Source organism: Delphinapterus leucas, chromosome 7 (assembly GCF_059928025.1).
Source record: "Delphinapterus leucas isolate spDelLeu-1000000601 "Yukka" chromosome 7, BTC_Dleu_Yukka2, whole genome shotgun sequence".
NCBI classification, from domain to species: Eukaryota; Metazoa; Chordata; class Mammalia; order Artiodactyla; family Monodontidae; genus Delphinapterus; species Delphinapterus leucas.
Genome location: NC_143135.1, coordinates 94,411,166 through 94,482,498, shown reverse-complemented (window position 1 = coordinate 94,482,498; position 71,333 = coordinate 94,411,166).

Genomic DNA, 71,333 nt, shown 5'->3' with positions numbered 1-71,333 from the left:
CCTTGTGGTAGCAACCCCACCAGGCAGAAGACTTGGTGTTCCCCAGCTCCAGACAAGCTAGACTGATGGCAGGGGCTTCAGCTGCAGTAAGACTCTCTGAGGAGGCTCAGGGAGGCTGGCCAGACTGCCATGAGCTCGGCTGTTTTGGGCAGTGACTGGCCTGAAGCCCAGCACGTGTGTGTTGGGAGTTGAGGGCGGTGTGCCTGGTCTAAGCTACTTCTCAGTCAGGATGGCATAAAGTGTAGTGATTGACAGTAAGAATTCAGCCTTATCTTTTAGAGATGCACACTAAAAGATCTGCGAATGGATTTATATAATGCATGAGATTTGCTTACAGAAATCCTTGGTGATGGGAAGGGAGGGTGGTCGGGGAATACAGATAAGACAAGATTGCCACGAGTCAACAACTGCTGGCCCTAGAGGATGGGTGCATGGCAGTTCGTTATACTCTTCTCTCTACTTGTGATATGTTTGAAAATTTTCCGTATTAAAACCTTTCTGAAAATGTGACAGCAGAGATACTACCAACCACCACCGACAGCAGTAAAGAGAAAGAAAACTCTGCGGTCAGACCACCCAGCCCTGCTCAAGGCTTGGGCATTTGACGCTTACTAGATGTGTTAATGTCCCCGTGTCTCAGTTTCACTATCTGTAAAATGGGGATGATAATAATTATGCCAGCCTTATAGGTTGTTTGGAGGGTTAACTGAGATTATGCATCTAAAGTACTTAGCATAGTGCTGGACCACAGCAGGGTTCAATGATAAAAATCGTTATTAGGAGTCCATGGCTCTGGTTATAATTTGCCAAAAGAAAAAGCTACTTTGGCTGATTCAGACAAACAATTGGCCATTTCGATCAGCTCCAAGGTTCTAACCATGAGTCTTGCAAGACACAGCCCTGAACCATCTCATGCCAGGTGCGTGGGTATCTCAGATGGGCAGACACACACCACAGAGCCAGGTTCATGAAACCCCCCACAGGGAGGCCCTTCTCCCATCACCTGGTACATCCCTTTCCATCCAGCTTTGACTCTTCAGGCTCTTCCCATCACCCAGGCCCACTCACATCCTGCCTTGGTTTTTCCTAACCACTCCTTTCTCTGAGCTTAAGCAGCTGTCTTCACAGACTAATTGAATCTCAGCCCTAGGTGGGATCTTAAAAGTCTTTTAACCCAACCCTGTGGCTACTGCAGATGGAGTGGTGGGCAGGGCTACCCAGTTGATGGGCCGGAGACAGAGGACAACACGACCTGGGCCATGAATGTCACGGTAGACGGAGTGCAGGCCTGGGATTCGGGAACACTGCATCCAGGTGCTGCCACTGACCTTCAGGCTGTGTGGCCTGGATGTTCTTCAGCTGCACGGCCACCGTTTCCTCCTCTGTGACACAGGGTGCTCCCAGTAGATGGCCTCCAGCCCCCTTCCCACTCTGACCTTTAGGCTCAGCATACAGACCTCCGCATGCTGTCCTCTATACGTCTCCTTCCCCACTGAGCACAAGCTTCCCAGGGCAGGGACCTGCCTTAGAGTTTCCAGGGATGCTGGGAGCTCCTTGAATAGGGGCCGGGCACAAACTTGCTGAAAGTGTAAATAAACCGACAACATGTGCTTCCTCTGAGTCGAGGGTGGGCAGCGGCCAGTGAAAGGACAGAGGTTTCAGACCAGGAAAAGTGGGAAACCTTCCCAAATACCTCACACTGTATCCATAACACCCAATAGTGTTTTAAAGGTTCTGGGATGTCCTTACAGTAAAAGAAACCTATTTACCTCTGGTTATTCCAGTGTTTTCCAAACCTATTTGACCAGAACTCACTTTTTGCATATCACCTATTTCCTTCTCATGAAACTCTTGGGAAATGCAGTGTAAGATCTTTTTGCCTTTTCAGCTGGGTTTAAGTACGATCGCGTGTGGTAGAGATGCTACGCTTTCATGCCACGTGGTCTGAAATTGGGCCTCCCTTCGTGCCTGCATTCTCAGCTGAGTCTGCCCCCCTCACTGGGGCTGAGCTAGGACTTCAGGGGTCGTTGAGAGTCTTAGCCGGTGTGTGTAAGTGATACCATTTGACCCAGGCAGCATTTCCTCTCCCAGCGGTCAACAAGCAATGTGTCTAGTCGTGCATCCCACCCTGACCCCGTCCCCAAGAATCCACCTCAGGGTCACAGGTCAGCAGCAGTTCATGGGAAAGAGGCCCAGCTTTATTGGCGCGTCGGCCCCCAAAAGCCAACCAAATATTGAGCCACAGAGAAAGTCGAATACCTATCAAGGGGGTGACAGTTCCTGTTCTCAGAGCTGTTCAGATCTCATCTGGAGTGTTGGGGCCATTCTGCTTTTAAGAGAGACGTTGTTAAAGTTAAATATGTGCAAAAGGGGAAACCAGGAGAGGGAAGGGTCTGGAAATTATGTTGGAAAAGGAGAGGTTGACAGAACTGCGATATTTAGCCTGGCAAAAGGAAGGCTTGTAGGAGGGCGGCGCTATGGTGGCTGTTCTAAGATATTTGAAAAGCCGTCATCTGGCGGGTCCCGTGAACTCCAGCGGGCTAAGGCAGATTGGGCTTCGTAAAGAAAAGTGTGCATGATCACAGAGAGTCAAATTAGGCTGAACTTCTGTGTGGGTAGGGAGGCCCTCGTCCCTGGCAGTATTTAACCAGGAACTGTTAGCACCTATCTTGTGGGGTGGAGAGAGCTGGGGGGTGTGAGATGGGGCCGGTCAGATGGGCCCTAAGGTGCCAGCCGGCCTCCTCACTGAGTCTATGGATGTTGGGCTGGTACCCCCCCCACCGTTCCCACACAGTGTCCCCCATTCCCTTGGCAATCCCAAACAGCATTCCACCCGCCACTGTGGCACTCTGGCTCTGTGGCTTTGCCCCCCGCAGGTGGACATTCTCTGCTCAGCGTGGCTGGAGGGGCTTCCTGGTGTCTTCTACAACCCCTGGGCTTTTAGGAGCATCTCAGTCCTTCATGCTGGTAGCTCCGTCCCAGTGATGGGAGGGGCGTTGTCCCACAGATAGGGTGTAGAGGTGGACTCTAAGCCGTCTTCCACCCCTGAGATCCTCTGGTTTGTGGACTGAAGTGACCAGATTTCCTAGGAAGAGGGCTTTGAGCATCCAAGTCAGGGCCGATTCCATGGGCCAGACCTTGACCTCCCCTTCACTATGGAGGACAATCTCTTCAGGGGGCTGTGGCATTTTTAAGCATTCTCTGTGTGTGCAGTACTGTACAAACACATAAATTACACATTGTGTGACACTCTGAGGCAAGGGACTGTGGTGGGAAGAACCCTGGACCAGAATCCAGAAAGCCTGGTTCTTGGCCCAGCTCAGCGTCCATGGTCTGACCCAGGACAAGTCCTTGGGATGGACTCAGGTTTTGTAGGACCTGAAGCTTAGACCATTCGAAGGGACCTCCTTAAGGAAAACAATCCACAACTATAAACACAAAATGAGGTACAAACGTGAATATTTAGGATGCTAAAAAGAAATTGCCACAAATTACAAATTCTGAAAAAACTGACAAATACCACAGATATCACACAATCTGGACAAATAACAATATTTGTGGGAACTCACTGCCTGACACACCTCTATAATGCCTTAAAAATTTTTTTTTAACATTTCTTCTGCTCACAATTTTACACACCAGCTCCTGGCTCCATACATTTCCAACCTGGTTTCTCTTCCAAGACACACATCTCTAGTGCAGGCACCTCAGGCCATAACCATGCTGTGATACAACTTGGGCCCTGCAACTTCGTGTCACAAAGCCAAGTGAATTGGCCCGATGGGTGGTCGCATTCCTGCAGCCATTCCCTACACTGGGATGGCTACAAAGTAGTGCTAACCATTCTCTACGCATAAATATATCTCACCGATCCCAAATCGAATGGATCCGCCACTCACTCATTTGGGGGATCCTGAGTCAGATCCAAATGCACACCAGACCCCAAATGCACATCAGAGCAGAAAAGAAGAGAAGCCATAATTGATTGCAGGTCAACTGTGGTATTCTACCAAATTACCAATACCATCTGACTATGTGAACTTATTACTGGGGCCCTACAGGACCCTGGAGCATAAGTTGTCTTAGTTTCGTGGTAGATCTGCCTCTGGGCACATCACAAACCTCTTAGAGTTTCAGTTTCTTCATCTGTACAATGAACAAAACACTTCTGGCCTGATCTTTCTGTTTTGGACGAGGATCTGAAATGAAAGAAAATGTGAAGCCTTTGGATCCCAAAAGTCCTGAGGAAGATGATGGTGATGCCGGCTGAGCGGGCATCTGCTGAGACTCCAGCTTTAGGGTCAGTGTTCCTGCAGCTCCGGGACTCACCCTTCCAGGCCAGAAACTCTCATATGAGAAGGGCAAAGCTTAAGGCTTTAATCCCAGTTAAAGCACATGCCTCTGGAAGGCATGACCTGTGAAGTTGTAATTGGGTATTTGCAACCCTGTAAGAATGAGCTTGTCTAGTCATTAAATCGGCACTGAGTGCCCCCTCGTGTGAGGAGGCATCAGGCTAGGCTCCGCAGGTATAAACCGAAAGGGCTTGGAACTTAGTGTTTGGAAGAGGAGACAAGTCAGATGTGCGCATAAGCAGCCACAACGCAGGATGAAGGGATGAGCGCCACGGGCCAAGAAGATGTCTGCGGCAGGTAGAGACCAGAGGAGGGCTGGTCCATGCTGGCCCGGGAAAGCTGGGGGTGCCTGACCAGGCCTTGCTGCACAAGGAGGCTTACGCAGGTAGAGAAGGGGCACTGGGTACTTGAGAAAGAAGGAGTGAAAAACATAGCATCCAGGCTTTCCAGGAGAGAAGAGGCTTCAATACAATGTGGTGAACACATTTGTGAGTGCCTCGCAGGTCAGAAGAACTGCAGGATAACCCGGGAAGCCAGCAAAGTGAGCTCCCACTTATGGAATTTTCCTGTTTTTCTTTCTCTCTTAGTTTAGATTCCGCCCACCTCCCCCGCCGCCACCCCTGAGAGAGACCTGGCAATGAGCTTCAGCTGCACGGAATTCCGGCTTCATGGAACCTCTCTGGGTTGGCTTCTCAGCCAGTTTCAGAGTTGGGAGCAGCGAGGGGACTGCGGAAGAGAGGCCATGATTATTGAGGGGGCTTCTGCAGCCCCTGACCAACCCTCCTGAGACAGTGGCTTGAACAAGGGCCATGGAACCCCAGAGACGCCATCTGTTGGGGAGGAGCCTCAGGGATTGGGACCCTTTTTTCCGTGAGCTTAGGACCATGATACTAGAATCCAAAATGTTGAGAGGGTAAGTGGCAAAATGTACCTAGACATCCTCGGAGCTAAGCATATAGAATTTTGGTTTAAGGAATGCCCGCGTAATTTAATGACACGTGCTACCTTTTTATATAGGCACCATAGCCTATTAATTGCAATGATTCACCTCATCTCAAGAAGACAGAAGTATTTTAGATAGACGTGCATGCATTTGGAGCAAAAACTGTTTATTTTGTGTGTTTTTTGTTTGCTTCTGAGTATCAGTGTGTGAAAATACGTATTTCTGCCTCTTTGCCTGCATTAGAGAATGTGCATAGGTGAGGAAACTGAGGCCCAGAAAGATAAAGTGACTTGTCCAAGATCCCACAGCTGGCTAAGGTGGCAAAAATGAGACGAGAACCGAGGATTTCTGAATCGTAGTCCAGGACTGTTCATATAACATTAAAATCAATTACAAATTGGAAAAAAAGGTGGGGAAACCCTTATTTGTTTTTTTCTCCTCCCATCAATGAATTAGTACTAAAAACGTCAATCCCAAATTAGCTATATAACCCCAAATGTCAAGTTTTTACCATTGACCTCGTTCGGTATGGATTCCTTTTATGAAAACCATATTTATGCTGAAGTTGTTACAGCATTTCAGAGCAATAAGAAGCCTTTGCTAAAATAATTATGTGCCTTTGTTTTTGAAGAAAATTATCCAAAATATGTAAGCTGTTGTTTGAGTTAAACAATGAAAACATCTGTTGTTTCTCATGATGGCTCTAGTCCTAATGTAACATGGCAAAATAATACCCCCCAAATATCCATGATTAACCTGAATTGGAAAGGGTTCACCTTCCAGTGTCTTCATATAGCCGCTTCACCTGGCATTGGTAACACACACACACGCCAGCTACATCATCACCCAGCATTCTGATGTAACAAATTATTGAAATTAATTAATCACTTCTTAAATGAGCAGTGTGTCCCTGCTGGAAATGAATCCCACAAATTTGAGGCTTTAAACAAATGTATTAGGGCATATGCAAAGGTGTCAATGCAGGATTTTTGGATTGTATTCAAACTGCATCTGAGCACAGGCGTGCCTGTCATTAAGTATTTATGTTTACCTGTACACATGGATGTTTGCCTGGGCAACTGTGTTTGTTCTCACATTGGTGTGCATATATTTGTGTGTGGGTGTGAGGGCTTCCATCCAAGTTGGGACTTTGAAGGAATTGTCCCTTTTATCAGAATAAAAAATTAGCCCCTCCAAAATGTCAGCTGTGGGAGGAGAGCATCAGGGTTTGGCGTGGGCGTGGGTGAAACAAGCATCCCACTCCCTTCCCTGGAGTTCCCTTGCTGTGATTGTTGCTGACTCTGCCATAGCTCCCCAAGTACAACTCCAGTTAAGAGGGGACTTCGGAACACATCTGAGCCAGACTGTCACTTGCAAAGATATTTTCCTAAATACTAAGCAGGAACAAAACCTAGGAAATGGAAAATACAAAAGGCATGTGGACTGTCTGTTTTCAGGTCCTTTCCTCGCTGACAGTCACTCTATACCCTTCCAGCCTCAAGCACACCTTTTTTCCGTGTTTCTTGGGCCTCTTCCTGGATTCCCAACTCCTGAATTCTGGCCTTGTTGCCATAGGGACTGCAGGATGTCATCCCAACATCCCCTCCCATTGAGCTATTCCCTCCGCCACCCCGTGTAGTTCAAGGTCCTCTGAGCAAAAGCCAATAACATTAGTGATATATACATTTACTGTGCTTACTACGTGCTAGCCATGGGGCTTGTCTTATTTAATCCTCACAACAGGTCTCCGAGGCAGATGCTGTGGCTGTCCCCACTTCACAGGCGAGGGAACGGGGGTCGGCACACATTAATTCCCCAAGACTGCACCGCTAGTAAACGGCAGAGTTGGGCTGAGATCTAATCTCTGGCTCTGAAGTCGTGCTCTTAACCGTGACATTATATACAGAGAGAGCCTCCTTGTGCTAGAGAGAGTCCCGAGTCTGCCCGCCTCACCTGCCCACCCCTGCTCCCCACATCCACTTGGCCTCTTCAGGAGACAGTGAATGACCTCACCCTTCGGGTAACACCTGACTCTACACAGTGTTGTGGTCCCTGAAAGGCCCTCAGGTGTAACCAGCATAAAAGGGACACTTAGGATAGAGGAGGTACTTCAGGTAAATGGAGAGCGGAGGGTCCCCCTCTCTCCTTCCAGCATGTGGGGCTCGAGCAGCTGTGCTGACACCCCCAGGCGCATTCAGGGCCCGTCTCCTCCCAACAGACAGCAGCCCCTTTCATCCTGACTTAGCAGCTTATTTTAGGCATGGCCTGACCAGGTGCCCTGGGTCAATAGGCTTAGTTTAAAATAACTGGATTCCTCTCAGCAACCATCTCCTTTAGAAGGGGAGGAACAGGACGGAAGAATGAGCCCAGTAGGCTGGCGGTGGTGAGGGAAGCTATCAGCCAGAAGACTGGAGACGGCTGGGCTCTGTCGCTGCCTGCCTGACCCCAGGCAGGTCCATCGCCTCCCCGCTCAGGGCCTCATCTTCCTCATCTGTAAAGCGGAGGGCTGGGCTGGGTCATCTCAAACACCTGTTGCAGTCTGCCCCATGTCTCTGTTCTGAGCCTGTGTTCACAGAGGGTAGAACACCTAGTGAAAAAGCATCCACTTCGGAGTGGTGACTTCACATCACGCAGCTGGGCCACGAGGGCAGGCAGCACCGTGCAGAGCAAGCAGTGCTGCCCTGGAGTCTGGAGACCTGGGTTCCGGTCTTGCTTGTGATAGAAACTGGGCGACCTTGAACAAGCGAAGCCTCGCTTTTCTCACCTGTTTTAATGGGGAGTGATAAAGCTTCAAAGGATATTGTGAGGATTACACGGAGCAATTGCAGGTGAGAGCCCTTTAAACTCTGAAAGTACTATACAAAAAAAGTAAATGCACCTGGCAGTTCCTCAAAAAGTTAAAAATAGAATTACCATATGATCCAGCAATTACCACTCCCCAGAGAGTTGAAAGCAGGGTCTCGAAGAGATACTTGTACACCCATGTTCATGGCAGCATTATTCACAATCACCAAAAGGTGGAAGCAACCCAAGTGTCTGCTGACAAATGAATAAACAAAATGTGGTTGATACATACAATGGGTATTACTCAGCTATGAAAAGGAATACAATTCTGACATGTGACAACATGGATGAACGTTGAAGACATTATGCTAAGTGAAAGAGGCCAGACACAAAAGGACAGATATAGTATGATTCCACTTAAGTGAAGTACCCCAAAGAGGCAAATTCAGAGAGACAGAAAAGTAAATTAGTGGTTACCAGGGGCTGGGGAATAGGGAGTTATTGTTTAATGGGTACAGAGTTTCTGTTTGGATGATGAAAAGTTCTGGAAGTGGATAGTGGTGATGGCTGCACAGCACTGAGAATGTTGTACTAAATGCCACTGAAGAGCACACTTAAATACAGTTAAAATGGTCAATTTTATATCATGTATATTTTAACATATTTTAAAGAGTAAATGCCTTGGGCCCCCGTGCCTAACCTGCTGCCCGGCACACAGCAGGTGCTCAACATTCATTTTGTAGCTGAGAAGATACCTCACTCCAGCCCTATTCAATTCTATGACGACTTTATGCAGATTGACATAAGGAATAAACCAACTTCTGCTTAGTGACAGAGCTGTGGGGTAGGGGGGGACAAATGAGGATGAAGGAGGAAGATACACGAGCTACAGCTGACACTGAACTATTTATTGACAATAATGTCTGAGTAATCACAATGTGCCCAGTGTGAGGAGAATCCCCGCAGAGTGGTGGGGTGGCGGGCTTCAGCGGGGCTTCCCACGAGGCAGGCTTGCGCAGGCAACTGGGGCTTGGAAGGGCAGGCAGCTTTCAGCTTGGAGGTGGGGAGTAACCCGGGCCGGCACCAAAGGGTCTCAGTCTGGCTTTTACTCCCAGCATCCATGCTCCCCCATCCCAGGGGGTAAACTGAGTCGGAAAGAGGCAGGCTGCCTTGGCCCCAGGTGACTGGGCCAGGAGACACGGGGCGCCCTTGGCCCGAGCAGGGAGGTCTCTTGGCACATGTATGACACACGCCTGTGTGCGACCGCAGGCTCGGAGCCGGTGGGTGGCGGGGACCCCTCGCCTCTCAGACGGCGAACACTGGTCCGGGCCGTACGGTCCGGGCCCCCGCCGCCCCTGTGCCTGGGCTTGTGGGGCTGGGGGCCGTGTGGGCTCGGGGCTCGCGCGGCGCTCCCCGGCCGGGGTGCCGCGAGAGAGGGGGGCGGGGGGGCGGGGAGAGCGGCGCCTAGCCCAGCCCCGCGGATGACAGGAGCCAGGGAGCCGAGGAGGGAGGAGCCGCCGCCGCCGCCGCCGCCGCCGAGCGCTGGGCTGAGGAGCAGAGAGAGCGGGGCGCGGAGTGCGGGCGGCTGGGAGCGCGCTGAGCGGGGGAGAGGCGCTGCCGCACGGCCGGCCACAGGACCACCTCCCCGGAGAATAGGGCCTCTTTATGGCATGTGGCTGGTAACTTTCCTCCTGCTCCTGGACTCTTTACACAAAGGTGAGACCCGCGCGGGCGGCAGGGCGGCGGAGGCGGCGGGGCCGCGGTGCGCGAGGCTGGCGGCGAGGCGGAGTGCCCGGCGGGCTCCAGGTGCCCGGGGCGGGGGGTGGGTGGTTGGGGGGACGGACCCCGGCGCGGGGCCCCGGATGGGGCGCAGCGGGGGAGGGGCAGGCACCCGGGGAGCGGCCAGGTAAGAGTCCGCCCTGGACCGCCCCGCCAGCTACCCGCGCCTGCCTTTTTGGGGCGCGCCCGGCGGGGAGGTGGTGAGACAGCCCCTCATCTCCCCGCTCGTTGCCGGGCCGCCGTTCTGCCCGGACTCTTCCCCCAGCCCCTTGTCCGCTGCCTGCGGCTGGGTGGCGCTGGGACCCCGGGGTGCCCTCCGAGTCGAGGGTTCCTTAGGCCGTGACTGTTCACCTGGGAGTGCTGGCGGAACCGGGCCGCGGCTTACTCCCTCTCTGCCACCGCGCGCCCCTCCGCCGCCCCGGACCCCCTGCATCGCACTGCACCGCGCTTATCCGCGCCCTGGCTGGATGCAGGGCGGGGAGAGCCGCGGGTCCCGAGACCTGGGCTCCCTATAATAGCAAGTTTGTTCTCCAAACCTAGAGGTCGCCTTCGTCCAGCCCCATTGCCCCGGGCACTAGCCCCGGCTTGGCTGCGCCGCCTGGCCACCTCGGGCAGCGCGCCCCAAGGTGCGAGAGTCTGCGCTTCGGCTCCTGGTCAGCGGACATGGGGACGAATCTTGGGTTGGGGGTGGGCGCGTGTCGCTTTCCCCGGAGAGAAGGCGTTGCTAAGGGTGGGTCCAGGTGTCAGGCATGTCCAGACCTGCTGCTGGAGCGCTGCGCACCTGATCCTCGAGGTAGCCGGGATTGGGGGTTGGAAGCGGTCAGACATTTCCAACCAGAATCACCTGGGCACCGAGTCGGGATCAGGCAGTCCCCGGCTGTCGGGCTTCCAGGCGATCGCAGAGGACGTGCCCCCGGGCGCACAGATGGCGGGAGATGAGGCGGCCGAACTCGGCGCCCTTGCGCTGAAAAGCACACACGCTCTTACGAGCTCAGCTTTACCTGTGCAGCCCTCTAACTTTTCTCCTTCGCGCCCTGGGGGACGGCCTCAACCCCCTTTGCCCAGGCGGGTGCCCTGGCCCAGCTGCAACTCTTGACCCCTAGGCGATGGGGGAAGGGCAATCCAGCAGAGGGTTGGCGCTCCCGGACGGGTCCGGTCCTTCCTTGCCGACGCCCCAGGGGTCTGGAGTCTGCAACCTGCCGGAGCTGACTGCAGTATCTCGTGGCTTTGGGGGAGGAGGGTGACCCTATTTCATTTGTAAGTACCGCCCGGTCAAAGCCAGAATGAAGGCCAAGATGCTGCTGAGGTGCGGGGCGAGGGCTGGCCCCTGAATCGTGGACAAAGTAGTTGAGTTTCTCTGACCCAACGGGGTCCACGGGGTGACACACCAAGGCTGGTCTAGGTTGATTAACCCCTTGACCCCGCACAGCACCCTCTTATACCCCGTCCGTCCGCGGAACAAGCAGCCTGCCTCCTGTTCCCCCGGGCCCCCCACCCGCAGTCTCCCTCTCCCCAGGCTCTTCCTGCTTCCCTCCGCCCCGCAGGCTGGCTCGGCTCGCAGCTTTAATTACATTAATATTAAAAATACATAAGGTGAGGAGAGGCAGCTTTCTCTCTGGCTAGTTCCCTCTCCACCGGCCACCCCTTTCCATTTTGTCGGGTGAGATAGCACAGGCTGGAGCTGCTCCCACACTCTTGCCCAGCCGTGTCCACACACACCTCCCACCCCCTTTCCGGAGACCTCTTCCAGAGCAGCCCATTCCCCGGGAGTCGAGGCCCCCTAGCAAATACCTGATGGACTCTCCCCTCCCCCTTCCAGAAGCCGGCCATTAATAAATGAAGCCCAAGCTATTTGATAGGGAAGGGGCAGATGGGGATGGGGTTGGAGAAAGGCCCAGAAGGCGGCAGGACGGCCCGAGGGGCAAAATCCTCTCCAACAGGAGAAGCAAGTAGCTCTGGCCTTGGGCCTGCGGGAGGCTGGAGGTGCCAGGTGAGGCGGCACCTAAGTGGCCTTTGGGTCTGCAGAGCTCCCGCGCCCCTGCCATTCAGAGGCTCCAGCATCTGTGCTGGGCGCCAGGGCGACTTGCCAGACAGGCCTTTCTTTTCCTTCGTGCCTTAATTGGGTCTTAGGTGCCAGGCTGGTCCCCGGGGCCTGTTCTGCTTGGGGTGGCGCGGTGGTGGCGGAGGCGACTGGGGGAGGATGTTGATGTGGTGAGAGCAGCGAAGATGGGGTTTGGTGTATTTTTCTCTCCCGTTGCCTGTCACCCCCGCGGCACCAAGGAAAATGTAAATGTGAATGTTCGAGGCTGTTACAGAAAACAATATCCTCTATGCGATAATTTGTACGTCCATCTGTGAGGAGGGGGAGGAGGCAGAGAGAGAGGGAGGAGAAAACAAGATGAGATGGAGCGTCCTCTGGATGGAATTAAGCAGTTATTGAATGTGTTTTAAGCGTCTGTTCTTTCCATTCCTCTCGAAATACCTTTTTTTTTTTTTGATAAAGCCTGAGCTCAGACTGATTCCCCAGAACTAAACTGGGAAGGTGTTTTAATAATCGGTTGTCGAGTCTTCAATAACTGCCTTATTATTGCCAAAACAAATCCAGGTTCGGGCAGCCAGAGGAACCCCAGCGAGGCTCTCTCCGTTGTTCCATCCAGCGTGCCAGCATCTGTGTTGCCTGCAATTGCATTTTTACTGTGTAGAAGAGCAAGCTTCCCCGGCACTAAAATTCCTGTTTTCTAAAAGCCAAAATAATGGGGTGCATTGATTTTTTCATTTCCCCCCCAACCTCTCGGATGGGGACTCATGGTTCTTCTCTCTAGAGAAGACCAAACTAAAAGCCTTCGACGAGCCATTAAGAAAATCTCTAACACTCTGTTCAGAGTCTAATTAAAAGGGGGGTGGGCACTCAGGGAATGTGTTTTTTAAATCTCGAAATGGCAAACACAACTTAGGGGAAGGAGGTGAAAGACCAGTGAACGTTGGGGAGGGGGTAGGTAGGCAGAGAGGCCCTGGGTGCTAGGATAACATGGGGGAGAATGGGATTGCCTTGATGCCCGACAAACCTTTCAGATGCTTCGTATTTCTGGGCATCAAAGTCAGCTGCCTTGAATATATTTCTGCAGCAGACTGGGGAGCTCAATTAGAAACAAAAAGCAAGTAAGCAGTTGACCCAAAGGCAGCGCTTAAGTTGAGCAGATCCCGGTAGACTGGCTGAATAGGCTTATTTTTCTCAGATTGAGGAATCGAGAGAAGGTGGGCAAGCAAATGGCAGGGATGGAGGGTGGGGTTGGCCCAGCGATGCTTGCGCACCCCCCCCCCCCAGGCACAGGGTGGTTGTCTGCACAGGGCACCTCATGGGTTGTTGGCTTTTGTCAGAGGGGTGCAGACCTCCAGTCCCCCTTACCTTCTCCGGGTCTTCAGGAATTCCACCCTTGTGACTTGCTTGGTCCCCTGCTCAGCTTGATGAAGGACGATTTTATTTGTGGATGAGTTGAAGGGAGGGTGGATGTTCAGAGAGCTTTTTTGGGGGGTATGGGTACCAAGCTGGGAGATTCTTCCCTCCCACGTGATCTTGGAGGAGGTGTTTCTTGGGGGCATTGGAAGCAGTCAAAAGGAAACGCCCCCAGCTTCCGAAGTGCTTTCTCAGCCCCTAGCTCAGTAGATTCTAACCAGCACCCAGGTGCATGAATGGGGTGAGCCACAGGCAGCAGACATGGCAGGGTGCCAGGAACCCAAGGGCAGGCCCTGGATTTGCATATAATTTGCATACCGATTTGCATGCTCACCTAGCCAGGCCAAGAGCCTCCTCACCCTCTGTGAGTAGCCGCATCTTGATCTCAGCCTCAGCTGCAGCCAGGCAGTGGCTTTTCCTTCTGTGGAATGGGGGTGGGGCAAGAGTGGGGAGAAGGATGATGTTCTGGGTAGTGCTTCTCTCTTGCCTCTGAGTTCTAGGCCTACAGGGGCTCAGCACTGAGTTTTTCTTCTGGCAAGGCAGCCCCCGAGCTTGCAACTGGGGTGGGATGGGTGACCGGTGGCAGAGACACCCGAAGGCAGACCAAACTTTGGGTGTGGGTTGTGCCTCTTGTAGTGCAGGAAGAAGAGAGGGGCACACCTGCTTTGGGGATCCAGGGCCAACATTTGTTTTCTGGTGAGTGCACCCCCAGAATGGAGGATGCTTAGGGCTGTGCTCAGTGGGTGGAGAGGCAGCAAATGATGGGAAGAGGGTATCAAGTGAGGCAAAATGCTCTTTCACCCCGCTGGCTTGTCGGTGCCCAGCTTGGGAGGGGGTTGTGGCCTCTGAGGGGAAGAGCCCCCAGCGGCTGCTTCTACCATTGCTAAGACGCCTTCTGTCACATGCAGTGGTGGGGGCGCGGTGAAAGGCAGGCACTGTGGTCAGACGCTGGGTGTATAAAGAGTTGGGAGTAATGCTTGAAGAGCACACAGTTCAGGGCAGCTGGAGTGCTGCTTCCCAGAGAGCCAGCTGGGATGCCCACAGTGGGGGTGGGGTGGCTTCGGGAATGATTCTGTCTGCATTTCCGGGGCCCTGGGCAAATCCCAGCCTGGCAGGTGCAACTCCAAGGCCTCTCAGAGTGTTTTTCTGCACATCTAATGATCTGGGAGAGCCCTGGTCCACCAGAGCCCACAGAGGTTTCTGAAGGAGGTGGGGGTGGAACCCTAAGGTGTTGGGTAGAGCCTCGGGGGATGGCCGGAGGGAGAGAGGGAGAGGGCCAGTGGGCAGAGCTTCAAGCCCTCCTCCCCCAGTTCTTCCAACCAGAGCATTTTATATACTAGAATTGTGAAGAAAAAAAAGATTGCAATTTGATGGTGCAGTGGGTATTCGGAGTCAAGGCAAACCCTTCATTTGCATCCTGGCTCTGCACTTAGTATGTGACCTTGGTCCTCTCTGAACCTCCCTTTCTCCAGCTATGAAATGGGATTAAAGGAGATAATGCATATGAAGTACCTAGCATATAACTCATTTTCAGTAAACCTTAGACCTCTTCTTTTTTCTGCTTCCCCCCCAAAGCAGAGCATCTGCTTCTGTCCCGAATGGTTGTACTAATGAGGCACAGTTTTGGCCAAGCCAACTGACTTAGACTTTGTAGCAGTAAGAGAGGCTGAATGGTGGCCAGGGCAGGGGACATCACAGCTTCCTCCTATCACCTGTCAGCTGGGTAGCCTGCAGGACCCATCCTCAGCCAGATAGCTGAGGCCATGCAGCCACCTGGGTGTCCCTGGGGTGGCCTGGGGTGGGAGCATCCAGCACACTCCCTTTCCCCAGCCACAGCTGGTGGCGGTTGTAGAAAAGGTGAGGGCACAGGTTGGCTCCAGATTTGGATTTGAGGGTGAGGCAAAGGCCAGTCTCATACCTACCAAAGGAAGGCTGGGGTTGGTTGATAAATCTCTACCATGGCTGGACACAGTAAGAACTGATTTAATGCCATAAGCCTATGTACGTGGGCTGCCCAGGGTGAGCCCCCATACCTTGTAGCTGGATGGATTTCTGTCTTTCCCCGCTAGGATGAACTTTGCTGTTTTTCAGGTAGTTTCATGTATAGAGAACACCCTTGACAGCCCCTGACCTTGGGGATCCCTGGACCACTCCTCCCTCCATAACCCAGTCAGCCATATGACCCAGGGAAGCAGCATATGACCCAGAGGTCAGTTGCTGCTCATGGCAGGTTGTGGCCTGTGGGTCCCATGAGTGGCGGGGTGCGGGGCTGTAGCACAGCAGCCTGTGTGCCCTGTTTAACAGCTGTTTGTCCTGTGCTGCTTTCGCATGAACAGCATTAGCCTTGGGCACCACCCCTGCCATCCAGCTGCTATCCCCTCATCCATTCAGCCACCCCCTGCCCCACTTCCCCATGCCCTTGCTCTACACGCTGTTTGCACTGACAGTTTCCAAGGTCACCGTCTTCATTAAGAACAGTTATTCAAAGGCAAGTTGCATCTCCATTAAACTCCGTGTGTGTGCGTGTGTGCGTGTGTGTGTGAGTGTGAAGAAGCATTGTCCATAGACCTAGAAAACAAAGCTCAGCTGTCTAATATAGGCACATTACCTAATAGTTCATGTGCCTCTATTTCCCAATCTGTAAAATGGGCAAAATAACTCCAGTCCTGGCTGTCCCCCAGAGCGATTGCTATTGCATATGCACAAAAAGGGTGAAGGCCATACAATGGTATAGCGTGTGACAATGCTTTGTAAACTGAAGAGGGCAACATATAAACACACACATGTAAAAGCCACAGCAAATCAGTTTTAGCCTTATAAATGCTCTGCTGAAATGAGGTATAATTACTGTCATCTCGTGATACAGGAACAACGAAGGTCTCACAGCTGTGTGTGGCTGTCTCCCCCTCCCTGGGCCTCACACATGGAGAATTTTCCTAGCCTTTGCTTTTCATCCACATGGGGAACAGTGATGAGACAAAGCCAGGCTGCCAACGTCTTCATGGAGTAGATCTGGCAGATTCCCTGTGGCCCCAGTGCCTGGGGGCAGTGGGAGGAGCTTACCTCTGCTCCCTCCCCAGGTCCTTAGATGTGAGTTTAGTCCATAATCCTCTGGACACGCCCCTGAGGGTGTTCTCCCTGCTGGGACTCCACAGTTTTTTTTGTGGGAAGGGGAGTAGGCACAGGGTCCCACCTTGGGTCACCTTGTTTGAGGTCACAGCGATTACTGGAATCCAGGCCCTGAGAACCCAGCTGACTCAGGGTCATGGACACCCTGTATCTAGGGTGGCTTCCCAGAGCCATGGGGGAGAAGGTGAGTGGGGGACCTGCTCTGGGGGTGTGACAGCCATGGGTCAAAATCTTCCAGGTTGGAAGGCACCTTCAGGGACACGGAATCCGTCCCCCAATCAGCTGTCTGATCCCCTCTGCACTGTCCCACCAGCGTTGTTCTTCCTCTGCTCCAGCACTTCCAGCCACTGGAAACTCCTTCCTTTCAAGGAGGCCATTCCTGGCCAGAGAGCTATTACAGCTCTCACCCTTACAGTCAGCCACTTTCTTGGTCCTGTACCTTCTACTCACTGGCTCTGCTCCTACCTTTTAGGCCACATAAATCCAGGTGAAACCCTCTTCTACCTGATGACACTTTGACTACTTGTAGACAGATGAACTGCCCACCTGAGCCCTCTCCTCTGGGCAGCCAGCAGCCCTGGTCCCCCTAATGCTCCCTCCTATGACATCATTCCCTTTCTCCATGATGCCTTCCGTGCCTGGGTTGCTGGGATCTGAAAGTGGAGCGGCCAGAGTTGCAAGAGCGGTGGAGACGGGGGTCTGGTCCCAGCCAGGACGCTGGCCAGCTGTGCACCTGGGGCAAATGACTCTCCAGGCCTCACTCTCCCCATCTGTAAATGGAGGAGATTGAACAAAATAATCTCTTAAGTCCCTCCAGTGTGAACAGTCTAAATCTAGGAATCTCTGGGGACAACTGTGCTGTCTGAGCCGACTCCCAGGAAAGACCTTTCTGGCCATAAGGGGCGTTCCTTTGACAGGCCCTGTCTAGAAGGGGCTGGAAGATTAAAGAGTCTGTTTGACTGTCAGCTGTTGCTCATAACTTCTCCTGGAGCTGATGGTGAGGGGCCTTGTAGATTGAAGGATGACTGATCTTTACTGGATCTCAGAGGTTTCTGGTTGCTGGTTACAGGAACTATGTTTGTGCTAAGAATCTTAAGAAAAAAGAAAAAAAAAACCCGTTTCTGATGGACAGAGGTGACCACTTGGGCACTGGAGCAGTGCTTCTCATTGGGGTGGTACTGTTTCCTTAGGGCTGTTTGGAAACCGGGGGGATACTTTTTGGTTATTTTACTCACTAGAGTAAGGAGGATATAGTGGAGGGCAGGGAGGGATGATTAGGGATGAAGTGTCTGACGCCTGGGGCAGTCCCAAATAATTCAGAATTGTCGTTCCCCAAATGGCTCTCTTTCATCAGAAACCCACCTTATAGGATGATCACAGCTCGGAGACACTCTGAGAGTAGAATGTAGCGCTCCCGTTGAGAAACACAGCCGGAGTAAGGGAGGCCTGGGTTTCAAATGCTGCTCTGTCAGCCCTGGCTGTGCCACCTAGGAAATTACTTGATCTCTTGAAGATCCTGTTTTCTTATCTGTAAAATGGGGTCTTGGGCAGTAGCTACATTAGAGGGTACTCATAAGGATTAAATGCACTGTAATGTAAGGAAAGGGCTTCTCACAGCGCCTGGCACACAATTAGTGCTGAAAAGAAATGGTGGCCATGATGATGGTGAGGGTAGAGGTAAAGCAAGTGTGCCAGGTTTGGGGACAGAAGGTCTGGGGCTTGTCCCAGCTGCACAACCAGTTCTGGTTGCCTGTAAATGCTCAGATGCTGTCTGGGGAGACCGGCCCTTCCCCTCCTCAGAATCTAGACTCTGATTGTCTCCAAGGTGTGAACACACCATAACGGGGTTTTCCGATGGAGGGGCCAGACCCCGTCTCCCTGGTCCTCACCTGAGTTTTGGATGGACATGATGGTTGACCTGAGACCCCACTGGCTGATCCTCTCTGGACCCGGTTTTTCCAACTATGGAATAAGAACAGAGTGAAGACAAATAATAATACATCTCTTTTATGAAAACCTTTGTGTGGAGATGCAGCGGAGTAATCAACCTTGCAAATTAATCTGAGAAACCTCACATCTGCATTAAAACAACCACAGCTCTGTGTGCGGCCCGGGAGCTGTGTAGCTGTGGCAATGCTCTGTTTATTGATCACACCATTATTCTTTCATTAACTCGATCACCAAATTAAGTTACTTAATGAGGTGCTGAGGTTCTGTCAGCCAAGCCCATGAGAATGGTCTGTTGTTGGGAGAGTGGGCTGAAGTCCGGTATGGCAAACCTTTTTCCTGTGGAGCATTACTCTGAGTGTAGACAGAGGACCACCTGCCTCAGAAACAGAGTTCCCTGGCCCTACGACAGACTCAGTGAATCTGGTATCTAAGGACGCGCATGTTTAACAAGGTCTCCAGGTGGCTCTTATGCATAGTAATGTTTGAAAACTGTCTGAAGTTGCCATCATCATCACTGGGGAGAGGTATTTGTTGTGGGATGTACTTCCTGCCTATCTGCTATCATGATAATATTTATAACCACAGCAATGAATACTTAGGTGGTTACCTCTGCCACTTATATATGCCGGAAACTGTCATACATATGAACTCATCCAATCTAACAACCCTTGAAGTAGATACAGTCACCCCCGTTTTATAGATGAGGAAACCAAGGTGTAGAGAGGCGAGGTAATCTTGCCTGCAGTTACCCTGCTTGTAAGGGGCAGAGCAAGGATTCAAGCCTGGGGAGCCTGGCACCAGAGTCTGGGCGTTTACCCACTGTGCTAAGTGCCTAGTGCTATGCTAGGCCCAGGGGACAGAGTGGTGACCAAGACGGGGAGCTCATAGGCCTGCAGGGGAGCCCTGCCCGCCCCTCGTCTCCGCTGCTACCATCCAGCCACGCTCCCCGTGCCGAGGGCTGGATACCCCTTGCAGGCTCTTGCCCATCTCTCGGGCGGGTGCAGCTGGCAGGGACTCCAGCACTGGCAGATGCTCCTGGATGAAAGATCCAGTGAATGAGACTAAATATTGTAAAGGAAGAGAAGAAGTGACTCATTTCTCCCTGTGGAGGTGGTGAGGCGTTAACATTTCGGTCCCCTCAGGTTGTCATTTACGATGATTGGACATGATGACATGGGGATAATTCAAAGTGCACCTGGGTGGAAGCCTCAGTTGGCCAGACACCTCCATCCCAACCCGGGCAGGTGGGGTGGGAGGCCCCTGGGTGTCGACTGCGTGGGTGTTGAGTTTCCTTCGCCAAACTAATCCCGATGGCCAGACAGCGCAGGGCAGACGGACAAGTTGATGTGATGGATATTTAGGTTTCAGGGGTGACCCTGGGGCAGCCCAAATGCCTGGGGGCGATTTCTGGTTTAAAAATATTGCTGTGCTATTTCTACGCTTCTAATCTCCCAGCCATTTGCAGCCTGTTTTATGAAACACGGCATCAGGGTGGTGCTCCATGTTAACCGGCGGAGAAGATTAAAGGGGTTTAAGTCTGGGCGTCTGTCACATCACAACCAAGCCCATAACTTCCATTTTCTATTAAAAATCCATTTCCCCTTTGACCAGAAGAAGATTTGCTGTTGATCTGATCTCTCTCTCTTTATTTATGAAGTGTTTCTCCCTCCTCTCCTTCTCTCTGTAAGTCTGTCTGGTTCTGTCTGCGGAGGGAAGAAAGAGCTGGGGGATGGCTGAGATTTAGGGGAAAGTCGGGAAAGTCGTAGTTTCCTGTCCAAAGATTTGCTTTCCAAATGTGGACTGGCTTCCAGAGAAGAAATGAAAGCAAATCCTCATAAGGCCCCAAACTTTGAACTCTTCAGCTTTGTGTTGGAAAAAACTCTGGCTTGGGAGCCAGGCAGACTTCGAATGTTGGCCTGGTGGCCTCCTGGCTGTACGATCTTGGAGAATCTCCCCCCATGAGCCTCTCTGACCTCACCTGTAAGATGAGACTCACAGAGCCCACCTCGGACCTCTGCGTGAGGATTATGTGAGGAGATGCCCTTGTAGCACACAGTAGGCACTCAATCAGTTAGCCTCCTTTCTTTTGAGAACTCTGTACCATCAGCCAGGCCACCAAGCCTCCAGGGGAGTAGGTGTAGAGCCAAAATGAAATTACAGAAAGGGCCATAAACCCTTCTGTGAACTCTGCCCTGGGCGGTGGGTTAACCCTCTTCTGCCCCCATCTCCTTTGCAAGCTCCTGGATGGTGGGGACCGTTTTCCCCGGCCTTTGATGCTTTCCACCACACCTGGGGGCCTGCTGGGCATGTAGCTTGTGCTGGGTAAAGATCTCCTGAAGGAACAAGTCTTTCCTGGCCTCGGGTCAGGAAGGACCTGGGAGAGGAGAGCATTCAAGGGTGCAGGAGTCACCCTCGGGTGCAGGACTGCAGGGTTGGGGGGGACTGGACCCTGGCCACGCTTTGCAGTAACTTTCGCCTCCCTGGTCCCCTCGGGGAATCGCTGGGATGCGAATAACAATCCCATCCCTCCTAGTCCTGCATCCTCATTACGGGGAACCAAGTACTTTCACGTTCTGTTTTGCCTGCTCAGCAGCCCTGGGGGACAGGTAAGGTCCCCCTTTTGTGAATGAGGACGTTGAGGCTCAGAAAGGCTAAGTGGGTTGCCTGAGGTCACACAGCAGGTCAGGAATGAGCCCCAGGAGGGAAGGTAGCACTGTCAGACTTGTCCCGGGTCTCTGACTATTGTCCCATGCTTCTGTGCTCCTCAGAGCTGGCTGAGGCTTTGTCACTGCTCTGAAGGTTCAAACGGGAGCCTGAGGAGGGAAAGCTGCCACCATTGAAGCCTCTCCAGACTCCGTGAGGTGGGGGTGAGGCCCCCAGACCCCTGCTACTACCCCTTCCGTGGCTGGTGACTGATCGTACCCATTGCTACCGCAGCCACTCACTGGTGCCCTGTGCCAACCTTCATCTTAGCACATGGCAGAGATTTCAGGAGATTCGTGCCTCAGTTTCCCCTTTATGGATTTGCTTATTCCTCTCTCTCGGCAGGTGGGGTGAGGCTGAATTAATATTTATTTAAAGGCTTCTGCATTCCAGGCTGACAGGTGCCTTGTGATGGTAAGATATGAGCCCGAAGTAAGGGCAAAATGCTATTGTTTCACACCTGAGGGTGATGTTTCATAATGGCAGTGCTCTGTCAGAGCTACAAGCTGAAATGAATGGTGTGTCTAATCCTCCCCAGCTCCCCCAGACCCAGAAGACAGCAGCTCACATACCACGGGGGGAGAAATATGAGGCTACTCACCTTTTGCTATAAATCCACTGTTTCTTCAGCCCTGACAGGTGGCTGGACAGTCCCCGTCAATTCATCAATTACATCTACCCATTTGTAGTTGCGGAGAAGCCCGTGTCCTTGGCCCTGGCAGGATCCGAGGCCCAGAGAGCAGGAAGGCTGCTGCTACTGTGGCTGACAGTCCTTCCAGGAGCCCGGAGCCGAGAGAAGCCTGGTCCCCAGGGGTTGTCTCTGCAGGGAGGGTGGGATGGATTTCCAGCCGGGAGAGAAGACCAGGAGTGTGTATTGAGTGTGGGTTTGGGATGGAAGAAAGGATGGGGAGGGATACCCAGCCTGGAAAACCAGAGTTTGTGGTTTGATTCCTTTTGTCTTCGGTGTGGTGCGTCCAAAAGGGCAGTTTCGCCCCCAGGCTCTGAAGGCAGGCAAAGTCGGGCTCTGGCCCAGCTCTAATACTTTCACTCTGGGTTACTTTGGGTAAATTAGTTAACTTTTCAGAGCCTCGATTTCCTTATCTGTACGATGGGATGATAATAATAGCATCCCCTAGAGAGTCATGAGATGAAGTGAGAGAACACCTGTAACAGGTCTAGCACCCAGCCTGGCCCGTAGTTAGTGAAATCCATGGTGGCTAGCAGTAGTTATTTTTTTTTTAAACATCTTTATTGGAGTGTAATTGCTTTACAATGGTGTGTTAGTTTCTGCTTTATAACAGAGTGAATCGGCTATACATATACACATAGCCCCATATCCCCTGGCTAGTAGTATTGCTGCTGGCCTTATCATCACTGAGGGCTACTTCATACTGATCCTTAAATATTTTCTTACGCTGCCCCTTGAATCAGACAATTCCTGAGCTCCTCTCTGTCAGGGATCTTTCTCAGCTTCCTAAGTCCATTTGTCAGGCATAATGTCTACATTATGCCTCTTTCTGTTCCTTGATGGATTTTGGCGTCCAAAATCCATAAAACTGCCACGGTGAGGGTGTCTGATTAACTAGGTTGTCTCAGGAAGTACCCAGAACCCCAGAGTGATGTCCCCGCGCCCACAGGCTAAGCATTGTCTGAAATGTTGAGTCCGACACGGCCCCCTCCCAGGGGGTGTGCGTGTGCGCACAGGCGTGTGGATATATTCATCCTGTTCTTGGCCAGCTGAAAAGGGAAGTTGGAGGCCAGGTGGTGTTTGAGGGAGGTATAAACCCCCTCTTTATTACTGCAGTGGTTACAATCATCTAAGGGCAGACTCCGGGCTCAGATTGCCTCAGTCTGAGTCCCAGAGCCCTCACTTACTGGTCATGTGGTCTTGGGAAAGTCTTTGATCTCTCAGTGCGTTAGTTTCCTCATCTGTGAACTGGAATGAGAATAATACCTCCCTCACACGGTTGTTGGGAGGATTAAAAGTCATACGAGTGGGGCTTCCCTGGTGGCGCAGTGGTCGAGAGTCCGCCTGCCGATGCAGGGGACACGGGTTCGTGCCCCGGTCCGGGAGGATCCCACATGCCGCGGAGCGGCTGGGCCCGTGAGCCATGGCCGCTGAGCCTGCGCGTCCGGAGCCTGTGCTCCGCGACGGGAGAGGCCACAACACTGAGAGGCCCGCGTACCGAAAAAAAAAAAAAAAAAAAGTCATACGAGTAAAGTGCTTACAACAGAGCCTGGCATGTAGAAGATGCTTAACGAATAATTGCTGACGGAATGTCAATCAAGAAGCCTTTCAGAAGGTGAGCGGGCTCCTGGGAACCTGGGGAGTGTGGATCCGAAGAGAAACTTCCTAAGCCTCAGTGTGCTTACTTGCAGAATGGCATGATTTCATGACCTTGGGGAATACTCTGGTCCCTGTGAGTTGGGCAGGCTTCCAAGGGACCCACTGGGGTCCCCTCTTCCACAGAGCAGACTTCTCCACCGCCAGCACCGACACTGTCACCGGGGAGGCAGCGTGAGGACGTGGATGGGAAAGCTGTGGTGCCCACCGTGCCCCGGCTCCACCTCCGCCCCCTGCAGCCGCTATGGGCGCGCAGTGCCGGGTAGGGAGGGCAAATGCATCTGCAGCTAAGAGGGTGCCCCTGACCCCCCAGCAAGGAGCCCATGGATGTGTTTTCCAGCACTGCTGCTAATGGCTTCATCACAGCTTTTTATGAGATGATGTGAATTGCTCTGACCAATGAGGCTTAATGGCCTTCTTCAGTGAGCTGCCCGGTACATTCTCCCTGGAGGCTCGGCTCAGAGTTAAGCCGAGAATATTAATATGGTCCGATGCAGGCCCTTCCCCTCCCCATAAAGTTGTGGAAATTGAGGTCAAGTTGGGTCCCCTGCAACGTTCTTTAAACAAGCGGCAGAGTGGTTTGTTTGCTCCTTGATCTTCCTGGTGGAGAGGGAGTGGCTTCCAGCTGGAGACCTGGGACCAGGCCCCCTCTTCCTCTGGGTTTGCTTCCGCTTGTTCAGAGGTGACCCTTCTTAAGGGGGCAGGCTCCTTGGTAGGGAGGGAAGGCCCTGATTCCACTATTCAGGGCTGCTTCCCACGAGGGCAGGCAAGACTGAGGCCCTGGGCTGGGATGAGAGTTGCAGACAGCTGTCCTCCTTGTCAGGCGGCCTTGACGTTGTCAGGTAGCTGCGGTCGTGAGCATGTTTGCCCATGTGACTGAGTGTTGCAATGGCAACATGTCAGAGATGCACGGGGTCTTTGCAGCCTCATGTATCCTCCCTCCATTTTACAAGTGAAGGAGCAGAGGGTCAGAGAGGGGAAGGGAATTCCATGGTTGGTCAGTGTCAGGGATGGTTTTAGGCTTGCGGGGGTGGGTATCTCTAGTCCCTAGGCTTGGATTGGTCTACCCACGGTGCCGCCAGTCCGCAACCCATCCTCTGGGGCAACACATTTTCCAAATCGACCTCCAGAGGGGAAGAAGGCTCTGCAGTCTTTTCTCGTCCAGGCCAGCATCCCCGCTTCGTGTAGCTCTTCCTCATAGAGCACGGTCTCTGACCTTTTACCTTTCGGCTGTGGTGTGACAGAAAGTGTGCTAAGATCCTCTTTAGAGCAGTGTGTTCAGATTTCAATCCTGTAGCTTATTAGCTGTGTCATCTCAGGCAAATCACATAACTTGCTCAGCCTCCAAAAGGGAACAATAAAAAAAGAGGCAGTACTGTCTCCTCTCAGTGTTGTACAGATGAACCAAGGGACCAGGTGTGAACCTCCCTGAGTATAATAGGTACTCAATAAATAACCATTATCTAAGCAATTTCAGTGTCTCTCCTAAAGTGTTGATGGGCGGCTGGGGTGTGGGGACGTGGATTATGGCTTGGGACCCTTCGCCATAGCAGAGGTGGCCGCCTCTCTCCGTGGACCTGGCTTGGCATGGAGGATGAGACGTTTCAACTTTTGCCATCCCTATGCTAGGCTGGAAGCTTATGCAGGGTGGGAACTGTCTCTTCCTCACCGTTGCCAGTGCCTGGTGTACAGTCAGTGCTCAGTAGTGCTGTTGAATGACTGGTGCTTGAACGTTTTATGAATGAACGTGGGTGTTGCAGCCTCCCGGGCCTACGAGGGTATCATTAGCAGGCGCTAACCAGCCTCTCCCCTCCCCTGCAGCCCGCCCTGAAGATGTCGGCACCAGCCTCTACTTTGTAAATGACTCCTTGCAGCAGGTGACCTTCTCCAGCTCCGTGGGGGTGGTGGTGCCCTGCCCGGCCGCGGGCTCCCCCAGTGCGGCCCTTCGATGGTACCTGGCTACGGGGGACGACATCTACGACGTGCCGCACATCCGGCACGTCCACGCCAACGGGACGCTGCAGCTCTACCCCTTCTCCCCCTCCGCCTTCAATAGCTTTATCCACGACAATGACTACTTCTGCACCGCGGAGAATGCTGCCGGCAAGATCCGGAGTCCCGACATCCGCGTCAAAGCAGGTAAAGGGCCAGACACGGGTCTCCTGCAGGGTGGGAACGGGGAGCCGGCAGCGCCTGTCGTTTTGAGGATGTGTGTGTAGTGTGGAAGAAGGCAAGGCGACCCATCGTGGAAAATCATGCTGTTCTTTGGAATCTTACCTCTGCCACTTCCTGTGTGTCCTTAGGTGGAGGACGCACCTTTCTGAGCCTCAGTTTCCGCATCTGCAAAGCAGATGCCAGCACCCACCTTGTTCATCGCTACGTGTGACGGTCCAAGGAGATAGGGCCCATTTATATTAAGTAATGTGCTCATTTTAGCGCTTGGTTCATGGAAAAATTCAGTGAGTTTCTTTAAAAAAAAAAAAAACCCCTTTATTGAAAGAGAGTATATAAAAGAACTGCACATGTTGTGAGTATATAGCTCGATGAATTTGCACAAAGTTTAATATCCAGGTGAAGGTATCAGCACCTCAGAAGCGCCTTCATGCTTTTTACAGTCACTCCACCCTAGGGGAAACCACAGTCCTGACTTCTAACAAGATAGATGTTTGCCTGTTTCTGTACTTTATCTAAATGGAGTCCTACAGCACATATGCCCTTGAATCTTTCGCTCACTGTTGTTGGTGGGGTTTAGCCCTACTGCTGTGTGAAGTTATATGTCATTCATTCGCATTGCTGTATAGTCTCGTTTGGCTATACTGCACTTTATTTATCCATTCCACTGTTGATGGACATTTGAGTATAAGATATCTCATGAGAATAGGCATTTAGGTAAAATTCATGATGGAAAACTCTTAGCAGAGAAGCATTGTGGTCTTGGGAAGAGGTGATGGAAGCAAGGAAGTGAGGGCTTCTCAGCTGTTCTCTTTACAGAAACTAGAAAGTCTCATTTCTCTGGGTTAGGTCTGGAGGTGAGGGCCTGGCTTAGATGAGCTACTCTTAACTAGGTTGTCATGATATGCTGGTGAGTCCCAATCTGTTATAAAGTGCCTCGAATAGTAATGAAGCATGGAAGTTTGGGGAATGATTTCCTTAGAAGAGCTTTCTGAGTGGGAGAGGATAGATAATGTTCTAGCCAGCTCACTGCGATGGCTCCAAGGCTTGGGCGCGCCATCTTTCCTGGCGATTGTGTTGCGCAGAGGAGAGTCGGCTCCAGGGGAGTCTCCCCAACCTGCATGCCTAGCAATGGATCCTGCGATATCTCTGACTTCCTGTCCTGGCAAGGAGTCAGGCCCTCAAGGAAAGTTGTGTTGTGCTTTGGAATCTTAGCTTTGCCACTTACCTTAGGCAGAGGACACACGTTTCTGAGCCTCAGTTTCCGCATCTGCAAAGCAGATGCCAGCACCTACTTCATTCATCACTCCGTGTGACGGTTCAGCGAGATAGCGCTCTGTTGAGTTAAGATCCTTCCGCCTCAGGAGAGCCTCTCACACATAGAAGGTTCCAAGCAGCTGCGAATGGGTGTGTGTAGGGGTGATGTGGGGTGGGAGTTCTTAATTAAAGAGCTGGTCTTCATCCACTGGTTTGGTTGGGGGAGGGGGGTGTGGGAGTGTGAGCTCTGAGGACCCACTTAGATATCTCCTCTGGGGCTCCCCGTGGATCCTCTTTTCAGGAACAGCACTAACCCCCTAACACGACACCAGGTGCTGGACTGGGAGCCCTGAGGCCGGGATATGGAGCCCAGTTCTGGCCTCCACAGCCTGGAGGATTGAGCTAAGGGCAAGCCATGTTCTGTTTCCTAATACCTGACTGTTATTGGGTTAGGATATAGTTTTCACAATAATCCTGTCTGGTGTGTCTTACAAGGGAGGGAGCTAAGTCAAATAAAGGTTAAGTCACTTGCCCGAAGGGCACCTGTAGCCAGTTAATGACAGAGGCATGGCTGTAATGACCAGCTGCATTGCTGTAGTGCTTTCCACGTGCCAGGCCTTCTCCATGCTGCTGTTATTGTTTCCTTTTACGCATGAGGAAACCGAGGCTCCAGAAGGTTCACGAGCTCTTAGCCAGCGTTACACTGCTGCTCAGAGGAGGACACAGGGCCTGCTTGTTTGATGCTTCTAACCATAGGTCTCTGCAGGCTCTCGAGGACTGTCTCCGCGGTGTGCACCCAAACCCCAGCCCTTCCCACCCTCCCCCCTGCTTCCCTCCCCTTAGCCTCCTCTGCTCTCCCCGCATCTGCAGGCAGTGCGATGTCCAGCCCACGAAAGGGTGGACCACGGCCCCACAGAGCTGGGAGTGCCTCCTTCCATGCCTCCGTCCTCCACCTCAACTGTGTCTCTTCCCGTCACAGCCACGACACAGGGAGGGAAAGAATAAAGACCTGGGGAGGGACGGGCAGGGCTGGCCTGATGGGAAACACAGCCAATTAAGAAGCTTTTGATGAAGCCAGAGGGACTGCAGGTGCACAGCCGGAGGGGCTGCAGGGCCCTGAGCATTGCCCTGGCAACCATGGCAGGGAGAGCAGGAGGGCACACAGCCCAGGTGCCTGCAGAGGGACAAGGTCGGGAAGCAGCGGGGCTCTGGCTGCACCAGCTCTGCTTGGCAGAGAAGAGGTGGAAAGACAGAGAGGACCCCGGGGAAAGGCCAAGCGGAGGAGGACCAGAGAGAGGCAGAAGCAGGCCCCTCGGCCCTACCCCTAAGGTTGGTCCAGCCCACCCATGGGACCTGATACGTAGAGCACCTACAGGTGACAGCACCCCAGAAACCAGCCCTGGGACCGATCGAGGCAGGAGGCCTCCACTGCACACTGTGGGTGAAGGGATCTGCTGAAGCTTGGGGCAAGACTGGCGGTCAGGCTGTAGGCGGTGTCAGGAGGTGGGAGAAACCAGCAAGCATGCTTTGTCTTGTAGAATCTTGGAAATCGCCCATGGCTCTGGGGTTCGGTGTTTTCAGAGATCATCACTGTGTCGAGTATTCTCTCCCATTGTTCTTATAAACCACTGAGCCCTGCAGAAAGTTCTGTATGTCAACTACATTTTCCCAGGCTGCCTTTCACCTTGAAGTGGCACAAAAATCTGTTTTTAGATCACGTGTCACAGTTTTACTTTTGGCAAATGATGGTCATTGTGCCCCAAACTCTTACCACCCTGGGCCCAGGAATCATGTAGGAAATCAAGCGTGGTTTAATTAGAGGGATTCCGGCGCTTTTGCTTAGAAACCACACATGCCCTCGTTGAATACAATCCCATTGCAGGGCATAGGTGCCGCCCTCCAGGCCCTTACAATCTAATGCAGTTTGTTAAAACTCACCAAAATTGGAAAGGCTAGAAGTTGGATTTACGGTCCTGTAGAGGGAGGCTGGGTATTTCTGCGGGAGAGTGGGTGTCTGGTGGAGTGGGAAGGAGTTGCAGGAACTTCCGGGCGGGGCAAGTGGGAGGTGGGAGAAGAGGTGAAGCAAGTGCGGCCTGGGGTGCTGAGAGGTGGCTATCTCAGGCCCCCACACCGTGTCCTAGTCAAGCCTGTGACACCCTCTTCTTTCCGCCCCGCAACCTGTCTGCAGTTTTCAGGGAACCCTACACCGTTCGGGTGGAGGATCAAAGGTCGATGCGTGGAAGCGTGGCCGTCTTCAAGTGCCTCATCCCCTCTTCAGTGCAGGAATACGTTAGCGTTGTGTCCTGGGAGAAAGACACAGTCGCCATCATCCCAGGTAAGAGAGGACCGCGGGGCCTCATAGGCCCGGATGCTGGGGGGTAGGGGGGCGGAAAATCAGAGGTACTGAGTTGGTGGTTGAGCTCACCCAGCTCTTGAGGTTGGTCCTGGCAAGTGGTTTTTTATTGTTCTGGTGGTGCTTTGGCAAAAAAGTGTCTTTGGTCTCGGCTTGGTGCGTCTCCGTGTGGGTGGTGAAAACCCACGTGGCAGCGGCCTCTGCGGCGTGTGTGAAGGTCCCATCAGACACAGGGTGGTCGTGCTGCCCCGAAGGAGTGGGATCACTGTCTTTCCTGGCCACCAGCTATTTGATTGCCCTTGGCCTTAGAGATGGGAGGCAAGGCTGGAAGGACCTTATCTGTGAAAGACTGTGGGGAGAGGAGCGATAAGAGGCCGGTGTGTGGTCCGTGTTCCTGGGATTCTCGGAGGACCAGACTTGAGTGAGCATGCGCGTGGGACTTTTATTTCATGGGCTGCCTAGACGCTCCATCAGAATTCTAGCCGGCCTCACGCTAGAGGTGCCAGGTGTTGCAAAAAGAGGTTAGTACCATGTTGTAGGGTCACCTTATTAGAGCTGCCGTGATTGCAGGCACTTCAATGCTGGTTCCTATGCAGTGTTGTCCCCTCAACAGGAAAACAGGCCTGGAAATCTCAAGAGAGGACCTCAGATCCTCAAAATACCTCCAGGCCTCCAGTTATAGAACTGTGGGGTTTTCCCATCACTCCAGCATTTCTCCCTGCATCCCTGCCCATTGCAGCAGCCCTGACACTTTTTCTTCCTTTCTCCATCAAGGACCTTGGTTTTCCTTTCTGTAAAATGGAGGCACTTGACCAGATGCTCCCTGAGTGCCCCCCAGCATTGATGGCCCATTGCTGGGCATACGAAATGGTTCTAGTTGCTCAAGGTCTTCAGGTTAGTTGGAGAAGACAGACTTCTATGCATGAAACCTATAAAGCTGGGATTCTTAATCCTGCTACACAACTGAACCCCTGGGGAGCTCTTTGAAAAACACCAGTGCTTGGGCCCAACCCCAAATCAGCATCTTTAGCAGTAGTACCTGGGCACTAGCTGTTTTAAATCTCCTTGAGTGGTTCCAAGGTAGAGCTATAGGAGACAAACTAATGCTTCAGCACCTTGACAGCCAACGTGGCAGGATACTCTTTTTGAGACATTAATTTGTGTTTTGCTCTTGGAACTTTTTCCTTCTCTCAGTCCCTAGCCGATGGCCAGGCCATTATATCTCCTGGTCTCAGAGCTTGTAGTTGGACAGGAATCAGAAGCTACTTGAAGACACCTGCTCTTCCTGCCTTTTGTGAGCAAACAGGAAAGGTTAGGATGGGTGTTCTGCCCGGGTAGGAGAGCCTCTGAGGGCAGTGCACAGACAGACCATTGGATGCCAGAGGCAGGGTGGTGCTGTAGGCAGCTCAGGGGATATGGCGGGAAGAAGCGGTCAGACCTCAGAGGGGTGGCTGTGTGTGGCTCCCTGGGGTCTGGGACTGAGGCCTGGGTTCTTGTGTCCAAATGAGGCATGAGGTGCACAGCCCAAGACCCAGAGTGATCATGCAGGCAGGGACAACGGGCTGGTGAGGACCAGAGAGACCCTGGACCTTGGCACGTTCCTGGGGAATGCGCCAACAATGATGGGGACTGAACGTCCTGTCTCTCCAACAGAGTCACATGGAAGGTGATGTAAAGAACATAAAGACATGTGATATTTCTTATACGCCTGAGTTTATGGACCAAGAGGTATACTCATTAAGATAATAATAATAAATTTTTGAGTGTTTCCTCTATGCCAGGCACTGGGCTAAGAAACTTTCATATGTGACCTCATTTTATCCTCACAAAAAAGTCCATAAGTGTATTTTTTTCCCCTTCCACTTTACTGAAGAGGAAACTGAGGCTCAAAAAAGTAAAGGGACTTCTGGGTCACACATGTTATCACACAGAGGGCAGGACTGGACCCAGGTCTGTTCTTTCTGCCTATGTCCTGAACTCCCGCGCAGGACCACCTCCCAGGACCTGCACAAATGTATCCTATGAAGCGTCACTCTGAGTACAAGGGAGGCTGTGTGCTCCAGGCAAGGAGAGCCTTGGCTTCAGGAAAGCGAAAAAGTCAATGCTGGTTTGTAGGGAAGAACTAAGTCAAGTGTAATGATTACGAGCCCAGAATCTAGGATCAGACTGCCTGGGCTTGAAACTCACTCCTCTGGGCAAGTCTTTTACCTCCTTGGTGCCTCAGTTTCCCCAGTGATAATAAAATAGGGGTAATGATTGGCCTACTTCATTGGGTTCAAGTAAAAATGAAACGAGGACTTCCCTGGTGGCGCAGTGGTTGAGAGTCCGCCTGCCGATGCAGGGGACAGGGGTTCGTGCCCCGGGCCAGGAAGATCCCGCATGCCGCGGAGCGGCTGGGCCCGTGAGCCATGGCCGCTGAGCCTGCGCGTCCGGAGCCTGTGCTCTGCAACGGGAGAGGCCCCAACATGTTTCAAACACTGCCTGCCACACACTGAGGATGGGCTGGAGCTATGATGATGATTCTTGGGGGGATAAGAGCGTTCTCCTCTCTGTATTGCCGATTCCTGTTTAGGTGTATGTATTTCTGTGTAACAGAGTCTGTGTCCCCCACTAGACTGAGTTTCCCAAGGGTGGCACCTGGGTTGTTTTAGGGCACACATCCCTAGGCTCCTGATGCACCGCCTTGCACCCCCAGGACAAATGCTCACCAAGTGTTCAGTGGGTGCATGATGGATGATCAGGAGAGCTCTGAAAGAATATGGGAGGCATTGGGATAAGGCTGGGTGCAGTGGGTGTGGGGTAGTTGGAAGCTCAGCTCAGACAGGAGAGACGAAGATTAACCTGGCTCCTGTGTGGAGGCAGTGAGCTTCCCCCAGGCTCACTGTAGTTGGTGCTTGTAGTTGGTGCTTCTGGGCTGTCTTTGATGTCAAGCCTGGGCTGGTGGCTCCGAAGGACATAATTATCAGGGAAGTGGGCTGGACGCTAGTCTGCAGGGCTCTGTTACACGTTGCCTGTAGAACCTCCTCCTTTCCTTTAGCCTTGGAGAATTTTCCTCCCCTGCCCAGCCCTCCAGCCCCAACCAAAATCATTCTAGATCCCTCTACATCTACGTTTTAGATCCAGGGATGGACTTTCTAGAGCACGTGAATCCAACGAACACCCCCCCGGAGGAATTCATGAGAACCAGAGGGAGTGGAGTTTTGCATCCTCCAGGCTCTAAAGATGAAGGGCCAGAACTTGGGTCCACCTGCTCCAGGCTTTAATGTTGGAAGATGCAAATCGTTTATTGATTCTTTTCATAAAAATAGGATTCTCTGCTCTCCATACCACACTGCCCCGTGTGTGTGTGTGCGCGTGTGCGCGTGTGTGTTTTGGCTGGGATGTTGGATGGCAGCTTCTCACGGTGGGGGGAGATTTAATGCTGAGGCCACCTTGAGGTTCAGGAAGCACTTAGGAGCCTGAGTAACTTCCCTCTGACACCTCAGGGGCAGCTTCTGGAGTGGGGAGAACAGTGTTGACTTTGATCTCTGGGCTGGCTGGGCTCAGATCCTCCGTCAACCACAGGGCCAGCGGGAGCAGGTGCGAGAGAGCAGGAGGACGAACGGAGGCTGACGTGGGCCAATCAGGGCCCGGGAGACACCTCTTTGGGGAGAGTGGGTGCCCTGGGAGGAGGGGTCCAACGGGGTGGCTGCAGGCCCCTGTGAATGGTCTGCCTCTCCGAGGGGGTGTGGAAGGACTTAGCGGCTTGGGGCCTAAGCAAGCTCCATGAGTTGGGTATTGGCTCACGGGTTGGCCTTCCCAGCTGTCCACACTGGGAGGGCAGGCTGAAGCCTCTGCTGAAACTCTGAGCCGCTCTTGGGCTGTGCTTTTCGCAGGGTAGGTAGAGGCTGGACAGACAGCCCAAAGTGCTACCTTTCTCAGAGCCACCTACTGCCTGCCCCCCAAGCTGATCAACTTCCTCCCATCAGGCTATTCAGAGATGTGTGTGTAAAAGCACAGAGCCTCTCACCTGTGAGCTGACAGACTCCTACCCCTTACTTCTCTCCCGGGAGACCTGGTCTGGAGGTAAACTGGCTCTCCAGAGCGAGTGCGATGGGGGGTAATAGGGCAGAGGGCTGTGCATAGACATAAATTAAAATTAAGGCCTCCAGTGAAGCCGGGATGTGGTTTAATTTCCCATCTGCATGATCACCATTACAGTGCATGTTATTGGATATAAAGATAAATCCGGCTCTGTTCCTAATAGCTTTTAATTTCCACCAGACCTGATTATATTGATGCAGGCTCCTTGTGGGAATTTCCCAGCATGCTCTTCCCCAGCATCCTGACTGGCTGTCTGGGCCCCAGTGGGGAGTTTTGGACACTGCTCAGATGTGGGCCAGATGTATCTGCCGGTGCTGTGGAAGGCAAGCCTGGAGCAGCTCCCTTGTCTAAGTGGATGGGGCTCTGGACTGCTGGGTTGTCATCCTGCCTTGGCCAGGTTGGGAGTGCACTGGGGACACTCTGTGTTGGGGAGGGGAGAAGCAGGAGCAAGGAGAAACTGGCCAGAGGGGTCTTTTCAGAAAAGTGGGCAGTGCTCCTGGACCATAGGTGGGAAGGCAGTGAGCCCGCCACCCATCACCCACGTCGTGCTAATTGTCCCCAGGGTTCCAAATTGTTCATGGGTCTTCGTACCTCTTTGCATTTGGTCTGCGTCTCCTCTGCCTGGTCTGCACTGATCCCCTCTTTTCCTTATTGATACTGTACTCCTCTTTTGTCCTTTAAACTTGGTTCACGTGTGTGCCCTTCCACGAAGTTTTACATAAGCCTGCAGCAGATCTATTGGTCCTCTGGTTCCACTCCTGGAGCACTTCCTTCACTGTGTCTCACGTTAGAGGCTGTTGTTTCTGTCTGTCTGCTGCAGGAGGGTGTACAACTCCATCTTTTGCATCTCTTTATCCCCAGGGCCCTCATAGCACCTGTTATAATAATAATAACAAGATTAATAATAATATTTATCATGTACTAAGACCTCTTTTGTGTTAGGCATTCTACATATATTATCTCTAATCCTCACAATAACCCTTTAAGATAGTTTTTTGTTTGTTTGTTTTTCCAGTTTTTATAAATGAAGACAGGGAGGCCCAGGGAAGTTAGGCAAATTAGCCAAGACCACACAGGTAATCAGTGGCTTGGGTTTGAGCTGGGGTCCTCCAGCTTGCACTATTCCCCGCTGCCTCTCCAGAGCAGGCTCCTTATTAGGAACGGACTATTCCAGCATCGGAGGAGGGCGTGTCCCTGTCTCCTGCACTTGGTTGGGGACAGAAACATGTCACCAGCCCTTGCCCTGGCCTCCTCTGTGTGCCGTGACCAGAGGCTTTGGCTTTTCTGAAGGTCAACAGCTCTCCAGCTGAAAGATCAGTGGGCAGTCATTCTAACAAGGAGGTTTTCTTGGGCACTGGCTCCGTCTTGGGCCCAGTGGGAGACACAAAGGTGGTCTGATCTGGGAATTTAGGATTCCATTCATGTTGTCAGCTCTGACGGGCAAGGATGATAATTCCAGCACAGTAAGCAATCAGATAGGATCTTGGTTTGCTTTGGAACGCAGGGTCAACGTATTAATTGCATTTTGCTCCAGCTGATATTAAAGCTACTTTGATCCCATGAGTCTCCACCAACTTGGACAGGGGATGGCACAGATGAGAGAGAGCCCAGGTGGTGCTCGGAAACCAGTTGGACACATGTAGGCTACAGATGAATGGAGTCACTGATTGTCAGAGCTAGAAGGGCCTTGGAGGTCACGTGGTCCAGCCTCTTCATTTACTGATAAAGAAACTCAGGCCCAGACCAATGCCCTCTTATGCCCCTTCCCCCTTCTCTCCTGCTCATTCTCAGGGCACAGTATCTGAACTACTCGTGGGGTGTTTTTTTTTTGTTTTTTTTTTACTACTGGACATCTTTCCTTCTTTGTTTAAAACCTTCCCATCTTTTAAAGTCTGGTTCAAATACCCCCTTTTTTCCCCCCATGATGTCTTTCCCAATTTCTGCTAAGAATGGATTTAAAAATCACCCAGATTAACCTCCTTCCAGGGGATCCTTTTCGGAGCTCCCTCCAAAGCTTATCAGTTCCTTGCTGAAGACACTAATCATATTTTGCCCTGTAATATTGTAAAATCTGTGTTATTCCCACTATGAGAATGTCTAACCATCAAGAGCAGGAGCTATATTTCATTCAGACCCCTTTCCCCTCCAGTGCTCAGAAAAGATGATTAATGATGGTGATGAAATGACAGTCTCTCTTCCCCCTGCTGGACTGCCCTGTGGCAGGCAGGCAGGAAGACTGCCTAAGGTCACGTGGAAAATTGGTGGCATTGCAAGATCTAGACTTGGTGGTCCTTGGTCTCCATTACACCGAGCTGCTTCAGAGCTACCTTGACAGAGACCACTCCTGTGGGGTCCTCCTGTGACACTTTGTAGTTTAGATGCAAAATTGGGGATCTCAGCTCTTGACTCCTTAGGGGCATGGAGAAAATGGGCTGGGATGGTCAGTGTGCTAATATGAAATAAATGATGTGCTCAAGGCAATTTAACAAATAGGTGCTAGGCAGAGTCTCATGCCTTGCAGAGGAATTAAACTTGACTATGAGCTGTTTCTTCCCTTCAGCAGCTCCTATCTAGGGGTTATAGTATCTTCCCAAGAAGAGATACCCAGGAGGCTGGGATTCTTTCTGATGATGGCAGCCCAGCAAGGCTCAGGAAGGGGAGGGGGGCCTTGGAGCAGAAATAGCACGTTGGGTGAGGTAACAGCACGGGGAAAGGCAAGCAGGAAAGGGGAGGATGGAGTGACCTGGCTGGAGGGTAAGTAGAAGTGGTGAGAGAGAAGTCTGGAAAGGATGCCAGGGCATTTAATTCATAAATGTTCTATCTAGTTCTAGAAAAAAAAAAAAAGAGGCAACCTCGTTGGCTCCTCACAGGAACCCCCATTCCCTTCCGCATTTTACAGATGAGAAAACCGACGACACAGTGAGGTTCAAGGGCTTGCGCATTTAGAAGAAAAGTCAAAAAAAAGAGCAGATAAATACGTAATAAGACATACATGTATTCAGGGCCCTGTGACAGGCACCTGGATGTCATCCCATTGAATTCTTCTCAACCCTGTGAGGGGGGCGTGCTACCCCCATCCTTAGGTGTAAAGAAGTGAGATTCATGGGGCTTCCCTGGTGGCGCAGTGGTTGAGAGTCCGCCTGCCGATGCAGGGGACACGGGTTCGTGCCCCGGTCCGGGAGGATCCCACATGCCGCGGAGCGGCTGGGCCCGTGAGCCATGGCCGCTGAGCCTGCGTGTCCGGAGCCTGTGCTCCGCAACAGGAGAGGCCACAACAGTGAGAGGCCCGCGTACTGCAAAAAAAAAAAAAAAGTGAGATTCAGGGAGGCCAAGCAATTTGCTCCAGGGCACACAGCTTCTCAGTGGCAGAGCCTGTGCTTGGACACAGAGCTTCTGTCCCTAAAACCCAAGCTCTTTCTTTGTAAAGTACTTTAGTGACTCCGGCATGAGGGCTGTCCCAGGTACTCATGACAATTACTATTTCTCTCATCAAGGCAGTTGTAGAGAGGAAAAGGCAGCTGGCCCTTGATGTTGCTGGTAGTATTTGCTTATTGTTTGATTTGATGGGGAAGGGAGCCTCGTCTTGAGGGCAGAGAGAAAAATCCCACCTTCTACTGCCTTAACACGTGCTTTGCAGGTTAGAGATTACAAGGAAGTGTTCAGAAGCAGCAAAGGAATTCTCTCCTAAGTCAGATGGCCTAAATTGAAATGATAATCATAGTGATAATAATAGTAAGAAAATAAGTGATCAGTTATTGAGCTCTTATGTGGTAAGTGCTTTTCACAAGTCATTTCATTTCATCTTCATAAGTGCGCTACGTACTAGGTGGTATTATTATCTCCATTTTGCAGAAGAGGAGCCTGAGGCAGAGAAGCTGGTCACCTGCCCAAGGCCATGTGGTGTGGCAGGATCTGAGCCCGGGGCGGTTTGATTTCAGCTCTTAGAGGTGACCTGGGCCACCTCACAGCTGTGCCCTGATGCCTGTGTCATCTTTCACTTATATAGTGCTTTCCGGTTTATAAAGCAGGTTCACAGGCAGCATCTTACTGAACCCTTCCAACCCCATCTGAGGGTGACACATTCTTAACTTCACTTGATAGGCAGGGAAACCAAGGCTTGGGGGAGCTGAAGGGCCCTCCCAAGTTTACACAGCCAGGGAGGTGGGTACCAGATCTCCGGTTTGATGCTTGCATCCAGGAGCTCTTGAGGCCCCACCTGGAGCACGTGCCCACAGCTCCTCAGCACCCCTGCCAGTCTCCCGGTGGGCGGGCTGCTCTGCATTCGCTTGCCAGTTGGTTGGTTCCAGAGCTATCAGCCGTGGCTCCTCAGTCAAGCAGAAATGTCTGTGTTCACAGGTGCCTCTGGAGGCGTATGTATGTGTCATGTTTTGCTTTTCCATTTAGTTCATGGCAGGTGATGCATTTCCAGAGCACCCACTGGGTGAATTTCAGGAGATTTAAGACAATTGCAGGCGAACACTCTGCCCTGGGATCACACCGTGGCAGTGGACACAGAACAAGCGGCATTGTTTCGTAAAGTTGGCACCTCTGTAAGTTACTCTGATATCAGAGCAGAATTCTTTATAGAAGGTTATCCTACACATAAATCATTAGACTACCTCATTTTTGTTTAATGCCTACCTAACTGTGCGGTAGTCTAAAAATGTGTGTTTAGTGAAGTCAAGGGTTGCAGGGAAATTATAGGGTTTTCAAAAACCCATTTGCTTTGCTGGTGCTCACATCAGAATCAATCTTGCCTTTAGTTCTCAATCTCATTACAAACATGCAGTATTGCTCGGCGGATTCTGGCATTTAACGTAGGGTAGCGTTTATTCAGAAGAAGCCAACGGTGCTTACAGAGTGGTAGAGCTATGTATAGATGGCACTTCCTGCCAAGCCTATGATTTTGAACTCTGTTGCGTATCAGTGAGGCTTCGCCGCAAAAGCTGGAACCATGTGGGACCCGGCAGAGCAGAGGCCAGAGCTGGATGGCGGTCGTGTTGGGAGGGGAGCTGGTATTCATCATGCCACAAGCCTCACTGTGCCAGCACATAGTAGGTGCTCAATGATTGTTGAGTACCTGGAGGAATGTTTAACCAGGAAGGGGACTGACCCTTGGATTAGGTTGTAAATGAGATGGATTTAAATGAAGGGAAGGATGTGGTTCTGGGGCTGCTAGAATAAAGTCTTCATTTGCTCCTGTGATGCCCCACATCAGCAGCACCTACCTGCAGCCCCTTTTTGGTGGAGGGAAGCTGTGTAGCAAAGCTGAAAGGGTGTGGGCTCTGGCCTCAGAGATACTTGGGCTCAAATCCTGTCTTCCTCCTTCCTTGCCATGTGACCTTAGTTAAGTCCTTTAACCTCTCTGAGCTTCAGTTTCCTCACATGAGAGGAATAGAAATGATGTACTTTTTCTCTACAGGGAAAATGTTTTTTATGCATAGTTTATATTTTTCTATATAGATCTACTTTCTACATATAGATCCTTTTTCTCTATCTGTAGGTTTTCAATTTTTCCTAGTTCTGAGCAGACACGTGATTAACTGCCCAGGATTAGTTATCTTCTTCTTGAGACCTGGAAGGTCTCTCTGTGAGGAGTGAGATTCCAGGGGTGGGCATCCAAGTGTGGGCATCCAGGGGTGAGTATATAGGAGTGAGCATCCAGGGTGAGCATCTAGGGGTGAACATCATGGAGTGAGTGTATAGGAGTGAGCATCTAGGTGTGAGTATATAGGGTGTGAGCATCCAGGAATAAATATACAGGGGGATGGGCTTGGCTCTCATTACCCTGGAGGTCACTTGGCCTTCAGGGTGAAGGGCACAGGTTAGGAAAGCTAGGAGACAACTCTCATACTGGGTCAGAGGCAGGGTAAGTCCTTCGTGTTACCCTGCATGGCTGAAGCCCATTCCCTAACATTATAATCTTGGTTTTTGTAGTCTACCTGTCATCTTGCTGTCTGCAGAATTCTCAGGAGTTTAGGCATGTGTCTTTCGGGGCTGCCGAGCCTGCCTTTTGCAGTGGAATGCAAAGCCAGTTGGAACCAGGAACAGCCCTCTGTCTTCCAGCACAGAGGGCAGTGGGGCTCAGAGGCTTCCTGGAAACTGGGAGTGTTTTCCTCTCACACATGGAGACCCCCCCGCCCCGCTCCATTTCAAGGTCAGAGCATATCTTTAGGGACCTGGAATCTGCCAGAATCTGGACCGTCCGCTGGGAAGCAGACGGCAGAGTGGGAGACAGAAGCCTATGACAGTGAGTGGCATTGGGCAGCCAGGCATCGGGTGACCTTTGTCCTCTGTGTGGTGGTCCGGTGGGCTCTTGGACTGCCCTTCAGAATGGGACACAGAAAAGGAAAGGGCTTGTATCTGGAATATTCCAGAGCCTGCTGTTCCTGACATAGGCTGAGGCAAGCAGTTGTGTGAAGCCCGATGGGTTGCAGGAAGAGACACAAACTCCATGAGGCTGTTCCTGGCAATGCCATGTCTTAGGTTGGCTTCATCCCCTGAATCTCTCTAGATGGCTGTGTTGGCATAAGCAACAGTCAGTTGGTTGAATTTTCAGTTCATTATTTAATCTAGCAAATGTTTTTTGAGCACTTCCTGTGTGCAAGATGCTGTGTTATTAGACAGTGATTCCCAAGGGTCTTTGCTTGAGGATCTCAAGGGATTTGGAGAAGTTCCTCTTCCCGCACACCAAAGAAACTCATTTTAATTATAATACATATGTGCGTATGTATATGAATAACATGCATGGTGTAACTTGTACATACTGAAGACACAAACATGTATACTCACCCTCACCCTTCTTTGCCTGTGGAGAGGGGTGAGAGATTCACCTAGAATCTAGACCCTCAGAAACACCCCGGAGTGGAGACCGGGGCAGACACCTTGGCCCTCTGTCCATGGGAAACAGCATAGCCACGGGAACATCTAGGTCAGAAGTGTGTCTGGGTGAGTGTTCAGGTCTGGGCCTTTTCTCCTGAGCAAAGAGGACAACTTCTCGTTCCCTCTTCGTCTTCTGGGTCGGAATGTGGGTGGCCCACATGTTCTGAATTTCATGGACAGTTTTGGATGGATCACTATTTAGTGAGGCCAATTCGGTTCAAAAAGGGTAAACAGAAGCATGGAGGATGTGGGGAATGATCTGCTTATCTTCAGGGCACTTGCTGTCTGACAGGTAGGATGAACTTGGGACACGGGTGATCCCAACATGAGGCAGTGTGTGATGAGGAAACACACAGCCTCTCGGGGCTCAGAGGCAGGAGCCCTGTCTTCTATGATGAGCGCAGACACCGTGTGAGGTGGCATTTCCCATGGGTCCTGGAGGATGGTTGTTTTGGCAGGCGGGGCTCCTGCAGGGGAGACTGTTCTAGACCTGTCAGCTCACAACTTTAGAACCACCTGGGGAGCTTTTAAAAAAAAACCACCAATGACCAGACCCCACCCCAAACAATTAAGTAAGGATCCCTGGGGGAAGACCCAGGCATCTGTATTTGTGAAAGCCCCCCTGGGTGCATCTGGTGAGCAACTGGGTTGCAAAACCCTGTTCTGCTTACAGGAGGCCACGGGGGTGAAATCTGGGAGCACTGAGAACAAAGGCTGCGCTCTTGGGGGAGAAAAGCCAGGTTTGGCTGCAGCTTGGGATCCATCTAAGGGTGGGGTGTGGTTGAAGCTGCATTGAGTACGTGTAATTGAAGGGCAGTGGGGAGCCACTGAAGATTTTGAGTAAGGAGTGTTCTGGAAGGACTTTTGGGAGTTGGTCTTCAGTGATTAAGGATGTTCCCAGAAACATGGCGATCATCCCCGCTCAGCCTCCTGGAACCCAAGTCAACCCTTGGATTTCCTAAGAATGATCCCTGGGCCTCCTTCAGGCCGGTGGGCTGCAGGCAACCTCTGTCCTGCACCCCACACTCCCTCTTTTTCTCCTGTCTGCTCTCCAGGGGGCTGTCCCATAAGTCAGGGCACTGGCAAGGTGAACGCAGGATTGCCAGGGAGGCCTGTGGGAAGAAAGGCCCCGCAGCGTCACGCAGTTTAAGCAGTACGGGGACCTAAGGCAAGCTCGACAGTCTCTTTATAATATTAGTGAGCAGATCTGTATTGTGCTTTTAGAGTTTACAGGACACTTTGACTCCTGTAACAATTCTGTGTGAAACAGTTATCCCCATTTACAGATGGGCAAACAGAGGCTCAGAGAGGTTCAGTGACCTTACTCTGCTGCCTCTCTAATTTCCCTTCGGAACAGAAGTAGGGAGCACTGCGGGCCAGCATTTATTCAGCCACTGGACTGACACCGTGCCAGGCACTGCCACAGCTGTGACCTCATGTTCTAAAGACAGAATATCTTTTCCGCCTCCTCACGGTCTGTGGCCCATGAAGAATGGGAAAATACTTGGCTCCACCAGCAGTTAGATGGCTAGACAAATAAAACCACGAGACCACTATTCCAGGTCTATTTCAGGAGTGTACCTCATCAAGGCCCTTTTGTGTTGTTTGATCTCATTTTATTCTTGGGACAGGTGGTGTCAGCCCTTCTTTCAAATGAGGAAACTGAGGCTCAGAGAAGTACCTTTCTCTGGCCAGGTAGCAGAGTCAGAGTGGCAGGGGAAGCCACGCTGTGCAGAGGGTATTGACGCTGTACTGACTTGTTGTATGGAATTGGGGGAGGGGGAGGTAATAATAAAACACATAGTACCTGCCTTGCCACTATGGAGAACAGTATGAAGGTTCCTTAAAAAACTAAAAATAAAGATGCCGTATGATCCAGCAATCCCACTCCTGTGCGTGTATCCAGACAAAAGTCTAATTCAAAAAGGTAAATGCACCCCAATGATCATAGCAGCACTGACCAAAACATGGAAACAACCCAAATGCCCGTCAAGTGAGGACTGGTTTAAGATGAATGTGTGTGTATTACACACACACACACGCAAAATGGAATTACTCAGCCATAAAAAAAGAATGAAATAATGCCATTTGCAGCAACATGGATGGACCTAGAGATTATCATATTAAATGGAGTAAGTCCAACAGAGAAAGACAAATATGATATCATTTTTATGTGGAATCTAAAAAATAATACAAATGAATCTATAAACAAAACAGAAATAGACTCACAGACATAGAAAATGAACTTAAGGTTACTGAAGGGAAGATAAATTGGGCGTATGGGATTAACAGACACAAACTGCTAAACGTCAAATAGATAAGCAACAAGGCTCTACTGTATAACATAGGGAACAATATTCGGCATCTTGTAATAACCTATAATGGAAAATATTTATATATAGGTATAGATATAGAACTGAATCACTTTTCTGTACACCTGAAACTAATACAATATTGTAAATCAACTATACTTCAATTTAAAAAAACCACATAGCATCTGCCACGTGCCAGACACTATTCAAATTGCGTTATACAAGCTAACTTGTTTAGTCCTCCCAATATCATGATGAGGTAGGTAGAATTATCATCCCATCCGCATTTTAAAGATGAAGGAAATGAGGAACATAGAGGTGAGGTAAGTCACCTAAGGCCATGCAGCTAGTAAGAAGTAGAGCGGGGACTCCATTCCAAGCCATCAGGCACCAGAGCCCATGCTTCATCTCTTGACCATGCCATCTGGGTCTCCTGGTTTCCTGTTCTAGGCTGTTCCACTGGACTGGGTTAGGAGGAGGAAGGGAGAACAGAAAAGGCAGGCTTCAATCTGGGGCCTGGGTATGCAGATCTGAGGCGGCCTCATCTGGAGGGGGCGTGTCCAGGTGTGAAACCCCACTCTGGAGGCTGGGTGTCCAGGTGTGACCCCTTTGGGCATCATTCTGGTCTCTGCCTCTTCCCTCTCTCCTTTGGATCATTTGTCTAATAGTCACCAGCTCCCCCAGAGCCTGGTAAGGATCAGGCTAGAAAGGTGGAGAAGGGGCCTGGGGTTTCCTGTTCCAGCTGACTCACAAAATGGTTTTATGCCCTTTCTCTGGATGTCAGTTTCCTCATATGTAAGTGAAAGGGCTGAAACGGATGATCCATAGACCCCTTCAGTTTAACAAATCCTCCCGAGCTCCACGTGCCCTCCATCATGCTGGACACTGGGGACACGGTGACAGGTCTGTGTCCTGCTGGGGAGACACACATGTTAAGAAAAGAGCTCCAGCAGGTATAATCCTTAAAGAAACTCTTGCACAGGTGCAAGACAGGAATTGTCATGGCAGCAGTGTTTGTGATAGCAAAAGAACAGAAACCAATATGGATAAATTAAATCTGTTACATTCCTACAATGAAATACTATACTGCAGAGGAAATGCATGAACCAGAGCTTTACAAATCAACCTGGACATGTCACTGAAACATGTTGAATGGAAAAAGCACATTGCTGAAGGATGCGTACATTACGGTACCATTTGCATAAAGTTTGAAAACATGCAGAACAGTATCCTGTGTCGTTTCTGGATACATACATATGTAGCAAAAGTATCAAAACATGCAAGAGAATGATAAACACCATATTTATGGTAGTGCTTACGTCTGAGGAAGGAGACAGTGGGCTCATGGAGGGCAATATAACTGTTTTCAGAATGTCTTATTTTTTTTTAATGTTTCTTCTAAAACAGACCAGAAGAAAATACAGTCAAAGTAAACATGGATATTTTCATATTATTTTTTTCCTTTTTCTATAGGCATGCTATATTTCATTAGAAAAGTACCCATATCCATACCATATGCAAAATGTCAGGAGAGGGGTGAGGTTGCAGGCTAGGTCCCTCTGTGACATTCTAGGGCTGGAGGACTGAGAGCGGAGAGAGGAGGTTGGAGGTGAAAGTAAGATTTGGGGGCTGATTGTCGGGGGGGTGGGCGTCTGTGGTCGTGGGGCCGGGGAGGGGCGAGTACACAGCGTGTATCTCAGCTATGCCCTAGTTTCTGCTGCCTCTGCCAGGGCCACCTTGGGCAGGCTTGGTGCTCAGCAGCTATTAAATAACAACAGTGAAAATAGTGTAAATATAAGAGGAGGAGAGGTGTATCTGCCTCGGGATCCCACTGTCATCTGTTTCCCAGTTTAATGAGAGTCTGAAGACCCAGCATGAGGCCACTAAAAATTAAGAGTATGGGGAGTACTCACAGGGCTCCGAGGCCCCTTTGCTCTGTGATTTCCGAAGCTGGGAACCAAGGAGCATCCTGGCAGCCATCCACCTGTCCTTCTGCCCTGAGGGGCAGTCAGTCAGTGTCAGAGGCCAGCTGGATAGGGACAGGTGCTGGGGGGTGGGGGGAGATGCCCAGATAATTACCTCCTTTGAGAAGTTTACTCCCAATTCCAGCTCAAATTACAAGAGGAGGCTGGGAGCCCAGGTCAGAGCCAACAGGGAAACCTGAGAGAGAAAAGTGATCTCCCGGTGCTCCTGCGGCCTGGAGAGCACAGGGTGTGCTGGGCGGAGGGCGGGCGGGCAAGGATCACCACATGCTGCCTTCTAGAACACCTAGTTCTATTCCAATTTGCCCTGAAACACTGATTTCCCCTGTCCTGCTCTTCCCCTGTTTCCCCAACCCTCTTACATACCCAAGTTCCCAGGTGGTACACGAAGATGGTAGAATTGGTTTTTCAGGGCTGGAGGGGGCCTTGAAAGCCATGGAACCCCGTCCCCTGCTCATTATATAGATGCCCTTTGTGACCTTGACTGGGCCTGAGACCCAGGCCTCTAGAAGCATCCCGCTATAGGATGAGGGCGGCTGTCATCCTCAACAGGGTGGATTTGGGTTGAGACTCTCCAAGGTATGGAAGGATTGCCAGCGTTTTCAAAGAACACACTAGCGTGTGTATCAGGGTGTGTGCGCAGGCCAGAGTCTGTACCGTGTTTATCATAAGCAGGCAGATGACAGCCGTGTTCCTGAAAAGTGAGGTCTCACGTCTCATCTGAAAACGGATGAGCGCTCTTTTTAGGGTGAGCGCCCTGTTAGGTGATGAGTGCGTCACCTTGAGGTGATGTTGGCAAGCATGGGAAGAGTTGGGCAGGCTTTGCTGATACAAAGAGACACCGGGACAGCCTTTTTGGGAAGCAGTTTGGTAGTAGGTAGCTGAAGCCGTAAATGTCCATGTCCTTTGGGCTCTATCCTTAAAAAGTGACCAAAGATGGCAGTAAAGATTTCTGTTAGCTGCAATGTTATTTACAACAGTGGAAACAAAATCCTACATATCCAGTAATAGGAGAATGATTAAATAATTTATGATGCAATAATAGAAATGAAATAGTCTAATACATTTTCAATTACTTGAAAAAGGATCATAATATGTTAAGCGGAAACTACATCATATACATATGGTAGGATCCCAATTGGCTAAAAAATACACACACACATTCACACATATATCATAGATGGCTATCCTGACCTACTTCAAAGTTATTAGTGATTGCTATGGTTCTTTCTGGGTGGTGAGATCAGGAGTGATTTCCGTTTTTTCTTTTATAGTTTTCTACATTCTGCGAGTATGTTTTGAGGAGATTGAATATGAAGGGGTTTTGAAAAGCCATATTTAAGTGTAGGTACCTTGCAAAGTAGCTGCTGATCTTCCTAATTTAGGAAGTCCCTCCTTTATGAAGTTCCTGCTTATGTTGGGCTAAAATCTGCTTTCCTGAAATTCATCCCTTAGGTCTTCACCCAATCCCCTGCCCACCCCCACCCCCAAACTTCCACAGAATTACATAGTTTCCTTGTTTCTCTGTAGCACCCTCTGACACTGAGGACAGCCACCATCCTCTCCTGCACCCCCCGCCCCTCCCAGTGTCCCATCCTCCTGTCTCACGCAACCTGTTTCTGCAGCAGGCCCTTGTATGATCTCATCTCATCCTGGGTGCCACCTCTGGTCATACTCCAGTTTCTCAATGTCTTTCTCAAAACCCAGGCTCAGAGTGGATGCCCCGCACCACAGATGGTAGGAACAGAGGGTTCCATGACACCCTCGCCCCCTCCTTGGTTGGAACATGCTGTTTTCACCAGTGCAGCCTGGGATCTGCTTTCTCATCATCCACCTCGTGGAGCTGGCTGCTTCTGAGCTTCCTGGCTCTCAGCAGTCCTGGGCCCTTTACCTAAATCTCTCAACTTCCTCATTTCTAACATAAGGATATTATTCTATAACCCAGATATCCTATAGAATAGGATGGTCCCTGCCTCCTAAAAGCTATAAAAGTTGCCTCTAATTTTAATTCCACATCCTCGGGAAAGTCCCATGTCCTTCCCAAGATGTCCGCAAGTTTCGGGAAGGTTTATGGTCTCATAGCTCTCCCTGACTCCTGCTTCCCAACTCTTCCGAATACTTGTTCTTCGCTCTGTGTTTCAGGGATGCTTTATCTCTGTCCTGCTGCTGACCAAATGTGGCCTCAACCTCCTTCCTGATTTTCACAGAAGTCCCACCCTCACATAGGCCCGCATGTATTTTGCAGACCTTCTGTGAGCTTTTGGGTGGCCGGGTGACAGGGACCACAGAAAGTCATCCCCAAGGGTCCATTGGGCACCTGCCATGTTGAGTGGTCTTCCTTCTGTGGTGCTGGGCTGCCAGTCCCATCTCTGAGAGGAGCCCAGAACCACTTTTCCCTTTTCAACTTCCCAAATTAACCTTCTAACAGGGAGGATTCAGAGGGTCACTGGGATCTTTCACACAATTTCAGGGAGTGTGTTGACGTTGACATATGTTAATACCTTTAATAGTGAGAAAACCTGTGAGGGCTTGCTTCCTTCTCCTTCCCTCCTCTGATGCTTCACCAAAGAGCAGGGCACTCCTGCCCCCAGGACAAAGGGCCTTTCCCGCAGGGCGTAACAGAGACTCCAGACACACCAGTGGCTGTGGTTTCGGTGAGAAGGGTACTGGTGTGACATCTCATCTTTATGATGGGTGGGCGATGGTCTGCGGCCAGGTGCTCCTTTGTTTTGATAGTTTCAGCCCCAACACTTGGAGTCCCCCTACCCCACCCTGGGTGGGGAGAAGTTTATAATCTGATTTTGTGACTCAATGAAAAGGAAATGTCAGAATTTCTTAAGAAGGTTAAAACACAAAACCAAGAACTCTTTAACGTGGCCCATTTTGCATTTCTGACTTGACTCTGCGATTTGATTATAGTCAAGAGGAGACTTTGTCTGGTTGGCATTCCTGAGCAAGTGGGAATCCTCCAAAGGTGTGACGCTTTGATGTAGGGGAGAGAGAGCAAGCCGGAGGAAGCAGGAGACTGACTGGGACTGGGTCTCAGCTGGGTCTCACCTTGGGCAATTACTTACCTCTGGGAACTTCCTCATCTATACAATGGAGATGCTGATGGGAGTTATTACTTTACTAGTGTTATTTCATTGGCTATACCTGCCTCAACCAGGAGCCCAGGCCAGCTGCTAATATTTCCCTGGGGGATCTGCCTCCTTTTAGGGCAGTTCTTCCTTAAATCTCTTTTCTGTCATAAATTAGCATCACATAATCTACATTCCCTCTCCCTGGTCTTACGAGTGTTGCATTTTTCCTTACTAGCCCTGGACAAATCATTTGGGGGTCCGTAGAGAAAGAGGAATTAAACTCAAGTGCTGTCTAGTGACTTACAATAGAAGCCACTGGAAGGCTTTTGAGGCATTGTTTCCTTGGACTGACAGATCTCGGAGACTGGAGCCCTAGGGCAGTGCTTCCCAACTGTTTTCACTTCTCAACATGAGTAGAAAAAGATACGATTGATATGGCATATTGGGGCAAAAGGAGGAGGTTGTCTACAATGGAGGTGACTGGTTCCCACGGATGGTGGTGGGGATCTGCCTGCCCTAGGTCCCACCCCGACTCATCTAGGGATGAGGGAGCTCTTCACATGGGTCACCCACCTGTGGAGTCGGGAGGAGACCGTGGGGAACGCAGTGGGTAGGAGGGAAGGTACCTATAGGTAGAGGAGGGGCGTCAGTTTGGAACCTGTGATTTTCTATGGGCAAGGAAGTGCCATGACAGGGTGGAGTGGCCCAGGTAGCTTCCCTGCCACCCCTTCTCTTTTTCTCCCTCCTCCATCTCCACGTGACTCCTCCCACATGGACTTTAATTATAAAGTCACTGTTTCAAGAATAGCTAAAAGGAGGTGAGCCGATGAGTTGTCGCTATCAGCTTTCAAACCCTTGTTCCTTCTGCCGGTAGCGGAGAGGATCCATCATGGCCCACGGTCCTTCCTTCACCTACTTTCTAGGAAGGTGTGCGTATGCTGATCCATCCGCCCCCCGACCCATCCGCCCCCGCTATACCCTCTGGATCTGGGCCCTGGCCCTCAATATAGTCATAGCTCAGGTGACAGTCAGGGGAAGCTTCCCTTCTCAAGGAGAACTTTTGACATGAAGGTGGGGAAGATCAAGGAGCAATGGCTGTTGAGGGGAAAGGGTGATGGAGACAGAGTGACGGCAGTGAGTTGAATTAATTCCCTGGTGTCAGATTTAATGAAGGGCTGCCTTCTGTGCTGCCTCAGAAAGGCACATCATGGAGTGATCGGTGCTGGATGCACGCACAGCTCCAATTAAGAGTTTCTGCATCTCGCAGGGCTGGGGTGCCTTTGAATCTCTAGACTTGGGGGCTTTTCGGCCCCCTCCCCCTTCCAGGCTCGCACAGCCCTCATCCAAAAATCAGGGATCTTTGCTTCTCTTAAAGGGAAAGAACGCAGGGATCTTTTTGAGCTGCGTACATACGTTTCTGGTGGCCCTTTCTTCTTCTCCCATCTCCCTTAGTTGTCCTTAGGTAAGGTCCAAACCTCTCTTTTGCAAACAATGCCTATTTCACCTGATCCCCAGTGACTGAATCCTAGAATCACAGAGGCTTAGCACTGGGAGGGGACCTTGCAGGTGACCTAGTCCAGAGTCCCAGAGTCAGTGACAGCTGGGACTGGAACCAGGCTTTCTGAGACCATCTCCCTGGCCTTCCATCTCTGTTCTGGCAACACTCAGAGTGAGCAACAGCTACATCTAAGCCCCACTAAGTCACAGGTCTCAGCTGCCAATTCAAAGTGATGCCCACAACCATTGCAACTTACCCACATATCACAATTGACAATCAACAAAAGTATACATGCATCATCTCATGTTATACGTGCTGTGCTGAAGGCCAGGGCGATACTCTTACCCTTGGGTTTGAATCCCAGCTCAGCCACTAACTAATACGTGACCTTGTGCTACTTCTAGTTCTTAACTTCTCGAAGCCTCCTTGTCTCATTTGAAAGTCAAGAATCATAACACTGGGCTTCCCTGGTGGCGCAGTGGTTGAGAGTCCGCCTGCCGATGCAGGGGACACGGGTTCGTGCCCCGGTCCGGGAAGATCCCACATGCCGCAGAGCGGCTGGGCCCGTGAGCCATAGCCGCTGAGCCTGCGCGTCCGGAGCCTGTGTTCCGCAACGGGAGAGGCCACAACAGTGAGAGGCCTGCGTACCGCAAAAAAAAAAAAAAAAAAAAAATAATAATAATAATAATAACACTTATCGCACAAGTTCACAACAGAGTAGACTCTTGTTTTGTGGATGAAGAATAAGGGTCTGAGATGAAGTGACGTGCCCCCAGCACAGTGACGATGAATGTCAAAGGGGGAACCAGAGCACAGGGCTTCTCTGTGCTGTGTTTGCATCGCCTTTTGCTACAATGAAGTTGCCGCCCTCCTTCTCCTCCTCCAGCATCCTCACCAACATCCCCCTCATCATCTCAGCTACCATTTATTGAGCCTTTACTTTGTGCCAAGCCCTCTGCTGAGTGCTTTATACATTTCACACCATTTAAATCTGACAGTAAGCGGAAGGTAGGTTTTAAATTTATTCCCATTTCACATTCGAGGAAACAGAGGCTCAGAGAGGCTGTGTGGCCTGGGGTAAAGAGCTATTAAGTGCCCTCTGCAGGATTCACAGCCAGGAGCACTGGACTCCCACACCCATACAGTTATTCCTTGTGTCCCACCAGTCCTGCCGCTGTCCTGGGGTCACAGGCCCCCTGGGACAGCTGTGGGCTGAGTGAGAGGACTGGCTTTCGCCGGCTCAGGTGCCAGGCTCTGTGCTCATCCGGGGTGGGGGGCCTGCCTGGTCCTCCTGGTGTCCTTGCTTCTCCACAGGCCCCTCGCGCTAACCCCACCCCTGACATCAGGATTTGCAGCATTTCCCAACAGTGACAGAAATAGGCGTCTTCTCCCTTGTTCTCATAGTGGGAGACTGAGGCCCAGAGAGGAAACAGTACACAGCAGCCTCATGCAGAGCCTCTAGCAAATGACAACATGCTGGTCCCCAGACCCTGCCATTTACCCAGGCTGCTCTGCTGAATGTGCCCTGGTCCCAGCAAGAAACCCAAAAGAGACATTCTCTGCCTAATACTCGAAGAAGTCTTTTTTGTCCCAGTGACCAGCTTGCGGCTCATTTCTTCCATGTGTGCTGGCCCGGAGGGATCAGGTTGAAGCCCCTTGGGAGATCCAGCATCCTTTCCTGCCCCCCAGGGCTCGCTCTCCTAACTCATCGTCCTGTAAAATGCTGCTGTGAGATACACTCAAAATTTTACGTGTCCCCCCAACCCCTTCCTCTTTATCGGTGGGACTGCTGAGACCCTAATATGAGCCACTGGAGTAAATGAACCCAAATCATTGTTCCGCCCTGTAGGTTTGGGCTGACAAAGCTTTCCCCGTCTTGCTTGGCTGTGGTTTTCATGATGAACCTCTCTCAGCTTTTATGGGTGTGTGTTCAGTTCCCCGAGGCTTCAGTGAAAGAGGCCTCCAGGATTCAGAGCTCAGAGCTCCTATCTCCTCTACCCTGAAACTGGGACTTTTGATAGAAATGAAAAGGCTTGTGCTAAGGAGGGAGACTCTGCGTTCTATAATGCACACACACACACACACACGCACGCACGCACACACACACACAGGCACACAGCAGAGGTTCATGAACTGGTGGTGTTAAATAACAATTAGGTCAATAATGCCCTTTACAAGAACCTTTTAACAAATTGCATTCATTGATAATTAGCCCCTGTGAGAATCTTAGTCTTGATGGAAACTGGATCCAGACGCAGACCCAGTGCTGGGAGTTGAGACTCTCCTTTTCCAGGAAAACCTTTCCTTGCTTAGCTCTACTTGAGAAGGGCAGAGCCATGGCCCTGGGTCAATTTCTGCAACTCCTGTTGCCTTGACCTTGAACAAGGGCGCCATCTTTCCCCCTGTAGGCCTCCATTCTTCTCCCCAGGTGGCTTACACGGGTGGCTGGGGAAGCCATGAGTTGAGGATACGTTGCTGGCTCTGTGGCTGAGGGCGCAACTTGGCACCAAGAGCATCTCTGAAAGACGAGTGCTTTCCGCTGTTTGTCCAGGGCTTCCCAAAGAGGTGGTGGCTTCTCCTCCAGCTTGTCTTCTGCCCAAGCCCAGAGATGGTGCCCAGGCATGTTACAGAGAGAAGTAGCTTGAGAGGGGTGAGAAACTGTCTGAAATAATTCCATCCTTCCCTGGAGACTTGGCGTGAATTTTATCTAATCACCATGGCAACAGATAAAAAAAAAAAAAGAAAAAAGGTGTGAGCATTTCGCCTTTGCTGTGATAATTCAGATTTATATATTCAGATCAGATTGGAGTTGGAGATTTTTTTTTAAGGGAGCAGATGCAGCAGAAGGTGTGACGACAAATAATGTAGCACAAATGTTTGATGATCCTGCCCTTTAAGAAGTGGAACGCAGCTTCCTGCAGTTTTTCCAGAATATAATTCTTCCATCAAACCCATTGCAATGAGGACTCATTACGGGTCTGAAGAATGCAGAGTCACGTCCGTGCCAACAACACGCCTGCGCACACACAAACACACACAAACACGCATGCATGGGCAGCCCCCGCCCGCAGCCGCTGGCCTCCCCCAAACAGAAACCTCAGAAAGCACCCAGAAAGGCATGTAGGCCTCGGCAAGGGGCCTGAGAAGGCTGGGACTGGAGGGCTAGGCAGGATAGCTCAGACTCCACCCCGGAAGGGAACATATTCCCAGCTGATGCTGGGTGAAGGGCCCCCCTTCCCCTGTCGTCCCACCCACGTGAGCCCCCTGCCATTTTGTAGAGCATAAACCCTTGGGGGGCAAGCGCTGGAGCTGGGTGATCCTGTCATACAATCTCTGTCCAACCTGGGGGATTAATTCAGACATTTTCATTAAGTATGTGATTCTGTACGTTTGTTGAAAGTACCGTCTGATCTGAACAGGTCTGCTGACTCTCAGGCCAAGCGCTTTTCTGGTAAAGGCTTCACCTGGGGATTAGAATTAGCACCGAGACCTATACTCTGCTTTCTTTCATCCTTGCTTTGCTCACTCCAGGACAGATTGGCGTGCGGGCAACGGCCTACGTGGTGCTTGGCAACGTGGACACACCCAGGAGACACGTTATCAATGGTTATTGGGCGTTATCTACCCCTTCTCTGCCTAACACGTGTGCCTGCAGGTACCACCTTTCAGCAGCTGACAACTTCTCTAGATCTCTTGGTCTCAAGCTGTTGAAAGTTCCGCTGGTGGGATCGCCTTCGTAATTCACTGCCCCTGGTGGAGACTGTGAGACTTCCTTCCATTCTGCCAAAGGGGCAGAGTCCCCCTTGACTGCACCCACCCTGGGCCGCACAAAAACACTGGCATCTACCTGCCCAGACCAGTCCTTCCCAGCTGCTCCCAGGAAAGAGCGAGGGCGGTGCCGGGGCGTGCAGCAGGAGGGGGTGGGAGGTGGGGGAGGGAGACAGAGCCCCTATGGACTTAGGGGGGAATCCCTTCAGTGCTGCCCCCACTTCTTGCTGGAGGATGAATCCTCCATCATTCTCTCTCCTCCACCACAGACGCCCCTGAACCAGCATTTCCCAAGTGAGAAACCCAGGCCCAGAAGAATCACAGGGCTCACTGGGGGCAAAGCAAGAACATGAACGCAGGACCTCCAGCTTCGAAGCTGTCACTCCCCAGTGCCTCTTGTCAACTACATCAAACCCTGATATGTCAGACAGTGGCCAGACACAGGCTTGTCGCTCTATGTGCCATGTTTTCCTTCAGGGTCCCTAGTGGCCTGGGTGTCTGCTATCGTGAAGGTCCACCAGACCCTCGGGGCTGTCTCTTCTAACACGTCCCATTCATCACTCCTTCTTGGGTTGCAGCCTAAAGTCTCCCTGCTGGAAGGGGTGTTCCATCCCTCCTCTGCTTTGGGCCGCATGCCCTTCATGCCCAGGCGGAGCTCCCGGCAGACCTGCCCTTTGTGATCCGGCTTAGCCTGAGTCCCTGCCCATTAGGAGCCCCTACCAGCAGGCTGGGTTCATCCGTGTCTAGGCCTCAGCATCTTGCCAAGAAGGGTCCAGGTCACTCGCTGCCTCCTTCCCAGCAGATGGGCTGGGTCTGCCGGCCGCGTGGTGCTGTTATCTGCCGCCCTCTCAGCAGGCCACTCAGAAAGGTCCTTTTCCCATAATGTACCTGAGATGTCCAGGCTACAAGATACGGAGCGCTTGAGACAAGCGTCCAGTCCCCGCTCTGCCCCCCCGCAAGGAATTAACGCTGCTTCTCGGAGGACTCCTCGTTCCCTGTGTGCGCCGCCCTCTGAATGGGGAGAGGCGGGCCGCCGACTGTTTGTGTTTGGTGTGTAATTATTTACCTGGGAAGGCACAGCTCCGCGGTAGCATCTGCTCTCCAGCGTGTCCCCAGGCCCTCGTCCTGGCTCACACCCCATCTGGCCCAGAGGAGACCAGGAGTCGGGACCTGGGGTCTGGAGGAGGAACCCGCAGTTCTGGGCCTAGTCCTTGTTTCTTCTGCATCCCTGAGCTGTGGGTCCTCTCTGGGAATGGGAGTGTTCCATCCACATAGGGGAAGGATGAGGAAGACCCCAGAAGCCCTGCTTCGGAGCTCAGCAGGGCCCCACAAGGTGTGTGTAAGGCTGGGTCCTGGGCTGTAGGAACACAGAGCAGACTGGAACCTCTCCTGACCTGCTCCATGCTCTGCCAGTGGCCGGGCCTGCGCATTGGGTCCCCGAGAAGTTGCTGCCCCTAGTACCCCCTGCCTCTCCTGCTGCCACGCCAGTTGTGGGCAATGGTGACTGAGGTGGGCAGGGAAAGGGTAGGTGATGCAGGCCCTTCTCGGCCTCCTTACATCGCTGGGTCTCCCCAAGTGAGGGTCGGGTCATCCAAGCCCCAGGTTCCTGTACATAATAGTTGGGCCGGGATCCAAGCAACCCCGCCAGCCTAGATGGAATCCCAGCCCTCCTGTCCTCCAATCCCCATCACCAAAGTGCACCGCAGGCAAGAGAGGGCCGGGGCCCCCGTGCTCTGCACTGCCTGGACCCTGTGCTCTGTTCCGAGACACTCCAGGGAGTGTGTCGATGGCTGGTGACCAGGGAGAGTCAGGTCTTATGAAAAAGCTGATGGAATTAGGCCCTGTGGCTGGAGGTGAGAAGACTTTGAAGGACATGGTTCCAGCCTTCCTTCTAATGTGAGGTGTTATCCGAGAGATGGGGAGCAGGCCTACTTCCCTTGTGCAACAGGCTCTAAGGGGCAGGACCAGTGGGCAGGAATTATGGGGAGGACAGAGGTGCTTCAATATCACTTCAATATCAACGTGATTTTTCTAACAAAGTGGTCAAGCAGTGTCTTGGATTCCCTCGTGAGGTAGTGAGCTCGCCATTACTGAGTGTGTCTAAAGCAGGGCCAGACGGTAATAATGTTAGTTACCGTTTACTGAGTGCCTGCTATGTGTCAAGTGTTCTTGCTCTGTGTTTACTTTCTCCTAACAACCCGCCATTAGGTATCATTGTCCCCATAATGCACTGGCGGCAGTAAGCTCAGAGAGGTTAAGTAGTTTGCTCAAGATCACACAGCTTGTAAATAGCAGAGCAGACCTGTCCTGCGGAGCCTGTGCTCTTCCTGGCATTTTACGGGGCTTGTGGAAGAGAAAGCTACTGTGTGGGGGAAGAGGTCACCAGATGACCTCTAAGGGCCTTCTTACTAAAGATTTGGTGGCTTACTCCCCTGTGAAGTCATCTTTGCTTAACCCTTTGACCACCTGGCATTTCAATCTGACCTCGACACTTAGGCTCACCTGGACCCTCAGGACATGGCTACAGCAGCTTATAAAACTCTCTCCCACAAGGTACTGCATTCCATACACACCACAGTTGTGTGAGTTGGGCCTCATCCTTCTCCCATGTTACCTGAGGGAACTGAGGTCTGAGGATTTGGGTGGTCTGTCCCAGGTCCCGAAGCCACATGTTCCGGGCTAGACCCCTGACTCCTGCGGTCAGTCTGCCATCTGACTGCCTTGCTGTGCCTGGACCTCCCTCCTCTGGACAACTCAGTAGGGCATGCAACTTTTATTCATTCAGGTATTTCTTTCTGATACGATGGGTTTTCATGGAGCCACCTGGAACTCCAGCCCTGCCCTTAGCGTTGTGCTGATGGTGTGGCCTGAGGAGGGTCAGGAAGAGGGTGGTGAGTGCTTATTGACTGACTGGTCACTGGTCACCCAGGCCACCAACATACCCAGGCTGCTTGGCGGGGGCTCTGTAAGCAGCCCCTGGCCAGGATTACATCAAGGTAGTACCTAAAATCTGAGAAAACCTACTCCCAGGGCTTAGGGTTTGGGGCCGATAAAAAGAGAAGAAAAGAAAAAGCTCTGTTGTGTCTCAGTTGTTATGGAGAGAAGGACTCCAGGGAGGGAAGGTTGGAGTCTAGAGGCAGGGGCCACAGGAGGGAGCATGAGGCAACACAGACCAACACAGACCGTGGAGGTGGGGAGGGAAGAGGGAGGGAGATGGGCAGAGAAAGCAACAGGGTGGCAGGGCGCCTGGCATCTGGGTTGGATTTGTTCATTCACTCGTCTATCATTCACTGTGTGCTCTTGGGAGCCACCATCCAGTGGTGAGATGGACCTCACAGAGGCACAGCTTCTACGCAGGTGTTGTGTGTTATATTGGAGGCGTGTCCTTGGTGCTTAGGGAGCCTTGCTGAGAGGGGGCCGGGCCTGCTTAGGGAGGTTCCAGGAAGACCTGAGATTTCCGCTGAGTCCTGAGGCAGGAGCTTGTGAGGCGAGGACGGGGACGGGAGAGTTGGTCCAGGTTACGGGAGCAGCGCTGTGCAAAGGGCCGAAGGCACAGGCGAGCACCCTGTGGTCCCAGGTTGCCCACAGCACAGCCAAAGCTGAGGAGTGGGGACTGTATTTCAGAAAGGTGCCCTGATGCCAGGCAGCGGGGAGGGTGGCTTGGATCTGAGGAAATGGGCTCCCAGCGCTTCCATAGTTACCACCATGCTTCCCTCAACCTCCCCATCCCTGCGACAGAGCAAGGGGCACAGAGAGGGGGCCTCAGAGCCCTCTGCCAGGGTGCTTCCCTTCGGCCACACAGCCAGCTGGGGACAGCCCTGGCATGAGGCCCAGGTCCCAGCTGCCTGACCTCTGGCCTGCTCCCAAAGGACCGCATCGGTGGTGCCTAACACATTTGCAAAATGCTGTATTATTATAACACGAATTCACTTACTATGGGCCTGGCACTCTTCTAAGCGCTTTACATATGTTAATTAATTCAATCCTCAGAGTAACCTTATGAGAAATATTCTCTTATTATCCCCATCTTACAGATGAAGACACCGAGGCACAGAGAAGTTAAGGGGCTTTTGCCCCTTGAGTTACACGCTAGTAAGTGGTGCTACGGGGATCTGCATCTAAGCACTGTAGCTCAGACTCTCCTTGCTTGGTCAACTTAGTACCGTGAATCAGAAGATAAGCAGTTTAAGAACTAGCCTGTCTGAAGGGGAGGGAGATACTGGGTGCCTCTCTTGCATGGGGTGACGTGAGTCTCTCTGGGGGCCGACGTCCGCAGCCCCCTGGCCCTGGTGAAGGGGGCGCACTCTGGCTCAGTGGGAGTGAAGGGACACAGGAGAAACGCAGCCAGGGAAGGCTCCCTCTGGTCTGGTCGGTGCTGGTGCACCTCCGTGTGAAGGACAGAGGGTGGCAGGGTTCCTGCTACCCCGTCCTTGTCCCCCCTCCCCAGCCTGCCTTGTCCTTCAGGGAAGGAAAGCTCCTTGGGGTAGAGTAGCCCAGACTCCCTTGGTAGCCTGCCCTGGTTCTGTTTTCTTTTGTTTTGTAGCTACCTTGGTTTTTTTTTTTTTTTTAATTGACTTTTTAATGAAGTATGACATACATACAGAAACGTACACAGACCTTAAGTGTACGGTTCAATAAATCTTTACAAAACAAACACACCTGTGTAGCCACCCCCTAGATGAGCCTCCCCAGCACCCCGAAGCCTCATGTGTGTCCCTCCAGCTGTTACCTCCACCCCTCCCCACAAGGCGACCACCCTCCTGGCACCTGTCACTATAGATCAGTGTTGCCTGGTCTTGAACTTCCTAAGAAGGGAAACACATGGTGTGTTCTCTCAGCCTGGCCTCTCAGACTCAACGTGACGTCTGGGAGTTTCGCCCTTGAGTTGTGCTTGTCGTCCTGGTCTTTAATCACCTCTGCTGTCAGGCAGCCCCTGGTCCTGCCGACCTGCACCTCCTTTGGTTTACCTGCCCTCCGTGGCGGGGTGGGCGGTGAGGTTAGGCGCAGAACCCGTTTATCTCAGAGCAAACCCACCTCGTTCCTGGGACATCCTTTACTCTCACCTGTAGTTTCGAGAATTTTGTCTTACTTTTCCGATAGGAAACCATGGTTTAGAATCAAAAACAGGCTTTGGGGGCGGAGGCTCCCTTTCACAGCCTCTGGCTCAGGCCCAAATGGGATGCACAGACCAGGCAGAGGGTGAGGTCGCTGTGGACTTTGCGCCCCCCCCCCCCCGGCCCCCACCCCCCGGGGCCCTGGTTACCAGGGTGACCAGTGGCTGGGGCTAGTTGGAGAGTGGAGGGAACGCCCACCCGCTGTAAGCCTGGTGGGATGCTGGGAAGGACTAAGGGATTTCAAAGGTCCCTTCCGGCTCAGAAATCCCAGGAATCCAGCTTTCTTGTAAAGACTGTCTTTCTGGGGACTTCCCTGGCGGTCCAGTCGTTAGGACTCCGCACTTCCACGGCAGGGGGCACGGGTTCAATCCCAGGTGGGGGAACTAAAATCCCGCATGCCACACATCGCGGCCAAGAACAAAAATAAAGCTGTCTTTCTGCAAAGGGAAAGATGCTAATGTGTATCCTTTGGGCCTCACCTGGCATCCCAGGGACTTGTCAAAATGCAGAATCTCAGGCCCCACCCTGCCCTACAGGATCAGAACCTGCATTTAACAAGACAGGTTGCTTCAGCACATTAAGGTTTGAGAGGCCCTGCTTTGGGCAGCACACTGAGGTGATCAAGAACTTGGACTCTGGAACCAGACTGTCTGGGTTTGGATCCTGGCTCAGCCACTTACTGTGTGACTTTAGGCAAGTTGCTTAACCTCTTTGAGCTTTAGCTATAAAATGAGGATAATAATAGTCCATACCTCAAGGGGTTGTTGTGAGATTTCGTTGAGATAACCCCCGTGAAACACTGAGCAGTACCGTAGCACGTGGTTAGCAATATGTATTATCTAGAGGAGCCGGGCGCTGGGCCGGGCACTGTTCACACATTACCTCATCGGACTCTCACAGCAGCCTTAGGGTAAACAGTCTGATTATGTTTATTTTACAGATGAAGAAACTGAGGCTGACGAGTTAGCTTGTCCAGGAGACAGAAGGAGCCAGAGTCTGAAAGAGGAGTTCTCTTCTGGTGTGGGGTAGAGTGGGAGGTGTGGCCAGTAGCCACTTTCTCCCCATATAGGTGTAGGGATGAGACTGATACTCGCAGGCCAGAAACAGGTTGCTGGTGTGTTAATGGATATTAAATTCTGCCCGTTCATCGCCAAGGATTCACTCTTAAGGATACACACAAGGTGTTTCTCTCCCAGAAAGCTCTAAATTAAATGAGAAAGGGAGAGGCAGAGGCCTGTTGGAGAGGAAGAGAGAGAATGCTCAGGGGATCTGGGCTTCGGGAAGGACCTGCTCCTCAGGATAGCGGGCCAGGGGTCAAGCGTGTGGTTATGCCACAGAGAGGGAGATGAGGTGGCCCGCGGTACTGGGCTCCACTCAGCATCCTGCATCTCAGGGAACCGCTGGGCTGAGGAGCAGCCGGCTCCCTGGGGAGCTTGGGAAGACGGAGGGCCCTGGCTGCACACGGGTGTGGCTGGAAATGTCCGGGGCTAAGGGATCTCTGGGAGGCATGGGGTGTACGTTGGTCACAGCTGGGCTCTGTCTCACCACCTTCTCCCAGGTCTGCTCCTCGTCTCTGCTACCTGAGGCTGTGTTGTGTTGCCTGTTTACTTGTCTGTCTCCCCTGTTGACTGTGCGTGCCTTGGGGGCAAGAACCCGTGTCTTATTTTCCTCTGTATTCCCTCGTCCTAGCCCAGGGCTTGGCACAAAGCAGATTCTTGATACTTGCTGGCTGGCTGGATGGAAGGAAGAGTAGAGTGAGCATTTCCATAGATGCCCTCCTAGAAGGGACATTCAGGAGACAGGGAGAGGCCACCTGAGGCCACAGCATCACGAGTAACCCAGCTCCATGGTGTTCATCACTGTAGTCTGACACGGGTCCCTTGGTATGCCAAGGACAGATTCTAGACAGCCGGTTCTCAGAGAGAGGACCAGCCCCTGCCCTGCCCCCAGCAGCCTTCTTCTCCAGATATGTTTCCCTGATCCAAATATATTGACTCTCTAAGGATAGAATTGGAGCTGAGGGGGTAAACCGGCCCAAATGCCACGCACATTTGTTGCTAAATGGAGTAACTGGGTGTGTGCACAGTGCAGGGGCCCTGGGGGTTGCCCAGCCGCAGGGCCTCACCTTGGCTCCCTGTGTGAAGCTGCCCCATTTTGTCTCACCCCAGGCACACTCCACCCGGCCACCTCCACTCCCTCCAAGCCCAGGGTGTCACCGGATGGACTGGATCCTGTTACTTTTCAGATCATTTGAGATTCAGTATTAGTGAGCGGGAGTGTGCCACAGCCAGGGTTGAGGTGGGGCCCCTGAATGGCCACAGCGCCCCCAGTGTCCCCAGATGAGCCTCTGCCATGGCCTGGGCCCTCAGCTCTGTCAGTGAATCAGTTCCATGTTTGTGCCGTCATCCCCAGATTGGGAGTGAGGAGTTCAGGTTCAAATCTAGGCTTTCCCTTGAATGCCTTGGGTTAAGCCATTTTGTTGGGTTTGTTTTATCTATCTATCTATCTATCTATTTATTTATTTATGACTGCTTTGGGTCTTCGTTGCTGCACGCGGGCTCTCTCTAGTTGCATCGAGCGGGGGCTACTCTTCGTTGCGGCGCGTGGGCTTCTCATTGCGGTGGCTGCTGTTGTTGCAGAGAACGGGCTCTAGGCGCTCGGGCTTCAGCAGTTGTGGCACGCGGGCTTCAGTAGTTGTGGCTTGTGGGCTCTAGAGCTCAGGCTCAGTAGTTGTGGTGCACGGGCTTAGTTGCTCCGTGGCATGTGGGATTTTCCCGGACCAGGGATCGAACCCGTGTCCCCTGCATTGGCAGGCGGATTCTTAACCACTGTGCCACCAGGGAAGTCCCTTTTTTTGGGTTTTATAATTCCTCATCCAAGCGTCCCTGAGACTCTCTTAGATCCATGTGAACCCAGTATGAGAAGGTGTGCTGTCACCTCACAGGGGGCCAGGGGCCCCTCCAAAGGCCCATCGTCAGGGAGCTGGAGCCCAGGAGAGATGACACCTCATTTTGCTTCCTCCAGGGTAAGCCCTCTGCAGCGTGGAAGCAGATCATGACCATCCAGTAGGGACAAAACCCGGTGGATGTCAGCGTGCACCCTGCCTTTCCCCACGTGTCCCTCTGTCCCACCATGAAGGAGATTCTAGGCTCAGCCCAGGCTATGCCTGAGGTCTGGAGCAGGTGTGGAATGACATCCAGCCTCCCTCAGGTTGCAGGCAGCGCTCAGGCTCCCGGTGATGCTGAGGGGACCTGGACTGGAGCGCAGAAGCCTGCAGCCTCAGGGAGGAGGGAAGCTGTACTTGCTTTAACACAAAGAGCAACATGCTGTGTGGAGGAGCCTGGGGAAGTGGAGGGAACAGGAGATTGGGGTTCCACCTCCCCTAATTACTATGTATTCCTAGGAAAGTCCCGAGCATCTTTGAGCCTCCGTTTCCTCAACTGTCAATGAGAATAAAACTTTAATCATTAAGGTGGTATAATCTGTTGTAGTATTCGAAAACCCCCAGATCTCAGTGGCTTAACAGTGGCTCGTGAAGAATCTGATGAGCAGTGGAGTCTGCCCCACACGGTCATCCAGGGATACAGACTAACTGACGGTCCACTGTGTTTAGGATCCACTATCTCAAGGTTGCAACTGGATGCCACCATCCAGGGGTAGTTGGCAGGAGAGTGAGAATGTGGAGGAGGAGGTGGGGGGGGGAGGGTTTGGGTAGGCCAGGCCTGGGCTGGTGGCCATCACTTCCACACACGTCCCATGGGCCAGGTCTCAGTCACATGCCCCACTGAGATGTCAGGAAGTCTGGGAAACAGAATCCCTGGCTGGGCAGTTGCTGCCCAGCAACAGCTCCACACTGTGGATGGGGATGCACAGATCTCTGGTGGGTGGCACACCCTCCCTCCCAGAAGCACACACCCCTCCAGGATTGGCATGAATATTTACCAAGAAGAGTACAAAGCAAAGGTACTAGCATGCAGTAGGTGCAGGGTAAATGTCCTTCCCCCTTTTCTCCTCAAATAAGGAAAGCGCCCTTCCTCTTGCCTGATGGCTCCATTTGGGTCAGAAGATCTACTGGGGAGCCTGCACTTGCCCAGGCACTTGCCACAGGGAGACCCTTGACCTTGGGCTGGCTGAGCCAGACTCAACCGTGCAGGTCTTCCCGGCTGAGCCCAGCTGTGGCTTCTCGTCAGCACACTTCTCCGGGAGATGCTAGTGTGCCAGCAGCAAATCCATGGCCATGGTTATTGGCAGGCCTCGTTTGTTTCTTGAACGGTAAATATGCAACCTCGGAGTCAGGGAGGCTCAGGACAGGGTGGCCATGGCGAGGGCTTGCCGCCTCCTAAGACCAGGCTGGTTCCTTCTCCACACGTTGTTGGGCTGCTGGCATCACGGGAATTCAAAAAGGCAAGGTCAGGGAGGAGGTGTGTCAAGAGCGAGCTTTTCCCGGGATACCTGGGCATCGTGCAGCTGGACAGAGGTTTTCGGCATCAGTGATGAAGTCCACTGACTGCTACCGGAGCTGGAGAACTCTCAGTGTTAGGCAGGGTGACCACTCATCCCGGTTTACAGGAATTTCCTGGTTTAGCAGTGAAAGTTCCATGTTCCAGGAGCCGCCCCAGACAAACTGAGGTAGTCGGTCACCCTAGTGTTGGATGGCCCAAGTCTAAATTCTGACTGTGGTATTTACTGGCTGCACAACCGAGGACAAATTCTGTATGCTGTCTACACCTCAACTTCCTCATCAATGAAGTGGGGTTAAAAGCATCGATCGCACAGAGCCATTTCCATGATTAGATAAAATAATCTATGTAAGGAACCTGGTCCTCCCTTGCTATGGGTAATTGTCCAACTTCTTCCTGAATCTTCCCTGTGACCAGGCCGCCCCTCTCTCCCAAGACAGCCTGTTCTCTCTCCACCTGGCTCTTTGTTAAAAACATCCCTTTCAGGAATCTCTACTTACTGATTTTTCTTCTGGGCTGGTGTACATCACATCCCCTAAACTCTAGATGAGGATCATGTGCCCAGCTGTCTGAACAGATGGATTGGTGTGAAGGTTGAGATGCACCATCTCCAAGGGGACTGGCGCTGGGTCTGTGGTGAGGAGCCCAGGCACTCTAGAGTAAGAACCAAATGACTCTGAGTGTGTGACGAGGCTGGGTTCCACCTCCTCATCCCGTTTCTGGTCAATTTGTTTTGCCCATTGCCACCACCACGTGAGACCAGCAGCATGGCCACCACGGATGGCTCTGCAGCGCATCTCCAAGGGCACTGTTTCTTCTGAGTCGTGCAGTGCACAACCTGAATAACCGTACACAGTGTCCAATACACGCTAGAGGTACAGTGGGTGACTAAGGTTGACTTCAGTGAGAGGACTCACAGTGTAGAGCTGAAGTAAGCAACCTCCACTTCCTGGCCATAGGTAGGCTTCCTGGGATTATTTGTCTTATCTCGTTATCCATCTCCACGTCCTTGAAGAGTGTTCTCAAACTTGTGTGCACATCCCAGTCAGCTGGAGAGCTTGTTAAAACACAGATTGCTGGATCCCACCCCCAGAGTGTCTGCTTCAGTAAGTCTGGGATGGGGCCCAAGGATTTGCATTTCTAGCACTATCTCAAGTGCTGCGGCTCCAGGACCGCCCTTGAAAACTGCTGTCCTAGGTTGGTATTTCGTGGTAACCTGTGCGGTGGGAGACGGGAGACCGGAGTTCAGATCCCTTCTCTGCCTCTTATTAGTGGCAACAGTTTAAGCCTGTCACCTCCCCTTTCTGCGCCTTAGTTCCTTTATCACTTAGGAGTGGAAATGCCTGATTTTGGTACCCTGGGATGTTGTTTGGAGGATCAGATGAGAGCTGCCGGTTGTTTGCTAGCTGTGTAGTGTGCTTTTCAGCTGGTCATTTCTTCCCTGGGTGACAGGTGTTTTCCTTCTGTCTTCTGGTGGAATCTTCTGGTCTCCTCCTTCTAGGATGTAGCAACACACTTCTTTATCTCTTATCATAAAAATTACCAAGATAGGGGGAAAGGGACATGGTGGTACAGGGCGACTTCTGGCTGGATACCTGGTAGCCATCAAAGTCTGCCCTCCCAAAACAGAGGTATGGTTATACTGGTGGAAACCTCCGGGCAGCCGGGGCTGCCGCAGGTCACGTGGAGGCCTGTGCTAAACTCCTTCTTTGGGCACCTTGGAAATCCTTGCAGAGCCAGGGAGAGATGCCCGGGCACCCAAGGCTTTGGACGTGGAATCTCAGTGGAGAAGCCAAGAGTCCGTATTTTTTATGAATATGTGTGTAGGTACATTTTATAGAGAGAGCTGAGCAGAGTACCTGGGACTAAATGTGCACAGACACAGGATAGCTGGTGAGGACGGAGTGTGGTTGACATTGACGTTGTATGACTAATGCTAACGTCAGCCAGAGGGGTCTGGCTGATGTCAGCATTCAAGGGAAGACTTGAGAAGCAGTGAGCTAATGACTACTATACCCACAAAATTCTTTGTAGGGAGGGAATGACCTAGAGTGCAAAATAGGTTTCATCCTGTTTGGAAAACTGAGAAGATTCTAGCGAGGAAAGTACTAAGAAGGTAGGAATCGCTGGGGGTACCGGCAGAAGGTGAGAAGGGAGTTCAGAGTCTGTGGGTGGCGAAGAGATGAATAGACGCCATTTGAAATCGTCCTATTCTAGAACAATGGATAACGTGTGCCTGTGCATAGATGTATACTCACACCCAGTCATTCAGCATAAACAGCTGTTGAGTAACCTACATTCTGCAAGTTTCAGGCAGCCATCATCTTTCACCCATGCAACCTACAATCGCTTCCTAACTGATTTCAGTGCCTCCGGTTTCTTCCCACCTCTATGTAAAAGAGAGGTCTGATCATATCGCTGTCTGATTTTAAACCTTTCATGACTCCTCACCGTCTATGTAATAAATATCTCCACCCGCTGGACTTCTCCCAGGCCCTGGACCACAGCATCTCACGCCTCTCTGGCCTCCCTCTAGTTGTTCGTGTTGCCTGGGTCACCCTTCTCGACGTGGGAAGCCCAAGTCGTCCGTCATAAATCCCTCTTTGCATGTGTCTCTCAGTGAAGCCTTCCCAGGGGCCAACACACGAACCCGTCACGGTTGCTGGATTGTAGAATGTCATTGATTCTGAGCTGGACTACCATCTTTTTAATCATAATAAACGGCATCTTATATGTATCCATCATTGTGCCACGTATCCCAGATTCCAGAACTTCCACGTGTGCGGCAGCACGCCTCCTAGAATGGTAGTTGCTCTCTGCGCTGTAGGCATGAAGCTCCCTGTGCCAGTCCCGGAAAGCATCGTCCTGTGATCTGCTTTGTGTGTGGCTCACTAGCCTAGTGCTTGGCACACAGTGGGCACTCGGTGTATCCTTGCTGGCTGACTGACTGACGCAACTCAATGGAGACATAAAATGAAGCAGACACAGAACTTGGCCCTTGTTCCCTACACTCCAGCTTGAAATCCTGAAAGTCCTTTTGCACCTGCTCTTTCTTTTTCATCATAGATTTACTGGAAAGGATCAAATAACTGAAAATGATTTTTTCTAACTTATAACTAAGGGAACTGAGGCCCAGGAAAGTTTAAAGCAACTCACCCAAAGCCAAGAACAGAGGTTGAGCTTCCTAATTCACAAGAGAGCGTTCTTTCAGCTGGTCAGTGCTGCCCCCTTAAGCAGTAGATATTAAAGAACCAGCACATCTCTGGCAGGAGCCTGATAACAATGCCGTGTACTGTGGTTTGTTGGGTTCTTGCTATGTGCTAGGGGCTTGACACACATAATCTCATTTACCCCTCACAACAACTCTACAAGCTAGGTCTTTTACCCCCATTTCCCAGATCAAGAACCTCAAGGGGAAGAATGACAAATAACTTGCCCACATTGACAACAGCTCGAAGGGGTGGGCTGTGCATCTGAGTGGCCCTGGTCGCGGTCGTTCTGCTCTCCTATGTTACAGATTTCCTCTGCGTTACTGCCGAAGTCATTTACTCACCAGGAAAACAAGGGGATGGAGCCAATGGTCCTGTGACGCTTTGGAAGTGTGTGGCGTGGAGGGAGTAGGGGAGTGGGGGAGGGCAGGACGGGGGATGTTTTAGCTGTAGTATGACTGGAGGAAGCCACTGGCATTTAGAGGGGAGGGCCAGGGATGCCAAACCCAGTGAAGAACTGACTCAGCCCAAATGCTACAGCACCCCCATGGTAGACAGCCTCCAGGATGACCCCCAAATCCTCCCCTCCTTATATCCACACCCTTGTGTCATGCCCTCCCACTTTGTACCTGGGTTGGTCTGTGTGACCAGCAGTGTATGACAAGAGTGATGAAGTCCCTCCCGAGGTTGGGTAATAAACAACTGCAGCTTCTGTCTTGGTCTCCGCCCGTGGGTCACTGGCTCAGAGGAAGGGTAGCCAGCGGGTTGTAAGCGGCCATAGGGAGATGAACACATGGCAAGGAACTGAGGCCTCTAGCCAACAGCCAGAAGGAATAGAGGTCTGATACAGCCACGTGAGTAAGCTGGAGATGAATGGAGTTGAACGTGGAGGAGACAAAGCCACAGCCAACAGATGTACAACCTCAGGAGCCAGAGCTACCCAGCCTGGCCACCCCTGATTCCCGGCCTGGGGAACTGTGTGGGGTTATACATGATAGCTGTCTTAAGCTGCTCAGTCTGGGGGTACTTTGTTATGCAGCAGTAGGTACCTAATACAGCCCTGTTAAGAGACATTGCCAGTCTGTGATTTCTGGGAGGGCTCCAGGGAGCCCTATAGTTGGGGTTAGGTTCTGAGTAGGAATAGTAATATTACTGTAGGAGTGTGGGTCCCTGTTTGCTCACAGTAGGAGCTGTGTTTGCTCTTGGATAGCTGGGCTCTGGGCCTCCTGGCTTCTCCCTCAGTCTTGCCCAAATGTGTCTGTCTGTCTGCACCTCCCCGGGAACCTCGGAGTTGGAGGCAAGCCTGGATGCATGAACAGCCTGGCCACTGTCTCCTTGGTGGTGACAGTGACAGGACACACTGGGCACAGCTCCGCTCCCAACACAGTCTATGCTTTATTACAACCCCTCTTGTTTTTCAAAACGTCTTTCATTTTGTATGAGGAGACAGATGTGAGGGCCCTGCAGGCTCACACAGGCTGCTGTTCTGAGAAAAGAAAAAGATATTTTGTGTTCCCCCTCTCTTTCTGTGGAGGTCCAGACTTTTTCTTGCTTTATTTTTTCATGTGCTTTTTAAAGGGGTGATTGTTCCCCTCTTGGACGGACGGACACACACACACACACACACACACACACACACACACACACACACACACACACACACACACACACACACACACACACACACACACACACCTCTCTCTCTCCAGGGGCAGGTGTCTTGGATCTGCCCCTTTCACCTGTGTGACCTTGAGCAAACGTTTCAGCTTCTCCGAGCTTTAGTTTTCTCATCTATAAAATGAGGGTAGTAATACAGGCCCTTTGAGCTTTGGAATAAGGTAACGAATGTGAAAGTCCTTTGGAAACTAACATCGTGTCTCTGCCTCTGGTGTTCTCATGACCTGGACGCAGCGCTTGGCGTATCCAGGGAGAGTTGTCCCCGTCGGCCTCCTTCCTCCCTGGCCTCCCAGTGGGGGCTGAGGCTGGGAGCTCCTGGGAAGGGATGCCCTGTGGGACCCAGACAGTCCGTCTCCCCCACCCTCCGCCTCCCCAGGTACGCAGTGTGGTCCTGGTCCCTCGGGAGGAGCCCCCTGTGTGGACTGACGTGGGGCGGTGAAGTGCCTTCTGCAGTGTGACCTGGATTCCCATTAAATAGTCCCCAGACCCCGGGCTTTCTCATGGAAAGGTGACCAGCCACCCGGGGGGGCCACACAGCAGCTCCACCATGCCCCGTCTCCTGCGGGTTGTCATATGTCTGAGTCCTAAGTCTCCAAAGCTCAGCCCCAAGCTTGCCCTCCTAAGCCGTGTCCTCTCCCCTCCCCCTCCCCTTCCCCCTGCCATCTCTCCACCCACGAATCATTTACTCAGCAAATATTTACAGAGCAAAACAGTCATGTGCCTGCCTCCACAGAGCTTACAGAAGAGAGCAGGAAACAGATGTTAACCAAACACAAGCGCCCAGGAGGAAGGGCTCATGGGGAGAGAAAAGGAGTGTGGAGGGGTGGGCTTCCCAGAAGACTTCTGCAGAACTGCGCATGAGGCAGGGGCTTCAAAACAGGGGTAGGAGTCGGCCAGGCGGAGTGGGAGGAAGAGTCGGAGGTGACCCAGGTCCACGGAGAGCTCGGCGCTGGCTAGGAATGGGCGAGCCCGGGCTGGGGAGGTGAGTTCAGGAAGTGAGAGCGACCAGGGTGAGGGAGGGAGAGGGGCAAGCAGGGCTTTCTGAGGACCTCAGGTGTCTCAGAGATGGAGGGGGGGCTCCAGCTGGCCTTTCCTCTCTCCACACCCGTCCCGCCGCTGGCTTCCCCATCCCTTAAGTGGTGTTGCTTGCGAGGGAAAGACTCCTCACCTCAGCGCCAAGTAAATCAGTTTGTGCCTTTTGGGGATGTCCCCACAGCTGCAGGGACTGTCTGGGTAGTGGCTTGGGGAGGTTGGAGAAGAGGTGACTTTTCCAGATGGTCCCCCAAAAGGGAAGACTCATACAGTTGGCTCCAGAATCCCAAGACCTAGGAGGGCTCTCTTCCCACCCCCTCTCCCTGTCCCCTCCCCAGCTGCACACTTCCTTCCAGGATTCGTCAAGGGACCACGTGCCAGACTGCTTTCCCCTGAGGACCGTGTGACTGGGACTAGGGCAACAGTCACTGGCAGTTTACCTATAATCCTTTAGTCGTCAGCCAAGTAGCCTGCCACCACCTGAGTCTACCACCCCGATGCTCAGGGGGACGCAGCAGCCGTTTGTAGAGAGCAGCTACCCATGAAGAGCGAGCCTACACCTACAGAGCCCCACCTGGCGCCTCTGAGCGAGGGCGTGCGGGTCCAGATCTCTGCCTCTTCTACCATTCGTTGGTGATTTGTAGCGAGCCTACTGTGTGCCAGGCACTGCGCGAGGCCCAGATGGTGAACATTTTAAAGCATGTTCAACAGGAGTTTCATGACACAGAAGGAAGGGCTGGCTGCTCGGGTTTCCCAGGCTTCGCAGGGCCATGGACCCCACTCCCAGTTCCCCATCCACTCATTTTGAGTTTCCCAAGGGCTGGGCCTGAAAGCCTCTGGCAAGTCAGCGGCTCCCCCGCTCCCTGCCCACCCCAGCCTGGCTGTCCCTGGTCCCTGCTTCTCCTCCCTGCCCCCACTTCGGCCACAGCCCTTCCTGTCCTCCTTTCTTGCTAGTTCACCCCTAGTGATGATATTCCTACTTAAAAATAAATCGCTGCGATTGGACTTCCCTGGTGGCGCAGTGGTTGAGAGTCCGCCTCCCGATGCAGGGGACACGGGTTCGTGCCCCGGTCCGGGAAGATCCCACATGCCGCGGTGCGGCTGGGCCCGTGAGCCATGGCCGCTGAGCCTGCGCGTCTGGAGCCTGTGCTCCGCAACGGGAGAGGCCACAACAGTGAGAGGCCCGCGTACCGCAAAATAAATAAATAAATCGCTGCGATCTTTAATTGCAGACTAAATAATTGCTTCATTTTATTTAAATGTGGCTCTTGGAAGCTCTGGGAACCGTTAGAAGAAAACATAGGGCAGTGCTGGGGGCATGTTTTGAAGCACACAATTTTTTTTATTATTATCATACCGATGATTGAAGGATCTGGAAAAAGAAAGTGTGCCCCTCCTTCGGAGTTAGTCATGCACAATTTACATGCAATAATAACTAATAATGATAATAATAATTCCTGGCTTTTTCCAGATTTCATGCTTGGCTCCCAAGGAAGCTGGGCAGTCACCGTGCACTTTCCAAAAGAGCTGAGAGCAACCCCAGCTGCCTCCCACAGACCTTGGGAAGGGACCCAGGCCCTGGCCCTTCCTGTCTGGGTGCTAGGTTTGATGTGGGCTGAGCTGACTTTCCGTGTGTGGTCTGAGAAGTTCTGGGCAAGTTCAGAGCTCTATCCTCAGGACCCCTCACGGTCACCGAAATTCCACCATTCATCCAACAGTCAGTGTCAGAGCTGGATGGGGCCTTAGAGGTCACGTACACTCCTCTTTTTTATAATGGAGGAAACGGGCCAGAGGAGTGATCTCCCCCCTCAGGTCACAGAGCTTGTTAATAACAGAACCAAAAAGAGGTCTTTGTGTGTGAAATAGGGGAGCAGGGTCCTTAGGACCAGGAACACCTAGATTTAAATTCCAGTCCTGCTTGTCACTATCAGTGGGATCCTGGGCACACCTCTCCCTCCCCCCCTCCCCCTCCCCCCTCCCCCCTCCCTTTTCCTTCCTTCTTTCCTTCCTTTATTCCTTCTTCTCTTTCTTTCTTTCCCTCTTCCTTCCTTCCTTTCTTTTTTTAAATTAGTTAAGAATGATGGGGTTGGTGTCAAAATGGCTAAAGTTAAAAGAATTTTAATATATGTTAAAATTGAAATTGGTTCAAACTGTTTTAAGATTTCTTTTTAATTTTTAAATTATATTTTAAATTTATTTTTAAATTTTTTATACAATTTTTAAAGGTTACACTCCATGTACAGTTATTACAAAATATTAGCTCTATTCCCCATGTTGTGCAGTATGTCCTTGTAGCCTATCTCACACCCAGTAGTTTATCTCCCACTCCCCCACCCCTATATTGCAGCCCCCCGCCCCTACTGGTAACTGGGCACGTTTCTGTATCTGGAACAATGAGAAATAATGATACTTGCTTCTTTTGAGGAATAAAGTATATAATCTATGTGAAAGTTTCCAGCACAGGACCTGCACACAGGAGATGCTCAGTCAGTGTTCTTCTTTTCTTCCTTCCAAAGCTCTTTAGTCTTCGAGTCAGCTGGTTGTATGTAACTATTCCTGGGAGGGGTAGCGGCTCTGACATTGGGGCTGGATGACAGCTGGAGGAGAAGGAGGCCGTTGAGCACAGAGGGTACCTGCTGAGAGGGAGCGGAGGATGACACCCCATCCAGGCCTTGTGTGGGCTGTGCTGAGTGCCCCCCTCTTCTCCCTCCAGTCCTGATGCTTTACCTTCCCCACTGCTGTGTGTCCAGCTGGGTCTTCCCAGGTTCAGGCTGGAAAAATGGCCTGTCAGGCTGTTTAATCCACATTACTGAGCACCTACTGTGAGCCAGACGCTCTAGATACTAATGCTACAAAGGCAAATAAGAGATGGCTTTTACCTTCAAGGAGCTTGAAAGCTGTGTTGACAGGGACATGAAATGGTTGTATTTATTGTGATGTTAAATGATGGGAAGAGTATCTTCAAGGAGCTGGGGAGCCTGGGAAAGCAGGAGGGAGGGCAAATTGCCCAGACTCT